Consider the following 72089-nt stretch of genomic DNA (forward strand, 5'->3'; position numbering starts at 1 on the left):
AGACCTAAAGCTGCTGTAGGTGCGATCGGAGCGGAACCGGGCTGAGAGGAAGGCGCAGCGCACCGAAGCCAGGACTGACTGGAAGGCCTACCGCCGTGTGGGCGCAGCCTGTCGACGGTACTCCAACCGCCTCCGTAGGCAGCGTTGGGCCGAACTATGCGTTAGCACGGAGGCCGACCCACGCTTCCACCGCCTCTGGGGCATTTTCCAGTCGGTCCTCAAGCCCCGTGGTAACCACAACCGCCTGGCAGCCCTAGCCATCAGGAGGAACGCCAGCTACGAGGATCTGGCCGAGCTCTTCGCGGAGCAATTCCTGCCGCCACAATAGGTAGTGGCTGGGCATGTGTTGCGGCGCCGGAGAAGTCAGAGGGACGACATCCCCTCAATGACGCCCCCATCATGGAGGCCGAACTCCTTGGTGCGCTGCGCTCCTGCAAGCGGAAGTCAGCTCCAGGGTCGATGACCTCACCTACCAGATGCTGCGCACCTGGACGAGGTGGGGTTTGCGAGGCTTCTGGCAGCCTACAACCTCATCTGGGCGACAGGGCGGCTACCTCCCGATTGGCTGCTGGCCATCCTGCGGCGCCTCCTCAAGCCAGGCCGTTGGTTTGGGGCAGTTACGGCCTACCGCCAATTGCCCTCACCTCCTGTGGGTGCAAGCTGCTGGAGCGGCTGGCCCTGCGCAAGATGGAGGCCATCACGTCGGAGGAGGAGTTCATCCCGGAGCAGCTCACAGGTTTCCGGAGGCATAGGGCAGTGACGGACTCCATTGCCGACCTGGTGGCAGCACTGGAGCATGCCCGGGCCACCAGGCAGGTGGCAGCCCTGGTGCTGCTAGACGTCAAGGGCGCCTTGGACAACCTGCAGAGCCCTGCCATCTCCCTGGCCATGGAGGCGACAGGCATCGCGGGCAAGCTGCAGGGTTTCGTCGAGGCGTTCTTGACGGGCCGCACGGCGCGGGTGCAGGTGGGCAGCGGCCTGTCGGCGCCCCGGCCAGTGGACGTTGGCACCCCGCAGGGCTCAGTCATCAGCCCCTTCCTGTTCAACCTTGTCATGGCGGCACTACCAGACTGCCTGCCGAGAGGAGGGGCACACAGGGTGTACATGTCTGTGTACGCCGACGACGTGGCCCTGTGGGTGGTGGGGCCCAAGGGGTGCTGCCGAAGCACCGTGCTGCAGCAGCAGGCGGCCCTGGATGCGGTATGGGCCAAGCTGGTCAATGTTGGCCTACAGCTGTCAGCAAGCAAGACAGACGCGATGCTGGTCCACCCGGATGCCCAGTCCCGTCGCAGGGCCAGGTGCCTGCACATCGATGGCGAGGAGCTCAGTTTGAAGTCCAGTGTGCGCTACCTGGGGCTCACACTGAACCACTGCGTCAACTTCCGGCAGGCCCCCAGGGAGCTCCGAGCCAGGGTACAGATGGCCACCACGGCCGTGCGAAAGATGGCTGTCCAGGACCGCGGCTGCTCGCAGCGAACGCCCCTGCGGTTATACAATGCTGCGGCAGTGGGTCTACTCATGTACGGACTACCATTGGTCATTCTGCGCAAGCCCAGCTGGCAGCAGCTGGAGGGCGACCACCGCAGGGGCGTCCGCACCTGCCTTGGCCTGCCTCGAGACTCCCAGTGTGCGAAGACACTGGCTGAGGCGGGGGCATGGACGCCCCAAATGACGGCGGACCAGCGCGCCCTGGACCACATTGACCAGGTGCGGCGGGCTGATGGATGCAGCCCCCGCTGCAGCGGCTGCGCACACACCGCCACTCGAGCATAGGGCGCATGTTGGCCCTGTACGAGGAGGCGATGGCCCCTGTGCAAGCAAGCCCCCCCCCCTCCAGCCGCCCCCCTGCCCTGGAGGCCGAAGTGCACACGGACATCCCGGGCCTGCGTAGCAAGCGGCGGACGTCACACTGCGGGGAGCTGCAGCTGGCTCGGGGCATCGTGTGGGGCGACCTAGAGAACCACACCCTGGAATACACGGATGGCTCCGTGCGGCAGCGGCAGGGTTCGGCCACGGCGGCGGCAGTGCTGGGGAGGCCACAAGGCAGGCCCGGCTGCACTACGCCGCGTCATCCGCCCCGGCCGAAATGGTGGGCGTAACCCTTGGCCTGGACCTTCCACTGGAGCTGGAGCCACCACCCGAGCGCTGCGCCCGCCCTGCTGTGTGATTCTCGAGTGGCCCTACTTCAGATCCAGGAGGGCGACCCGCACTCCCTCCTGGTGCGGGCCTTGCGGGACAAGGTGGCACGGCTGGCCCAGCGGGGGACTCGTATGCGGCTGCAGTGGGTGCCAGGCCACATTTCGCTGGAGGGCAACGAGAGGGCAGACGAACTCACCGCCGACGCCCACGAGCTGCCCCCTTCGCCCACGGCAGCCCACGCAGCTGCGGATGGCGCCCGCCTGCTGATACAGCGACATGTACGAGCCCAGCACCCTGATGCGAGGTTGGCCGCTGGAGAGGCCCCACCACCCGTCCGGGCCACACGGATGCCCAGACATTAACGCTCGGCTGTCCTGCGCCTACGCGTGGGGTGCGTGTGGACAGCCGAGCGAAAACACCGCCTAGCGCTCATCGACGACCCTTCATGCCAGCACTGCCTGGCGGCTGCCCAGACCCTGCCACATCTGGTCCTGGAGTGCCTCCAGTTTGTGGCAGGGAGGACCGAACTGTTGGCCGCCTTCGGGGGAGGGGCTCGGCCCCTCGAAGAATTGCTGTGGCCGCCAGGCAGTGCCAGAGAGCGGGACAGAGTCCATGAGGCCCTGGGGTCCTACCGGGACGCCTCGGGACTCCTCCCGGCTTTCCGCTTTCTCCCCATATAAACTAAACTGCGTGTGTGTGCTTTGTTTTTTTTTCTAGTTTTTTGTCTTCGTGTTTTAGTGTTTACGTTGGATATATTGCACATATATGTCCTGTTAGACCTGTACATATTTTTTTTATTTATCCTCTCCTCTCTATCCTCCCTTTCCTGTACAACTGTGTTCCCCATTCCCCCTACCCCCCTCCCCACCAGCAGGCGTTCTGGTGTCCACCCTTAGGTGAGACAAACTACGCCTGCTGGTGGTCTTTCCTTCCCTTGTATAAAATAAATTCATTTATTCATTTATGCAGACGGCGGGCAACCGCCGACCGTGAATGAGCGAGGGGGTACCGGAGTACCATGCTCCTCACCCAATGGTGCTGTTCCTTTTTGACGCCACTACGTTCAGATCAAAATTACGCGTAGCCCCCTCAACGCAAGAGGTTTGGCCAACAGGCGTCGACAATACCAAGTGCGACGCCTCTTGCTCGAAAGAGATCTTGATTTGGTGGCTCTGCAGGAAACAAAAATTGAAAGTGAACGGGCGACAGATAGCATGGTGAAAATTTTTTGTGATAGGTTTGAAGTGTGCGTGAGTCACGCGGTAGGGAATTCCGCAGGCTGTTGCTTATTGTTGCGTAAGTCTGTTAACATGATAGTTCAATATGTGGTGCCTTGTGTATTGGGGCGCTTTGTCGTGTGTGATTTTTTGTTGGGAGACAAGGAGTTCAGAGCGTTTGTGTGTATGCCCCAACAAAGTATAAGTGCCGCATGGACTTTGCTGAAGAGACAAAGTTTTTTGAATGTGAAAGAAGCATTATAGTAATGGGCGAATTTAATTGTGTATATCGTACTTGTGACAGGGCCAATCCGAGCGCGCCAGCAGATGCAAGTGCGGAGTTCCTAGAGGCGCGGATCGCTTAGCAGAGCCTACACGACGAAAACAGTATTCTGAGGGGTGTAGTGAACCTGGCTTTCACACACTTTCAGGGGTCGAGCCATGCGCGTCTGGACCGCATATACGTGTCGTCAGAGCTTGTACCAGTATGCCATAATTATGATGTAGAACCACAGTCATTCAGTGAGCATTGTCTGGTTACGTTGTCGATGGGTTCTGAAAGAAAAAAATAAGACAAATTTTAATTGGGATCTGTGGATACTGAATGCCAAACTGCTTCAGGATGGTTTATTTGTAGGGAGAGTTCGGGAATGTTTGATGCCCGACAATTATGACAAGGGCAGCGAAAATTGTTTCGAAACGTGGGAACGTTTTAAGCAGAACGTCAAGACGATAGCATCGAACGCTCTAGTCAGGTCTGCCGCAAAGAGAGAAAGGAGGAAAATGAGCTCCGAAACCTCTTGGTCCAGCTCACCAAGGAAGAAAATAAGATGCGCGGAAGCTTCACTTCGGACATCAAAAGTGGCAAAATCGAAATAGAAGCCAAGGATGCCGAGAAGTACAAAGGAGCGGCAATAAGGGCGAGAGGGGAAAGTTATTGGCGGGCGAGCAGCCCACTAAACGCGCACTGGCAGATGAGAAGAGTTACGCACGCAAGCAAGAGATAAGCCAAATAGTATATTGTGGTGCGATAAAGAAAGAACCAAAGGCTATCATGAATGCATTCACTGAACACTACATGGAACTTTTTGGGAACAAAGAGCTACCAAAGGGTGGATTCGAGACGGAATTGTTAAAGTTTTTGTCTCAACTGAACGAATGACACTACGGAAAGACTACAAGTACAAATCAGCCAGGCAGGGATCGAGCTAGCGATAGACGAACTAAACGACGGAAAATCGCCTGTACCAGACGGATTGAACGCTCGTTTCTATAAAATATTCAAAACCGAACTCTCGGGGCTGCTGCAAGTAGTCTTTGAAGGCAGTTTACAGAGAGGCTTTCTGCCACCGTTTTTTTTATCGAGCGCACACGGTCCTCATACCAAAGAGCAAAGAGCTAGAGAAACTGATTAAGGTGACAGGGTATCGCCCCATAACATTATTGAACATCGATTGTAAGGTGGTAATGAAAGTGTTGGCAAAACGAGTGCAGTCGGTAGTTCAAGAGTTGGTAGGCCCACATCAAACGTGTGGTATAAAAGGAAGAAGTATTTACACAAACATTCACACAGCCCGGAGCGTTCTTCAGTGCTGCGATGCTGACGACCGGAATGTGGCAATGTTACAAATCAATATGGGGGCGATGTCACAAAGCAATGTTACCAATCGAACCGGGGGGCGATCTACAAGCAGCTTCATGGCACAGCCATGGGTGCATCTATCTCAGTGACAACCGCCAACCTTACCATGGAAGCATTGGAAACGCGCGCACTGTCTTCATTCGAACCACGACCCGAGGTCTTTCTGCGGTACATCGACGATTGTTTCTGCATCATCAACAGGGACTCGCTAACTGCCTTTACGGAACACACGAACGGCATGGGGGAATCCATTCAATTCACTGTCGAGGAGGAAGCAGCAGGCCCTCTTCCTTTCCTGGACGTGTTGGTTGAACGTCGTGGCGATCGCCTTTCGTTCAGGGTTTGCCGAAAAGAAACCCACACTGGACGATACCTCCATTTTAATTCTGTTCATCCAGCCTGTTATAAGCGCTCTGTTGTCGCTTGCCTCACCCAACGCGCCAAGCACCTCTGCTCACGGCCAGAAGACACGTCTGGTGATCTACGCCAAGTGCGCAGAGAACTCGGGAATTGCGGCTACCCCAAGCATTTCGTGGACTCCGTGCTACGACAGTCATCACGCCCATCAGAACCCGCTGGTCCTCCTTGCCGAAGCCGAGCATCGATCCCTTACGTGCCGGGTGTGAGCGAGTCTTTGGCTCGGGTTCTGCGCTCGTACGATGTGCTCGTCGCTCACGTCCCCCCCGCGCAAGCTGAGGCACGAGCTGGAGGCTGTCAGGGGTGGAATCAAGAAAGAGAAGTTCCTTGGGGTGGTGTACCAGGTGTACCAGGTGGTGTACCAGGTGTACCAGATTCCCTGCGCCGACTGCGATTACTGCTACATTGGCGAGAGCGGCAACTTCGAAAGAAGATTGCGTGAACACAAGAATGACGTGAAAAACAAGAAGATATCGTCGAATGCGCTTGCGGAACACGTGGAAGCCACGACACACAAAATAGGCTGGGACGAAGCGTCAGTTATCGCCAGAGAAACGAAATGGCTGTCACGCCGATATCTTGAGTCCCTGAGGATTCAAACTACGAAAAAAACACTGAACCACAATGCAGGCAATCTCCCGCCTACGTATACAAGATGCCTGGGGCGATTACTTCGACGCACTTCTTAAAAGCTTCGAGCTTCGCGCCTTTCCGTGCAGTGAACAAGGCTTCCGTATGGAAGCCAAAACATCTTTTTAGCCTTTTTAACTAAGCCTTTGGTCGGCGATAACAACTTTCTTCCACTATGTATATTTCACCCGACTAGACGAGTTTTCCTCAAACCTTAGATTTCGATATGGAAATGCTTTTGACAAAGTTAACCACAACATTCTTGTTACTGTATACGTGAAATTGGGGTCGGTAATAACAGAAGGAATCAGAGTAGCGTATAAGCATTGCACAACGAATCTCATAGCTAATAAACAGTTATCAGAACGAATACACGTTAAGTCGTAAGTCAGACAGGGTTGTCCCATTTCCCCACGGTTGTTCGCGTTATAGCTAGAACCACTGTGTGCAAAAATTATTCAGAGCGAGCAAATACGTGGATTCCGACTAGGTGCATGTGAGGTGAAGGTTTTGTCGTACGCGGATGATATGGCCATATTTTGTGCCGATCGGGAGAGTGTGTGTGATGTGCTATCGGTCACGAAGGGATTTTGTGAAACCACAGGCAGTAATGTAAATTTGAATGAATGCATAGGGACGTGGCATGGCGAACGGCAAAATACGCCCGGCGTGTTCGAAGAGGTCGAGTGGACAACCACGCCCACAAAGTATCTGGGAGTACCGCTCGATAAGTACCGCGAGAACACGCTTTATTGACAAGGGAGAGCGCGTGAAATGAAGGCGCAAGCGGAAGTGTGGACCGGCCGGTATGCATCGATCTTCGCCCGAGCGACAATTTGCAACACGTTTCTGATAGCAAAGTTATGGTATTTCATGCAAGCGCTCTATTGTACACGGGCTAACATCCAAAAGTTTCATGGGTTGCTTGCCATGTTCGTGTGGCAATCATGCTTCGAGCGAACGAAACGCAGCAACTTGTTTCGCAGGTTAAAAGGGGGCGGGCTGGGGTTGTCGAACCTGTTTGTTAGACAATTGGTGTCGAGGTTTTTATATTTGCGCGACGAGACAAACCTATTTTTTCGAACGTACATGCAGATCAGATTGGGTCCTGCGATGCCAAATTTTATAGTAACTCCGACAGATATGAAGAGATACGCAGTATGAAGAGATACGCGGCTTTTGCGCGAGGTGGTAATGTCCTTCAGGTTTTTAAGCGAGCGATTTTCAATTGAGTACTTGTCAAACGTTACGCTTAAACGGTTATCCTGTGATGTGGTAGAACTCTCGTGTCCCGATCCAGTGTATAGAATGAAATATCTCGCAGGTCATAAGCATGACGTGCTCAAACGCGTCAAGAACATGATCGTACCCGCAGGAGTGAAAACTTTCTTTTTTAAATTGCACACTGCGATCTTACCAGTCCTAACGTGGCTTGACGAGAGGGGGTTGTTTTTGCCTTGGAGCAAAAATTGCCGACTGTGTAAAAAGCCAGAAAGCGTGGAAAATGTTTTTGTCGATTGCTGGAACGCTGTCTTCTTCTGGGACGTCTTCCAGAGGACTCTGAAAAAGGACCTCCCGCTGACACCGAAAGGCATAGGTTTTCTTGAAGTGGAATGTGATGAGGCTCCTTACGATGCATTCTTCCTCCGCGGCCTCCATGCTACATGGCGTAGCAGAATGGCTGTCAGAAACAGTGATGAGAATGCCAGGCCAGTGGATTATTACTTTGGGGAAAATGTTAGCAAACTGAAGGAAGTGTACGCCAAACAAGAATATGATGATGAGGTTTTGTCGCTTTGAGTGCATTAAGCGTAATTAAAGCCCACAAATATTAACTACCAACTAAAGGTTCGGCAGCGTTATTGGGCCAACCTAAAGAGTCTTTACGGTGTGTGAGACCAAACCAGGCTCAGAAAGAAAATGTGAGAGTAAGGGTTGTGTACGTCTGTTACTACACGCAGTTGTGAAAACAAGGACAAGGCCAAGCCGCAGTTACGGTTGGCCGCCTTATGCATTGTATGTTTTGTACCAGGTTTTGTTGTTGGCACTTTTTCTTGTCTGTACCGTGTGTGTTTATTTATAAATGACCAGCAATAAAGACAAAAAAGGCTGTCGTAGCCCAATGGGTAAGACGACTGACACTAACTCCCTCTGGTCTACCAGGCACAGGTTCGAATCCTGCCGGTGCCTGTGTGATTTTTTTTTGCGATTTTAAATGCTGTGCGCACGGACGCGGACGGACATAGTGCGGTCCTAAGGTACTCCGCACCTAGAAAGTTCAATGTGAAGATTGCAAACGTTGTGGCAGGGCATGCGTGCTGTAGTCAAAACTAAATCCCACGTAGAGTAAGCGTAATAGCAGGGGTGCCCCCACCACACACTCTCCTTCTCACCCTGAAGTCATGGCAAATGCTTCGTAGTTCTCAGGGGACATTTTATGTTTTGAAAGAAACCAAACGGTGGCGTTTTGTTTTGTTCGAACGAAACCCTTGTTACAATAAAAATACATATATACCCTTTTTTTGTAACCAGGGTTTTTCGGGTAGCGCGCCGCTATGAATCTTCAAAAAGGAAGACTTGACGGATTAACATTCGGACATTCGTTCCACACTTTTCAGACCATTTTGTCCTGAATCTACTGCATACAACTGACGATAAACTGGAACGAAAGGCACACATAAGGTGTATTTTTGTTCAAACGCTTCCATGGTACACTACTGGAATACTCCAATGAAACACTAACTTGCAAAATCCTAGAAGCATCAGCGACTTCTCACAGGAAAACCTCGCACACATACACAGCGAATTTCGGAGTTTCAAATAACATATTCTAGCATTACATCACGCAGTCGGACTTGCCCCACAGTCCGTAGAAAGCAACCCCTCTGCTCTCCCAGAAGCATAAACCTAGAAAATATCTATCGGATAAACAAATGAGCCAGTCCTAAGGAACTACTTTTCACTTGAGCGAAACTAATTAGTTCGACTCCCGTGCTGCTTGAGCCCCCCCCCCCCCCTCGTTAAAAAAATCGCAAACACTGTGCAGCTTTGGTATGTTCCTTGTCGACACACAAATCACCTGAAGGATGTACGGTACCTTGGTAACGGCAAACGCATTACGCAGTGATGCACGAGCAAACATTGACATATCCCTTCCCTCGATTTTTTTTCTCTCTAACTCTAAGTGTTGCTTCGTCCCAGTATTGGTAATTTTCAAGTGAGATGCCCAGATACCTGGGCGAAGTTGTCGTCGAAGGTATGTTATCGGAAAACACTCGCCTACTTTGGCAGTCACCGCGCCAAAGTCCTATGCTCTTGTTCCAGTTGACTGCACTGCTCGAAGACTCGCAAAACTACCTTAGACCCTTCACCACCTCACTTACGCTTTTCTTATCACTACAGAAGACATAGATGTCGTCAGCATAGGACAAAATCTAAACTTCACTGTAGTGCAAACTGAATCCTTCTGTATTTTAATTTTCAGGAATCTTTAAATAAAATGGCTGAAGATAGATCGCAAACAACAAGGGGCTCAAGGGCCCCCCTGCTTGACCAATGACGTTATATCAAAACTTTCTTCCACTTTTTCGTTCACAATAACGCTAGCTGAGCACTACAACGGCCGACGCTGTAGGCCATGGCAGCTTAGTCTTAAAAATTCGAATGTCACCGGACGGCACTCTAGAAACGGCGTATTTTTATAGCCTTGCCCTGCCCATCGAGCTTCGTCGTTCAGTAAAAGCAACAGGCCTTTATGCTTGCCCCTATTTTTGACTCTGTGGCAAATCCTGCGAACGTATTCCAAAACGACCAGTCACCGATCCTCTTTCGCTCGTCCTTGTTGCCCGACATCATTTCAAATGACTGTTGTATTTAGGAAGTCTTCTGCAACGGAGACAAACAACGAGTCACAGTGGCCACTTTTCCGTAGCCGGTGGACTTCACGAGCGCCGTCTTCACGACAAAGTGCACTTTTCTCTTATTAGTACATTTCAGTGTATAGTCCCCAGCGCCACCCTTTGAAACCACGCAATGCAATTTTCTATGTTATCACGCCCCTCCAAACGTCAAATTATTCGCGATTAGAGCACCTGGTTTTGGCGTTCTCCTCCACTTGCGAACGTTATCTGCAACCCGACATGGTCCGCGGGCCTCGACCGAGCCTACCCGACGCAAGACAGAGCGCAACAAGCGTGCTCCAGAATAATGCATAATTGGGCGAATTGGTAGCTGTTCATCTTGGTCTTCTCCCTTTCTTTGCTTTGTACCTGTGTTGTGAGCGTTTTTAACAACAAGATGAAGCTTGCTCCAATCCGAAGTCCCGTCGCTCGTTACCTCCCCTCCCTAAACCCAGAATGGGTATGACAGAGTACTTGCATTAAATTGTTCCGTTCTTCCTTGCGCTCTTTCCCTGTCGCATCACAAGTTCAACAAAACAAACGAATTGAAAACTTGCATGCAATACCGAGCATGCTTCCTTTTCCTTCCCCTGCAATAGAAGTGTGAGAACGGAACTGAAAAAAAAAAACGAATGCAGAGACGAAACGGGAAGCATGTGGCCTGCTGTGTGCCTCTGGGGATTTACGCATCGGGCACAGCTATTGTGAGCCGCGAGGTTGCGGGCCCTATTCAATGTGGCTGCGCAAGCCGCTGCCCGGTGCAGCGGGCGTTGCTGTCACGCCTCCCCTCTCGGTTCCGCTCCCCCCGCAATTCCGAGTTTTAAATGTGTTTTTCCTCACCGTCCGTGCGCATTCATTTCCGAGGCAGGTTTTATTCTGGTGCCATCGTCAGGACCGTAATGTGCCAACAAAGTGTGCTTGCATAAGTTAGAAGCAGCGTTTACTTTTTGAACGCGTGCACCCGAAACGATGCCACGGGATTGCTTCTTGTATGGATCCAGCTACTTTAATTCTGCGAACCAGGGCACCTCTCCTCCGTCTTTTTCATCCTACTTTTGTCAATCAACTGCTCAAAAAATACTGCCTTTAGACACACGTCGTTTTCAACATATATATACAGGGCGGAGCGGTTAGCAAGAAACAGTGCCCTTATTTTAAAAAAGAGGAGGAGGAGGAAGACATTGCCGTAGTTCTAGATGGGTGGTTTCCTCATTCCGAAAATTTTGCTTGTTTTGCTCATAATAAGGTGGTCGTTGGGGTATGGAGTCGTCAGCACAGCCTACCATTGGTCTTCGGTCGGTTCTGGGTCTTGAGAACACAGTGGTTGTTCCTTGCGTTACAATACCAAGTGGAACATTACCAAGTTGAACATAGTGTCAGCGAAATTCGGGCAGTAATGCAGTTTTGGGGGGCATCTATTCGGATACATCGTAGTACTAATGTGCCATAAAGGTACAGCTCTTGTCAAAATTTTCTAGGCCAAGCCGAAAACGCGCAGTCGGCGAAAAATTCACTGCACAAGCGAACGTCCCGAGTGTGGCTGAAACGTTTTACGCAGGAAAGTTAGAGAAAATGCCTTTCTTACTGTAGTAAAATATTTCGTGATATTTAAATATCAAGCTTATTCTTTGAATTCTTTGTGGTCGACAAGACTTAGGATTGGCATAGAAAATTTTGACAAAGGGTTACGTTCCCGTCTGTAGTCGTCTCCAAATGGATGCGTCTTCCCCCACGAAGGTTTATGAGCACCAGGTAGTATTTCCGGCTCTCTCTGTATTTCCACAATACTTCCGTATATTTCCGTGGGAGCAGTCCTCTTCCTCCTTGACAATATTGTATTCGTGCGTAGATGGCCGATGTTTATTTGCTCGAGCTTCGGCGTGTGTCGAAAAGTTCTTTTACATAGTTGTGTCGTCCGGCGTCCATATATGTAGCCGTCAAGTACGAGTTTTTTGTTCTTACAGGATTTTCAGGGCCTGCGGCTGATTCTACCTCTCTCAAGCGTTCTGCAGGCCTCCTGTGAGTCCGTTATGTGGGGATTGGCCCAGCTATATACCGCCGTTTCCTCATCTCCGCTGGTATCTCCAGCTTTCAGTGTTGCTGCCGTCACCTTCCATTCCTCTTCGTCGGTTACCCTTACCGCGTAGTATTCCCTCCTTTGCATTGACCTGCATCCGCGTATCTGATGCTTTCGCTCTTTTTCTGCCCCGCGTTTCCTGCACCGCCTTAGGGCCAACCTGCTCCTCTTGCTGATACCTGGATGCATGTTCCGGGGAATCTTTATATCTTCTCCCTTATTTTGAGGGGCAGGTGTTTGAATGGCTCATGTCAGTTAGACAGGGTATCCAAGCGTTGCCAGCAGGACACGGCTTGCGGTGGTTACGGTTAGTCGTCTCAGGTGATTGACACTTTGCGCCACACTAGCAATGTCCAGTGTAGTGGATCCTCATTTTGGCTAGCTTCTCCGTGGGCATTGTCGGCGGTAAGACAATTGCTAATTTTAGACCTTTACGAATGGCTGTGTTGGCCTTCTTCTTTTCCGCGTTTTCCATATCAACGTACGGCGGGCCGTATTTCAGCCTGCTAATAAGAAGGGCCCGAACAAGCGGGACGAAGCCTCCTTTGAGGCCATTTCGCTTCTGCCCACGCCTCCAATCACGTGGGCACGCCGCCTCTATTTCCCTGCAGCTCTGCGCCCCGGCTCCGCACTTTTCCACGGCGAGGCCGAGGAGGCGAAGCACTTTTACTTGCGGTACTTGTAGTCCATCTATGGTAATTTTTGTGCCTTGTATACTTTCTTTTGGTCTTCCTCTTGTACGTCTACGTAGTACCACGAGTTGCGATTTATCCATGCACTAAACTTTCTTACACCCTTTTACAGCAAAGCTGTAAATGGCTAGGATCCAGCAGATCGTCTCCGGTCCTAGAGCGATGTAGACAGGAATCGCTAGCGAGAGCAGCGCCACGTTGCGGAGCCCACTCAAATCACCGGAATCGTATACAACTGCGCGCCACACCCCCGGGGCATGAAAAAAATCATACAAAATTAAAAAGGTCCTAGGGCCTTCATAAGGCATGCGCCGTGATTACCATACCCGCGCTATAATAAATTTCTACCCACGATTCCTGTGGGTTTTGTAGCGTAAGCTACACTGGCCGAGGTTGAGCAGTTTCGCGTGTGCCGTGAAGGGCCGTTCTGCGCAAGCGCGAGGGGCATTGGATTAGAATCGAGTCGATTGGATTGAATTGGCTTGCATTGGTTTGGCTTGGCTTGGCTTGGATTAGATTGGATTAGATTTGGATTGGATTAAAGTAGATTGTGTTGGATTGTGTTGCGTCATAGCCGCGGCAGACGCACTGGCGCCGGCACGTGCCCAGGTGTGCGCCTCAATTGCGCAGTAGCCAAGTCTGACGCTGCGTCGGAGCCGCTTGATAGCCGTTTCACGTGGCTCGGGAAGAGCCTTGCTGAGCATGCGCGAGCAGCAGTGACTGGACAGGACTGGACTTTCAGTTAATAGCCAGGAACAATGCTCAATAGCAAAGTACAAACAAACGTGTTTTGCTTCGTGCACCCCTCGGACTACGACCCAGTCAAACCTCACGTTGAAGCTCGGCACCGCAGCTTTGCTGGCCATCCCTCTTCACGGGGTGGAAGGGCTCTGATTTTTTTTGGCAGAAAAAGGTGTAAGAATCTTGTCCCATGGCGAACACCTTTAAACTGTGTTTTGGCGAAAAAAAGATGTACGGATGAAAAAAAGGTGTTCGTGTCAACACTCTAAAAAAGGGTGTAAGGTTCCTCAACACACTAAAATACGGGTGTGGCCAGGCCAGCAGCTACTCGTGGTCATGTGAATCGGCGGAGCGCGCAGCATTCAACACAAAAAAAAATGACACCATCTTCTCGTGGGGAACCATGAGGAGGATGCGAAGCATCATAGGGGTTCCGTGTGGGTTTCATCGTGTTGCCGTTATGTTGTTTCATTTATCGGAGCACGAATGGGAACGTAGTGTGAACCCCCATGTAGAGACAGAGAAATGTGGAGAAATGTAGAGACAGCGAAGAGACCGACACCGGCGTTACCTGATCGAACACCTCCTGGTTCTCGTCTTTATTGCGTGCTCACGCTCCTACCCCGCTGCCCGCCCTCTTCGTCATCTTCTCTGCTTGAGCTGCAAGGCATGTGGCGCTTCCCACCACAGCTTTCCCGCGGGAAATTCAACACCCTCCTCTAAAGTTTTCAGTTCGTCGTTTCCGTTGACGTTTAGCTTCGCTTGTCTTCGTTGTATCAGTAGCTGCTTGACGTATTTTGAATGAGTCAGGGACATAAGGCGCGTTCGTAGCACTTGCTCCTGTCTCGATTTTGCAGTGGTAAGAGCGCCACGTACCTCCCTTTGCGGCCAGAGAGTCGTTGGATCGAAACCGGGCGCAGCTAACTATTTCTTTTTTTATAGTGTATCCGTGATATCGGCCAAGCCCTCTCGGAACGCATAGCTGCCCTTGAAAGCCAGTCAGATCTCCCAGCCTCACCAGAGCCGAAACGCCGCATCCCGCGGAAGCACCAAGCACCATCAGCCAGCTCCACAGCAATGGACGAATCTGACGATGAGCACTTCTCCCAAGAACACCCACCGCAGTAAGTGCCACACTCCCTCGCACCTTTCTCTCTGGCAGTGGAACTGCAGATCATATCGCAACAAGCAGCATGTACTCAATCAATATGTTCTACCCAACCCTCCCACTCTCATTGCGCTTCTAGAAACGGACACAGAAAACCCCCGCCTGCAAGGATACTCCACATTTGTCTCCGGCTCTGCCTGTCGAACGCCATATTAGTGCAATCGCACCAGCCTGCCCAAATTCACACCCTTCCCACTGATTTAGACTATGTGTTCGTGGAACTCCTCCCGGGCACTCGCCAGCTTAAAAGCACTTTTGTTCTGAACATCTACAGTCCTCCCTCTCAACTGCTCCCCACGTTACTCCCACTCATTCGCATCGTGCGGCAACGCACCAAAGACTATGCGCTGGTAATTGTAGGGGATTTTAATGCCCACCACACTACCTGGGGTTACCCCAAGGACAGCAAGAAGGGCACGCAGGTTTACAAAGCCATACGGCAAAACAACCTGCACCTATGCAATTCTCCCGCACAATCACCCGTATTGGCAACAGCGTATCTCGTGACTCTTCCCCGGACTTGACTATGACTTATAATATTACAGACCCAATTTGGACGTGCCTCCCAGACACATTAGGGAGTGATCACCACATAATCAGCCTGCAGCTGCCTCACACAAAAGCTACAAAAGCTCGTCTTAGCATTGCACGCTTAACGGATTGGACACAATTTCGTCATGACACTCCTGCCCAATCTATTAATGACATCGAAGAATGGTCAGCTGCCATCCTGGACACAGCACGGAAGTGTACAAAGGAAATCCCGCTGACTCCTGACACCCCGGTGGTAGATGCTCACCTCGACATTCTTTGGGCTGCCCGCCGTGGTCTAATCAAGAGATGGAAAACTCGAAGGACCAATCGGCGACTCCGCATTCGTATTGCTAAGTTAACCAAGAAGGCTGCGGATTATGCCCAGCATCTTAGCCAGCAAAATTGGGCTCAATTTTGTACAAAGCTCCAAGGAACACTAGGCACGCGGCGAACTTGGCATCTCCTAAGATCCCTAATGGGCAACAATGAAACCAGAACTGCAGTGGCCCAACAACTGCGCCGCCTCATACAAAACTATCCCGGCACGGAACAAGAACTTCTAGAGGAGCTAAGGAAACCATGGACACGACCAGACGGGGACTCGTCCCTGCCCCATGCTCCTTGCACAGGCCCCCCAAACGCTGACCTCGATGGGCGCGCCCTTCACCCTTCCAGAAATTGAGGCAGTAGTGCGGAACCTCACCCGCAATACCACACCGGGTAAAGACCGCATCCAGAACAAATACTTGCGCAATCTCGATACAGCCGCCCTTGAAGCTTTATTAGAGTATATCAACAAACAATGGAATGCGGGTACTCTACCACAACAAGCCTAAGAAAACATTGACTCCAGGAAACCTTCGCCCCATTTCACTGACATCGTGTGCTGGGAAACTGTACGAACATTTAGTGCATAACCGCTTGGTAGCACACATCGAGGATAATGATCTCTTCCCAATGACCATGTTCGGCTTTCGACCCCATCTGTCCACGCAAGATATTTTAATCCAACTTAAGTCGGACATTATTGATCGCCTCACATCATCCCACAAGCGCTGCATACTCACTCTGGACATCAAGGGTGCATTCGACAACGTTTCACATTCGGCAATACTTGCAGGACTCGCATCTCTCGGATGTGGACAGCGCATGTATGACTATGTCAAGGCCTTCTTAAAGGAGCCATGAAGAGAAAACAAGTTTGTTTTATTCGAAAGATTAGGTGTTTCATAGTACCCCAAGCGCTTTCCCGGAAGCAAATGATGCTTTATTCACTGAGAAATAAGGCAATTTAAGCCAAAATTTTAAATCTCCCGCTAAAATTGCACATTCCGTGACGTGAACAATGGCGTCATACGAGCCGGTCCATGAAACAGATACTTAGTATGTCGACTCCATATAGCATCCACACGCAGGAGTCGACCGAGACGGCGGCCATTTTAAAAATACTAGTAAAACCTAGTGCACCCGCAGCCCTAGTCATGGAATCGCCTGATCCGGAGAACAAAACTCTCGCCGAGGAGCTCGGGCTTGCATTTAACAACCTCACACCACTTGAACGCTCAATGCTTCTCAGTGCACGAGCGGCAAGAGTTGTGGGATACGCGGTGGACGGGAAAGCGACCATTCCGCGATAGCCACAACAGACGAACGCCCTGCCGTCGGCACCGCTGCCTCGTCAGCCCCGTCGCGACGGACGAATACAGACTGGTACGTATGTGCCGTATTTTTATTACGGTTAATAATAGTTCAATTTCAGTAGCAGTATCACTTATGTCAGCTGGCCGGTGTCGTGTATGGAAAGCCGTTCGCGCGAGCTCTCTGCTTCGACCAGAAAAATACGAGCGTCAATGCGCGGTGTTTACGGCATTTTTTTCCCCCAAGGTCAGAGCGATTTGACGAAGTCGGCGACGAGCGCCAGCATGTCCCAGGAGTGAGCTAACGTAAGGGTCCCTGCCGTAATCACTTCCTCGGAAATGAAGCGAGCACACTCGTACTTCCTTTAGCTCTCTTTCTCCTCCGTTTGCGAAGTTCACAAAACGTAGCCACTTGCTTTGCCGAGGTTCGTCGTTGGGCAGCACATGAAAGGAGATCTCCTCACCGGCGGGGATGTCGCACTCCCTCGACGATTTGCCCGTACTACATGGGCATTTCAAAACGCAGCAACGAAATTTCATTGTAAAGTACTCGAACAAACTGAAGTTTTCAGTGGTTGTAAACTGGAAACGAGCTCGTAACGACAGCAGCAAGCCAACACCATTCGAAACTTCTGCGACGACTGGCACTATCTCGTCGCTTCTTGCTGTTCCTTACTCCCCTCGTTTCTATTTTTACCTTTGCTGGTTGGCGATATGACGGCCAACCTCCTGTCAAGGGATTAAGATACCAAGCAAGGTCGCGGCTGTACGTGCTGGAACGGTTCGTTGGCCCCTAAGAGCCTCGAACCCGAAAATTCGACTGCGCGACGGTGGCGACGGCGAGATGTCGAGTTCGGCCGGGGGTAGTTCCGTACGCATTGGCGCACACGCTTGCGTGTTCGTTCGGTACTTCAACCGTTTACTGCACCGTTCTTTGTCATAAAAAGAATGTGGAGTATGTTTCACGGGCATTTAGCTCGCTATGCAAACTGTAAGCCCTGCCTAACATGCATTTGCTTTTGCCGGCCTCCGCCAATCGCAGAGCATTCTCGAGTGACATCATAGGTTCTGTTGCGGAAAATGAGCTGGTGGGTCGCATGGTTATTTCTTTTTTTCCTAATTATGTAGCTTATTTGAGCGAAGTTTGCGTTATAAGTGGTGTCGTTATGGTTCTAACGAGGCAATCTTTCGAATGAACCAAACTTGTGTTTTCTCTTCATGGCTCCTTTAACGGACCGTACTGCGACAATTGGTATTGGATATCTTCGATCGTCCGCTTTCACGATTCAAGTGAAAGGTACTCCGCAAGGGTCAGTCATCTCGCCACTGTTATTTAACATCGCCATGAAGGACCTCCCACCGAAACTGCAGTCAATTCCCCACATTAAACACGCACTATATGCGGATGACCTTACCGTCTGGACGCCTACTGGCTCCATTGGAGAGCAGCAAGACGCCTTGCAGCAAGCGATTACTGCTACCTTTCACTACCTCCAGACACGAGGCCTCCAGTGCGCACCCGAAAAATCGGCTTTGCTAACGCTCCACTCCCAGCCTTCTCACAAATCTGCTCGAGGTATACCTGAACCTCAACTGGCCATTGCAGGGCAGCCAGTCCCCAACGTCCAGCAACTGCAGGTGTTGGGCCTCACAATACCCAAAAACGGCTCTGGACTGTCGCAACTGATGCACCTTCTGCAACGCATCTCCCACCGCCGTCGAGGCCTTAAAGAGCACGATACCCTACAGATAGTGCAAGCTTTGCTTATTAGCCGCATTACCTACGGGACCCCGTACCTCGCTCTGAAAACAACAGAAAAGGCTCGGCTCAATACACTGATTCGCCAAGCGTACAAAACTGCGCTTGGCCTACCCACTGCTACTGCGACCCACAAACTACTCGCCTTGGGAGTTCACAACACGTGGGAAGAGCTGCAAGAAGCCCATCATTCGGCTCAACTACGGCGCCTGCAATTGACTCCCACTGGTCGACAGGTCCTTACAGCATTAGGACTCCGTCCGGTACCCCCGAGGGAACAAAAACAACGCATTCCTCTAGCCCTGCGAGATGGCATCCGGGTGGACCCAATTCCTCGCAATATGCACGCCAACTACCACCTTGGCCGCCGGGATGCCCGTGCTCGAGCCCTGACTGCGCGATACGGCGAAGACGCCAGCGCCTTATATACAGATGCTACCCCCTACCCTGGGCGCGCCGGCCACGTAGCCTGCGTAGTTACTCATACTGGCCAATGCGTCACTGCCGCCACTACTACCACAAGCTCAATCGATGTCGCCGAAGAAATAGCCATTGCCCTGGCCGCCATTTCCCGCCCTGACCAAGTAACCATCCTCACCGATTCGCAGACAGCCTGCCGAAATTACCAAATTGGCCGAATTTCTTCATCAGCACTTCACATCCTCAAAAACTGCTCAACGACCCCTGACATCCGCATCGTCTGGGCTCCTGGACACGCCGCCATCCCCGGCAATGAAGCGGCTCACGCCGCGGCTCGCGATATGATACACCGAGCCATTGACGACGGTGGCCAATGTTTACCCCCTCACGATCAACTCTACCCACTCAGTGGCTACACGGAGATTCTCGCGCATTACCGGCAAACTCGCCGTCGTCTCCCACCCCCCCACTGGCGCCTCTCCAGAGAGGACGCTACAACTTGGCGGCGGCTCCAAACGAATACCTATCCACATCCCACCCGCCTCCACCTCATCTTCACCACCCAACAACCTTCCCTCTGCGCTTACTGTCCCCAGCCTGGCACCCTCTACCACATCATATGGGAGTACCAACGAACTCCAGACTTGCCCCCACCTTACCAACCCAACCTTCGAGCAGTGGAGGGCTTCCCTGGCCAGCCCGGACCCGGATATCCAGATTAAGTTGGTGACCCGAGCACGGACGGCCAGCCGAAGTCAAGGCATCCCGGACTAGGGACGCCTTCCACGGGGCGACGCCCACACATCAGCCTCTGCTGGAGAAATAAAAATTTTTTCTCTCTCTCTCTCTATAGTGTAGGGGGAGAGGTGCGGACACCGGACGACGGAGGGTCGACTAAGAGTTGCTTTGCATCTAAAAGTTAATGCGCACAAGCTACACTTGGAACACAAATGAATTCAGCAAGAAAACCAACGGGATGCATGCGATACAGGGAGTTCATACCTTTTTTTTCTTTATTGCCCGCTTGGCGACAACACACAACGTACGGCACAGTACACAAATTAGTAGCTCCAGCCACCAGTCGGCTGATGGGGGTGGTTTAAAACATCTTAAACTGCGCTAGAACACCCAGAATGGGTAACCACTCAGGTTTTTCCGGCATGACTCTATACACTTCTCTTATATAAATAACGCTTTCAATGAAGTACTCCCGCCCCGTGCGAGCATCCTCATCAGCATTTTGAACTGCCACTCGAGTTTTCCACATAGAATGCATACTAAGTGCCATGAACATATCATAGGGCACGCCTCCATCATTGTTTACGGGCAAAAAGCGAATGCCATAAGGCGTTAATGGTAAGTCTTCTTTCAAGGTTCGTTGGAGGATGTCCCAGTGGAACACCGCGTCCCAACAGTCCAGAAAGATGTGCTCAATTGTTTCCAGCTTTTGGCATAATCGACAGTTAAGTGTCCATGGGTGCACATATAGTCCTTTTTCCTGCAGCCAGGATTTTACCGGTAGCGTGCCGCTATGAAGTTTAAAGAAAAAAGATTTAACGGATGAACGTACTGGCATTCGTTTCACTCTTTTTAGAACATCTTTACCTGAACCTACTGCATACAACTGACGATAAACCGGTACAGGTACACACACATCAATCATATCTTTGTATAAACTCTTCCGTGGTACACTACTCAAATACTCCGCGGAAAATCTAACCCTCAACATCTTAAAAGCATCCATGACTTCGCGCAAGAACACACTCACGCATACACATCGGATTTCAGAAGTTGAAACTACATAGTCTGGAATAGCATCACGTAGTCGGACTTGCACCACAGTACGTATAAAGCAATCTCTCTGCTTTCTCAGAAACATAAACCGGGAAACTATTTGTCGGATAAACAAATGTGCCAGTCCAAACCCACCACTTTTAACCGAGCGAAACAAATTAGTTCGACTCATGCGCTCCCAACTTGAGCCCCACAAAAATACCGCGAACACTCTGTGCAGCTTTTGTGTGTTCTTTCTTGACATACAAATCGCCTGAAGGACGTACCATACCTTGGCAACGGCGAACACTTACATACTAATGCACGGGCAAACATTGACAGATCCCTTCCCCCCCCATTGTGTTAAATTCTCTCTAACTCTATCAGTTTCTCTGTCCCAGTACTCGCTAGCGTCCTGATAGTTTTCAAGCGGGATGCCCAGGTACCTGGTCGGAGTTGTCTTCCAAGGCATGTTCTCGAAAAACGCTTGCCTACTTTGCCAGTCACCGTGCCAAAATCCTATGCACTTGTTCCAGTTAACTGCACTGGCAGAGAACTCGCAAAATCGCTTTAGATCATTTACCACCTCACTCACACTTTTCTTGTCACTACAGAAAACAGCGATGTCATCGGCATATGACAAAATTTTAACTCCACTGTAGTGCAAACGGAATCCGTGTATATTTTCATTTTGAAGAATCTTTAAACAAAAGGGCTAAAGATAAATCGCAAACAATAAGGGGCTCAAGGGGCACCCTTGCCTCACCGACGACAGTATATTAAAACTTTCTCCCACTTTTTTGTTTACAATAACACTAGCTGAGCACTGAGCGTACGACATCTTTACACCTTCGAGGATGACGGATCCTACATTAACGTGTTCTAACACTGAGAAAAGAATGTTATGCGCAACACGGTCAAAGGCCTTCTGCAAATCAATATGAATCATCGCCACGTGGCCCCCTAGTGCGTCGCAGCACTCTAATACACTTCTTGCGACATGAATATTGGTAAAAATAGATCGTCCCTGAATTCCACATGTTTGATGAGTTCCAACAATTGTTTTTATGACTCCTTGCAAATTGCTAGCCAAGACCTTCATAAAAACTTTGTAATCAACATTCGTTAAGCTGATTGGCCGATACGACTCTACCGCCAACAGCTTTTCCGGATCATCAGTTTTAGGAATTAACACAATATGGCTTTTCCGGAACGAAGGCGGTGTTCTCTTGGATTCATGCGCTTCCAATATTACCCCGTAAAAAATTACTGCTATGTCTTCTTTGAAGAACTTGTAAAACTCTGCTCCCAATCCATCTGGCCCCGGCGACTTTCCTACGGTTAATTCGTCGATGGCTTTATTTATCTCCTGCAAACTGATCGGCGCGTCCATGCTTGCTCTGTCATCATTACTTAACTTTGGCATTGACGGCAAGAACGTTTCCTCGTAATCTTTACTACCTTGCTTTTTACTTCCCAGCAGTTCCTTATAATGCTAAAAAAATGCGCGCTCAATGACTTCAGAGTCCCTAGAAACCACATTATTGTATCGAATAGCTTTAATCTCATTCTTCTGCGCATTACCCTTTTCGTCACTGAGGGAACGTTTGGTTGGCGTTTCGCCAAACCATAGTCGCTCTGCGCGTGCGCGCACTATGGCACCCCTGTACTTCTCGATGTCGATGACCTCCAGCTTATTTTTAACCTGTCTTATTTCTTTTGTAAAAGTTCCAGGCTGTTGAGCCTCAACCCCTAGCAAGAAGTGCAACTGACCTTGTAATTGTTTTTCCTCCTGCTTTTCTTTATGACGCATCATGGACGACCTTTCTATTGCACTTATCTTAACGTCACCTTTTAGCTGTTCCCAAACAGTGATAAGTGAACCGCTTTCTGTTCCGATTGCCTGCTCTAATCTCTTCTTTACACCAGTTGTGAACGGTTCATGATTTAGTAGTTTGACATTGAATTTCCAGGTATCCCAGTTAAAACAAGTTTTCCTATGCTTCTGACCTATTGTAAACGTCCCCATGCTGTGGTCGCTGAAGGACACTGGTTTCACGCTGTAGGCCTCACACAGAGGAACAAGACCCAGTGATACGTATACTCTGTCCAATCTTGCATGACTTTCACGTTGAAAGTGTGTGTACTGTGGTACATTCATGTTCCAAAGAACACACGCCGCGTCCTCCAGTCCATACTCATGCACTAGGCTATTTAAAACCACCGCACTCGAATCCTGTGTCGGTGGTCTTCTTGCTCTATCAACGCTCGCACAAACGCAGTTGAAATCGCCAAGAAATATTACGTGCCTTTCGCAGTTTAAATACACTTTCAAACTTTCAAAAAAAGGGCGCCGATCCACTTCCTTATTTGGCGCATATACACAAATCACTCTCCATGCCATTTCCGAGTACAAAAAATCGCCTACTATAAAGCGACCGGGTTCGCAAACACCGACACTTTCTTCAACAATTCCCACGGAATTGCGCAGAAATAGTTGTAGGCTTCTAATCTCCTTAATAGCTTTGAAAATGAATGCGTTGTATCAGCAGCTTCTTGACGTAGTTTGAATGAGTCAAGGAAATTTCGTCATTCTTGCGTGTTTCGCTTTGTTTACAAAGCAAGAAACGCAAATGCTTGCGGAGTTGTTAACTAACTAACTAACTAACTAACTGACTGACTGACTGACTGACTGACTGACTGCCTGCAACGGCTTACTTGCACGAATGCTTTGCTCTGTGGACAGCCAATGCACTCGCCATTTGTACAAGTGTGGCACGCACACACACAGCTGGCTGGCGCCGCATCTTTTCAAAGTGCTACGAGTTGTGCCGCGCCTCCGCCAGATGGCGCCACGGGTCCCGCGACTGAGAGAAGACGCAGTGAAACATCCCCCTCGCGAGGGGCACGATCAAATGCAGAGCATTTCCGGGGGCGCACGACGTTAAGTAGTTTGCGTTACGTTAATGTTGTTGCACTTGTGGCAACTGCTGACGAGAGAGCGCTCGTCAGCAGTAATTTGAATGAGTCAACGATAGAAGGCGCGTTCGTAGCGTCCCATTCTGTGTCGGCTTTGTGGCGCAGTAGGTAGAGCACCATGTACATTGCGTTCCGCCCGCAGGGTCGAGGGATCGAAACCGGGCGCCGGATAGTATTTTTTTTTATATAGTAGGCACAACGACGGTGCGGACTATGGACGTCAACGCGGGTGACATAGTGAGTTACTGAAATGCTCTGCATTTAAAAGCGCACACCCAGCCGACGCGCCGACCGAGTGAGACACTTAAACGTGCCTCACTCGTGCTCCGAAAGTTTGCACCATCCGGTCCGTTTGCTCCTGACTTTCAATTTTCGACTCTTGAACGGCGATTATATCGATATCATCCTCCAGAAAAAGGCGGTTAAGCTGGTACTATCTCCTTTTTGACGACAGGCCCCTGACGTTAATTGTTGCCACCTTAAGTGCTGAAAGGAGATTCGCTGCCATTCACGTTAACGAGCGTGTGGACAGGATGGTGCTTTCATACGTGCCAGGAAGAGTAGCGAACCGGTATAGGCGGCCAAGTGCACTGTCTAAATGTCATAGAAGCTGTCATGTGCCCCCATACCAATTTATGGCACATGTTCCGCCCTCGCCAATATCCTTACGTAGTCTTGATCCACATACACTACAGACAGCACCACGGGTACGGGGCGTGGCCTCAAAAGCAGCGCAGAAATAAACTACTGCATTACGGGCCAGGAGTCTCAAAGACACAAGGATGACCGACGCTGGCGCACTGGCGCACACCACTCGCGCATCTACGTCGGCGTCCTCGCCGGCGCCGACGCTGTCGCCTTCCTGTCCGGTGGAACGCTACGCCTGGGTTTATGTGTGGAACGCCGTCCTGGCACCGCTTTCCAAGGCGGCTCGTCGACAGTCGCATTGTCGCCTTCTGTCGTTTCGGTGTTGCTCTCGTGTCCACGTTTTCCGCAGGGGCTGCTAGCGAGGTTCTTGCTCGTGTCCATATCGATGTTGTCATCGTCAGGCTCCTTCCCACCGTCCGCTTGGTTGCTTTCCAGGATGCTTCCTTCCTGGGCAGCCTGCTTCACTTGTGGCTGTGATAAGTCACCTGTATTGAAGCTCGAACGGTCATTTTCCTTTCCCTCGCCCTCCTTGTCAGCTTGTACGGCAGGTGAGTTGCTCGCTGGAAGGTCCTTGAGCTCCTGTGTCGACGCTGGCTCGTCTCCCCCTCCTCCAGCGGCGACTTCTTCCGCTTCAGCTTCATCCATGAGGTGCTCAGACTTGTCGTCACAACCCACTGGTCCGGCGACGGTGGCGTAAGTTTGCACGCACTGCGAGACCTCGTGGCCAAAGCGGCGACAACGAGTGCAACGAGGAACACGACACTCCCGTCGAACGTGACCAGAACGCTGACACCGCAGGCAAAGCGGCAGGCGTCCCGGAACGACTACGAGTGCGTTGTCCCCGGCGATTCGGAGCTGGTGGGGGACGTCGTCGGGCGTGACGCCTGCCTTGAGTTTTAGCGACACAAGGCGCGTCGTCGAGCCCTTGTCGCCGCACCCAGACACACGCCACCGGTCTCTTGCGACGTCAGTCACTACGCCGTACGGCGCAAACGCGGCTCGCACCATGTCGTCGGGCACACCATAAAGAACCCAGTGCACTTTCCCTCGCAGCACCTGGTTGTTTGGGTCGAAGACCATACAGCGAAGGTCTTTTACTTTTACGTCGCGAAAATCAAGCAACTTTTTGGCACTTTCTGCGTCCTTGAAAGTTACTGCCCACACGGGATTCATTTGGAACGCTCTTAACGCTGTCACGTCGGGGAGCAGTTCCAAGCGGGTGAGCGCGTCTCGAAAATCTTCCACTCGATAAGTCCTCGCTTTAACGTCAGCGTGCAAGAATACTGTGTTCAAAACGAACCCACCTGATGACAGTTGAGGCAGAATGATCTGGTAGTCCTGTGCTTCGTTTCCTGTTGTCCTGTTTCTGCGGCCTGAGGCCGCAACGACCGCTCCAACTGGGGAGCTCGACATCTTGCGTCCGCTCGCTAGCGCTACCGGAAGCAGAGTTCATGTGCTCTTCATGCTTTTATATCCAGCTGAGGAAAGCCCCCCAATCGAGTCGGTGGGCTTGTCGCAACAAAGAGATATTTTAGCGCTAATTTTGGAACTATGGATTTTCCTATGAGAATGTACAAATCAGCACGTGGATTTGCAAAAACTTTTTGGTCACGAGTTAGTTTTTATGTTCCATAACTTCTAGAATTTCATTAAATACCAAACAAATCTTCTCCGCCACCTCAACAACCTCCAAAAAGTCTGTTCATATTTCAACACACATTTTTCCCAGGAGGGTGAGTGTGAGAGGGAAAGAGGTTCCCAGCCTGCACCATGTATGTATCGCAGGGTCCCAGGAGGGTGTAAAGCTACAAATTAGGGTGTTCGAAACTAAGAAAAAGAGCCTAAAAAAAGGGTGTAGGAAAAACGGTGTAAGAAAAGACGGCCAACTAAGAAAAAAGGTGAAGAGTCCTCTAACTTTGGAGGCATTTTGTACCGGTTTACACGGGTGGACTGAACATTTTCTACAAGTGGGGGGTGTTTTGTAGCTCACGATGTTTAAAGCAATATGAACTGATAATTTATTACCAGTGAAGCTGTTTAAGCTTCAGCTAGTGTCGGTGGCGTTAGCAAAAAAAATACAAAGAAAAAGAACTGCGGCACCTGTAAAGGGTGCATCACCGCAGATAGGGTATTTTAACAGTGAAGTCGGCTTTCGAGCTCGTTAGAGTGTGAGCACAAGAGGCGTACGCATATGCGCACCTTAATTGAACAAGGCGGCAGCGGCTGGCGTGAACTTCGTCTGTAACCACTCTTCGCTGCCTTTTGCAGTTATCCCGGTTATCATCTCGAAGCCGAGCAGAAATCGTCGCGGAAGATTCAAGATCTCGAGCCAGCTGATTCGTCTCCTGGTGGCACGGAGCCCTATGTCAGACCGCGAAAAGCTACAAAAGCCTGCTGCAAGATTGAGTACCCTTCATTGCACAAGGCGGCAGCGGCTGGCGTGAAGTTCGTCTGTAACCACTCTTCGCTGCCTTTTGCTGGTTGGTGTTACGTACATTTTATGCTAGTAGTCTACATTTTTAGCCACCGCTGCCGTCCGTGCTGATGTGATTGTTGATGTGATTGTGTCACGTGTTTGCTGTCGAAATGATGGATGATGAATCAACTGATATTTGCTTGGTGTGCCAGGAAATCATTGCGTCTGATGCCGCTGCAATCACGTGTACTGAATGTACATTCTCTTATCACGCTGTTAACTGTTCAGGGGCGGAAGAGGCGACGGTTCGGTCCAAACCTGATATCGGAACGACATGGCTGTGCGCTACTCGCAAAGGCGCTAAACTAGGAGTGGCCAGAAACCTGGAAAGTCACATCAGGAAGAAGCAGTGGACATATCTGATAAACTGGCTGTAATAAACCGAAGGATTCCTGCGCTTCTGCCACTCGTGAGCCAGATGAACTAACTGCTGACAATCAAAGAAACTGTTAGAAACATTGAAACTGCGGTTGAGAATTTTTCCGCTAACTACGATACTTTGTTATTAACGGTTGACACACAGACAAAAGAGATTGCTGATCTGAAGGTCAGTGCAGAAAAGGTAGAATGTGCACTCGAACGCAAAAACTAAAAGAGCTGAAAAAGGAACTAAAGGACCTTGAACAATACAGTCGCAGTCGTACCCGAGAGATTCATGGTCTGGAACATACCGAAGGCGAGAACGTGCTCTCTAAACTGAATAGCATTGGCCGTAAACTAAACATCGCTGAAGTCACCACCCGAGAAATTGTTCCCAATTGTTCTTGTTCGGTTCGAATCCAGGTACGCAAAAAAATGGGCAGAACAGAGACCGCTGCTGAAAATCAAGGAACCTGGCCTACGTTTTTTTGACAATTTGACACCGTACAACAAACATCTTCTATAGAAGGCTAAAACAAAAGCGCTAGAACGATCCTATCTGCTTGTGTGGCAAAAAAAAATGGCAAGGTGCTCGTCACAAAGAAGAAAGGAGATCGTATCATCCACATAAAATCGGAAGATGACCTATACAAAATCGTTTAAATCCCGTAATGGGAAATCGTGTACCGCCTCCATCATGGCTGAAACGTCATGCAGCTATCACGATGCTGTTTCTTTTCGTCGTATTCTTGCTCGAATAAGGTCTCAACATAATTCATTGTCTAATTTTTACCGTAACGCGCAAAGCTTGCGAAACAAATATGTGAAAGTTTCTTGTTACATGTAAGATCTGAAGCATATTTTTGATGTATTAGCTTTTACGGAATACCGTCACGTGGATGCTGCCTGCCGACGACATGCCCACCGCCTCAACCGGCAACGGTGGGCCGAGCAGTGTGTCAGCTCGGAGGCAGACCCGCGCTGCCGTCGACTCTGGGGCATCTTCCGCTCCATCTTGAAGCCCCGGATAAACCGCAACCCCCTGGCCGCCCTGGCCATCCGCAAGCAGGCAAGCTTTGGGGAGCTGGCCGAACTCTTTGCGGATCACTTCCTTGGAACGCCTACGTGAGCCAATAATGTTTCTTCAGCTAGAAGGGCTTTCGGAGCGAATTTTTTTCCGGTGTCTTTCACGTCTAAGCATTGTTGCGACCGTGAGGGCGCACCCGAGCCGAGCTCCGTCGCCTCCGACATACGTGTGGTAGCGTAGTGAAGCGAACATCCAGCCGCTGTTGCAGCCGTGAAGAAGTCCAGAAGCCGTAGGCTAACGTAACTGTTTATTTCATAGCGAGAGGTGAGCCAAAGCCAACTAACAATGCCCCGACGGGCCAGGTAACAGTACAGGACTCCAGCAGAGTGACAGCATGGATTCACTGCTCAAACAGTCATGGAACCACAGCGCTTGGGCTGGGCCTATTTATACCCAAAAGCGGCAACAGTCAAAACAGCGTTCCCTCTAGAATGTGCACACGCCACGAATGTCACAGACACACACAACGCTATTTCCAGAGTTCGTGAGCCGTCAGTAGCATCGGCTCACGTTGAGTCCGAGAGAGGGGAGAGAGGAGGACTCCGCTGCGATCGCGGGGCCTCTGTGTCCTTGGGCGCGTCTCGACGTGTCGCTGGCCACCGCCGGAATTTTAAGCGCGCCGAAAGCGAGGCGTCGGACCCAAGCTTGTCGAAACGTGAAAACATGAGTCACCGACACGGTTGGGCTTGCTCGAAAGGCGGACGTTGTGGCTTTGCCGCACAGCCGAGGAGTGATGAGACGAAGCCCAGCGACGGGCTCAGTCGTAACAGCATGCACTCATCACTGGTTGCACCCGCCGCGGTGGCTCAGTGGCTAAGGCGTTGCGCTGCTGAGCACGAGGTCGCGGGTTCGATTCCCGGCCGCGGCGGCCGCTTTTCTGATGGAGGCGAAAAGCAAAAACGCCCGTGTGTACGATTGGGCGCACGTTAAAGATCCCCAGGTGGTCAAATTAATCCGGAGCCCTCCACTACGGCGCGCCTCATCGCCTGCGTTGCGTCGGCGCGTTATACCCTATAATCAATCAATCAATCATCACTGGTTGCCTGTTTATGCGTGCACGTATGGGGGTGGATGACACGCCCGTTGTGCTGTTGTAGGTGGATGAAACGTGGGCGCCTCACCGCCTAATGCGACGTTTCTGCTGTCCTCCGGGGTCCAGCGTTGGTACTTGCTGCGTTACATAGTGAGAGATGCTCACCATGCGGGAGAGAAACAAACATCCCCATTTTGCGCGCTAGAATCAATCATCCTAGGTTTTACTTTGCTAATTGGCAAAGACGTAGGCGCAATCGCAAAAGAAAAACAGAAGGGCTTTGCTTTGAGCACTCGTTGCACCGCGCCCAGCTTCGCTTGTCATCCTTTTTCCCAGAGTGGAAGGGGACTGATTTTTCCGAAAAACCTCAGAAGCAAATTTCTGACGTATATGCTTTCCTTCAGCCTGTTTAAAACACAAATCTTATAACTTTCATGCACACAGTTATTAACGATTTCCAAAGTGTGGCTTTGTATTTAGCATGAGTGGTGGCCATACTGTTCTGGCCCAAGGGTCATTAACGCATTTGACAATGAGGTTCAGTACTCTATTTAGTATTTCCGCTCCATTTTCTTTTCTTTTTTGCGGAACTTGCATTAACTCTGGTGACCTTTATTTTCGCCCTACGGCAAGTGAAGTTTATCTAAGATGTACTTTGAAACTCACCGGTAAACCTGCGTTTTCCGACGAGGTTTCAGCCAATGAAATGCTATCTTCAGAAGAGTACATCCTCCACAAGAGAACACTTATTAACGCTCCACTGACATGTTCATTGCCTGGCAGATCTCGCATGGCATCAACAAGGAAACTATGCAGTCCTTGTACAGCCATATTTGCTGTGTGAAAGCTGAATTAAAAAAGAGACTGGCCCAACCCATCAGAAAATCTGTCTATAAAAAAAAACGCTGTGCCAGCTGGTCTGCAGTGGATAGGCAAGGCAAGCTCTGCGACATAATTGAGTAGTTCTGAAAATGTATCAAGTTCTAGATCTCGGGGAAATGGTGACACCCTTGTAGTGCGTACTGTGTTAAGCCCGATTTCCGTTATGTAGTAAGATATGTTTCGCCCTAATTATTCTCAATTTGTATCCGCTTTTTTTCTATTTTTTGTTGCGGAAGAGTACGATGACGACATGCCATTGCAGCAATCAGCATCGTTAAGTAAAAAAGAAAGAGGTCAGTAAAGAGCGTTCACTTGCTAAGAAAATTCGCCCCGCGAGTTACTTGCTAAGTAACTCGGGGGTCCGGACGAATTGCAAAGCATGATTACCGCACTGGACAATCAGAGTAGAATTGTGGGCCTGAAAATTAATATGCAGAAAACTAAAGTGATGATAAATAGCCTCGGGACAGCACAGCGGTTTGCGATAGGTGGCGAGGCAGGGGAAGTGCTGTAACCAGAATAACTTTGCAGCCCGGGGCACGCGTCGTATTTCGCACCGATTCCCTTCCAGCCGTCCGATTACTACAGTTAGTTAGTCGTAGCCCTGTGCTGGCCCAGAGTATTCCCCAACTTGCGGCAGGAGTCACAAGATTCTTATTGAATGGGCTCTGCGTGACCTGCGCACAGGCCACTGCAAGAGAGGAATAGCAGCCCGGCTAGCAGCCTCTGTTCCATCTCCGACTTCCCTTCAGGGTTGGATGATGCCGCTCTCTTGCTGCCGAGAAAAGAACACCTCCGGCGCCGCACACGTGCTCTCATTCCACCGTGTGCTGCCACCCACAGCCCGGGTCTTGCCTGTGTCGAGGAGGTTGCGCTAAGGACGATTCGGGTGGGGGTGGCATTAGAGCAAATCAGATTAAAATTAAATTAAATTAAATTAAATTAAATTAAATTAAATTAAATTAAATTAAATTAAATTAAATTAAATTAAATTAAATTAAATTAAATTGTTTATTTTCCTCTCTTTTACAAAAGGAGGGCACAACCGCAAAAAGCCACTGTTACAAGCGGCTTGACGAGGCGGCTGCCCCGGTTTCCGGCAACAGCAGATATCACGACCGTATGCGATAGTATTTCATTACATATCTCGTGGATTAACCGAGGGAAGGAAAAAAGACACACACACGCACACACGCGCACACGCACACGCACACAAAAAGGAAATAAAAGGAAGACATAATAATAAAATGAAATCACAGTCATGGCCATACTTAGGGGAAGCAGGAATGGTATTAAGTATACAATTAATTGGTACAATATGGGCAAAAGAAGCACTATATACAATAACTAACAAGTGGAATCAATTTTTTTTTGTTTCAAGGAGGGCTGTATACATAAAACATCGGAAACAGTGGCCAATAAGCACTTTATACAATTGCTAATTTCTCAAAAAAAGAGAAAAACTGACGCAGAAGGTTTTTCAGGAAACAAAGATTGTTTTTACATTTTTCGGAGAAAGGCGGTATATATTAATGGAAATGGTGTCGTATCTTTTTAGCAACACCGGTAGGTTATACCTTAATGACTGGAGACTGTAATTGTTGCGGGGTGTCGGCGTGTACCGTAAGGACGGAAAACGCGTTTGGTACGCCACAGCGTTTTTTGTTAGGTTAGATATGTCACTAAAGAATGAGTTGCGGCTTTTAACAGCTACACGAAAGGAGTTTAGCAATCTTAAATCGTAAAGACTTAGTACATTAACGACACGGAATTGGGTGAAAAGCTTTTTTGTGTGGTAGTGATAGGGGACATTCGCAATAATTCTTAAGGCCTTTTTCTGTAGGGTCAATAACCTGGGCATATTTGTTTGTGTTTTGGTACCCCAAACTAAATGGAGTACCACAACACAACTCCCGCCGTAAAGGTACGTCCTCACTTGCGGCGCAGCGCGCGCGCAGGGCCGCGCGCGCAAAAACGCTGCCGCTTTTTGGAGGCCACACTACTGGGAGCGCGCGCGCGCAAAGGCGGCGGCGGCTCAAACCGGTCCTCGCCCTCTCCGACGGTGTACAGTCAAACCCGTTTATAGCGAATTGCAATATGCACCCCGATTAGTTCGATATATCCAATTGTTCGATATAGCCGAACCCGCCTATAACGAACTTATCGTTACAAGTTCGCAATCCGCGGGAACCCCCCTCCCCCTCCTCAACTCCACCATCCCCGCATGCAAAAACGAACACAGTGAAGTAGCCGTTACCATACCCAAAATAATCCATTTATTGCAAGTATTAAAGCTACTTTCCGCCTGAACTGCCTACTTTGCAAAGAAAAAAGCGGTGATTTTTGTTTTCACTTTCGTTTTGGCGGCTTCAACTAGCATAGCATTCTCTACACGAAACATTACTTGCACCAGTTTGAGTCTGCGTCCTCCAAAATCTAAGAAGCATTGGCGGAGCACATTGACTGCCGAAAGCGCTTCATTATAAGCGTCGGACGGCTTTCACTCGCGACATCATCGGGAATGTTGGGGAGCTCTTCCCACAGTTCACCGATGCTGCTGTCTTGGTCCGGACTCGCTGACTGCGCGGGTTCCGTCGTGAGTCCCGCGCGTCGGAAACAGTTACGGGATAAGTGTCGGGCGTCATGTCATTCCGTGCGAGGCGCAATGTCTAAGTCGCAACTCTTGCTCCGTGGTTGTGGCCAATCCACATCTCAATCGCCGCTCTGAGACCATGCATTTCGGCGGGCATTCTAGGCGCGCAGAGTTCGATATATCGGATGTGAACTTCGTTATAAGGAATATTTTTCCCATGTATTTCCGTAACTGAATTATTTTTGTTCGATATGTAGCATAATTCGCTCTATCCGGGTTCGTTATAGCCGGGTTTGACTGTAGCAGGGAAGAACGTTTCTACACGCTCGCCGGCTGTCCGCACCGGCCCAGCTCCCCGAGGAGAGCACTGACCTCGCTCAAGTGACCTCGCTCACGGGACCCGGGCGCTGATTGGCTCGTGGAGTTTGGCGCAAATGCCCTGCCGCTATCCGTGCGCGGCAGAGAAATCTTGCCGCGAAAGGGCGTTTTGCGGCGCGCATTTTTGCGCGCACGGCGCCGCAAGTGAGGACGTACCTTAAAGGGGTACTGACACAAAATTTTGAAGGCAAGATAACTTCGGAGATAGATTGGTCGGAACACATATACATCATCTGCAAAATATCAGCGGCGAATACAGCCTAGAACATATTTAAAATCAATTTTAAAGTGTGCGAAACGCAACCGAGCAGCCAGCAGAGGACCACGCGCAATCGACATCCCGAGGATATCGTGTAAATAAACAACATCCAAACACGTCACGAGTTTGTGTTTGCCGCTTCCGCACTGCCGGCGTTTTTCGCCGGCTCGCCCGGCTCGCCGCTCCAATCGGAGGGTCGGAGGGCGGAGCTTCTGCTCTCGAGAACGAACGACCCGATCGTTGGCGGCGGAGGCGCCGTGATTTCGTCAGCTCATGGGGCAGCTGGCCGCTACCAAAGTTCTACAGCGATTCCAGGCACTCTGTTTCTATTACTGTTTATTACCATTGGATGCGAAAACGCGCCGGAGGCACGAAAAGCCCACTGAGCTAGCCGCACGGTCGCTGTGCAGGCGGCGGCCACGGCCGCGAAGTGGCCCAGGCCGGCGCAGGTAGCTCGAGTGATAGCTTGTTACCGCTGCACGAAATTGTCCCCAAGTCCCGACCATGGTGGCTTACATGAGAAAGGAGTTAATGATGCGATGGCGGGTTGCATTAAAAATTGTCATCTGCACCGCTTACGAGAGCGGCACTCGAATATCCGCCGCAGTGCTAAGCCGAACACATCTGTAGGCGGACCTGTAGGCAGACCGGCCGGCTGCTCCCAGCGCGCGTCTTGCCACCCACCGTCTCGAGCGTCGCGCGTCGTTCTTTAGCCGCTGTAGCATTTGCACTCGCAGCGCCTGTGTCACATCCACGGTCGCTTTTTAATTAAGCGCCTCACGAGATCAGTACGTGGGGGCATTCGCAGAAACTGCCGTCTATGCGGATTCGACAGTGCTACGGCGGCTCTGCTCTGTGATATCCGTCCGACGGTCACGTGGTCAGCTTTGTTCACACAAAATCCACAAAATCCATCGTTTCGCGGCACTCGCTGAAACCGAAACTGCGACTGGCCGTATTTAAAATGCATCTAATTAAACAACCGTCGCACGCTGAAGCAAATGAGGTTTCTACAGGTTATAAGTAGGTCACTAGCTACTTATCGCAACACAAAAAACAAGATGCAAAATTTTTGTGTCAGTGCCCCTTTAACCCGCCAATGGCCTCCCTTCAGAGATTTCTTCGCAAACACCGGTTGCCCAGTTTGCCACCGCAGCGTCGCGATCACCGACCTCCACCACTTGCTGTAACGTCCCAAGAGACTGCGACATTTTGCGGTGACGGGCCTCCGCGTGGACGATGCATCCGCACACAACTCATGGATTCATGGGTTCCGTGGCCGATGCTGCTGCCATCGGAACCCCGCCTCCGCGTACCTTAAGTAACGGTTGGCAGAATCTCTGAATTCACTCTTTGTAGAGCAACATGTGTGAATTCAAGTGATGTCGCACGGGCAATTGCTGTGGGTGTCCTTTACGGCTTTGCTTTCCAACCACCTTCACAGAGTGGATTGGAGCCCATTTTTCAATCAGAGCCACGGCGCCGGGCTCCTTATCTCAACAGCGGCGCCCAAATTCCGGATCACAAATAAGTGGAATCGTCGGCATTTTTAAACACCGCGAGGCTTGGGAATAGATAGCATTATGCCATCCTTATTCAGTCTTACGTTGGTTAATGCATCGCCGTATTGAATTAAATGAAGCCCGGCCCTGCCGGTTACAGGTAAATAGAAGTGAAGAAACGCGGTATAGTTTATTTTTAATTGCGTGCATCAAATCGCGACTTCCGGGACGAATCAGTCAAAGCTTGCTGAATTGGCACACAGGTTGCCGAAGCGCGCTTTTAGTGGTTCAACTTCAAGGTAAGGTTCCAGTCAGGCGGAAGCACATGTAGCTGCGGCAAAGGATCAGCAGGAAAGTATCCCACGACGACCTGAGGGAGGGCAAAAGGGCGATATTGCGGGGGGGGGGGGGGGGGGGGGGGTTAGGGGGAATTTAAACGGGACAACCTAGGCAAGAATAGGGGAAGTACTTTTGCGGTGCCTGATTTGATGCGATGTAACCCCAACTCAGACACAGATGCGTTGGGAACAGTGTATAAACAAGAAAAAGCTATGAGAGAAATGCTTTTAACAGTGCAGTGAATTTGGCTGACGGGTTCCCGTGGCACTTGTTCGGAACGAGGGATTGCCGATATTCGGCGGATGAGCGCCTGGCTTAAACATCACTTTCCTTGGTGGCGACGCCTGAAAAATCATATGCACTGCCGATGTTTGTGTGGGCCTAAGAAAACTGCAACCCACAAAAAATAAAAAAACACTCGCCATAGAGACCCTTCCGTCTAGTGTAGACATCGTTTTCTCGACAATAAAGCGGGGCATTTCATTTTAAGATTTATACGGCATCTACCAGTTGCGCTGGCGCGTGACTGCAGAGAGGAAGCGACAACACGTTTCTTTTTGCGCCAGCAGGAGGCCATGGCACTCGAGGCAATACATACGACGCAGTTCGAGACAACACGTACTACCGGCACCATGCGTAGTCTCTGGGAAAATCTTCGTTTCTGTTTCCACTGTAGCTGGCACCCGATATCGCTTCCTTTCCTCATTCTGCTCAGTCTCTCTTCTCTATTTTTCTCCCTATTTTGTTTTCTTCAACTGTGCCTCTGCTGACCTAAGCGTATTTTCCCTCCTTTACGCACTCGTCATCGTCGCGAGGCACTTGGAGGAGTTTACAAAATGGCTGCCTTTTATTTTTCAAAACCAACTGCAGTGAAGGCCTTTGAATGTGCAAATGCGCAGGGCGCGTATTTACAAGTCACTTCAAGTTTCTCAGAAAGCGGCGCGTCGAACAGACGGATCTTTCGTTCGGTATTTTCAAAAAGGTGCGGCGGCCAGGATCGGCGCTTTGCGTTTACTTTCAGTCCACTGCCAGCGACGTCTGTCGCCTTTCAGCCTTTCCTGCAGCCGCCTTGACGCAGAAACCCGTTGTAGGCCGAATTCTATCCAGGCTTTGTGTTTTCGCAGCGCAAAAGCGTGTGTGCGCATGCGTGTGAGTGCTTCAAGCGCACTGTGCTTCAGTATCGTATCGAACGGAGGGGCTCTCATTATACACTAGCGGCGGCAGTTAAAGCTGACCTGACATGCCTTCGCGAAGAAATAGGAAGGTGGAAACTTGGCAGTGCGCTTCTAGACCACACGCGCCGCCCAAATCCTGTGCCGGATAGGCACTGGACTATTCTCTCACTTACTCTGCACTAAATTGTGCCATGGTCTGGTGTAACTCGTGTTTCACACGGCGGTTTCCCTAGATGAGCCTTTTAATGTACTTATGAAGGCACGCGGCATTTTGGTGATGATGCTGGTTGGATTTTTCGGCGCAAGGCCACCTGGGGCAAAGAGCGCCAAACAAAAGTAGGTAACACAAAAAAGTCGGTAGTAAACGTGTAAGCCCGAATAACATTATAAACAATTAAAGGAAATGGTTGTTGCAGGTGTATAGGGCCAGTTTTGATTCTGCATGATAGGAAAGGAGGTTTAAAAACTTAACATCAGACAAACATTTAATACGTATTTGACAGGGATTATGGCATCGTCGCCCAAAAAAACGATGTGTGGAGTGGAATGTGTTGTCTGTAGAGCTGGCAAAGGTGTTTGTGTCGTGTTGAGTCAAGTGCCTTGCATGTGATTAGGCCCTCCCCACACCTGCTACACAGGAGTCTTCAAGATCTGCAGGGAGCAGGTGTGAGTGTGTCACATGCGTGTGGCCTATCCGCAATCTAGCCAAGGCGAATTCTGTGTACCTGTTGCGTGCGTTGGTGGTGTATGGTCCCAAGTGTGGTTTAATTAAATGTAGTTTGTTGTCTATCTGTGTACTCCAATCTGTTTGCCATGTTTTGCGAAGGTGTTGTCTGATGTGGGGCTTCGTTTGAGGGTATAGTACTGTTGTTATTTCAACTGTGTCTTGTAGTGCAGCTCCGACCGCCATTACATCCGCAACTTCATTACCGACAATTCCAGAGTGCCCTGGAATACAGCATATAGTTATTTCCAGGTTTGAGTTATATGCAGTGATAATGGCCTTAAAAGAACGATTATTTACATAGTTTTTAAATTGCTTCCTAGACGCCAAACCACGGACAACACTAAAGGAGTCTGGAACACAATAACTTTGGTATTTCAATTTGATCATGTGATGTAAAATCATTAATATGATGTATGCTTCTGCCGTGAAAATACTGTTCGTAATCAGGCAAGGGGCGACGCGTCCCTGTTCTTTCCTCTTTTTAAAGGGGTCCTGAAAGGCATGTTGAGTGCGCTAAATGAACAAGAGAAATTGATTGATTGTAGGGTTTAACGCGCCGACGCAACGCAGGCGATGAGGCGCGCCGTAGTGGAGGGCTCCGGTTTAATTTTGACCACCTGGGGATCTTTAACGTGCGCCGAAATCTCGTACACACGGGCGTTTTTGCTTTTCGCCTCCATCAGAAAAGCGGCCGCCGCGGCCGGGAATCGAACCCGCGACCTCGTGCTCAGCAGCGCAACGCCCTAGCCACTGAGCCACCGCGGCGGGTTGAACAAGAGAAATCGTTAGGTTGGGTGGTCAACGTCATCTGTGCCAAGTATACTTTTTTACGCGCAGTCACGTTCATTGCAAAGTTTGTTGCCGCGTTCTCACCCTTTCCTGCATGTTTTTGGGCTCCGCCATTCCGATGCGTGCACGTCATCGATTCTCCAATGTGCGTCACGAAGCTGAAATCCTGCTATCGGACGACTTTCTATCGCACTTCCAGCGAAGAGAAGCGTCGTCTGTTCAGCGTCGACGGGTTGCGGCGGCGCTATTGCTTAATTACAGCTTCCTGCAGCACGCTTAACGCTAGGCCGAGACGACGACTACACGAGGGCGACGCCGACTTCCGAATTGGCAGACCGCCTTGTCACATGACGCTGACAACGACACGAACACATCGGCTGATCGAAAGTCCGCGGGGTGTAACTGGCTCGCGGTACGGCGTCCAGTCAGTCCTGGCTCGCTTGGCAGAGCGAACCGGGCCCGCGAACAGCTCCTCCCTCCCCCAGGTCCTCATCAGCAAGGCAGCGCCGGAAGTGGTCCCAGTGGGTGACGTGGTGCAGTGTGGGTCGCCTGTCCGGCTTGCCGGTTGGTACAATCTGGAGCGGGTAGTGGTCAGAGCCCTACTTGCTGGGCTCCCGCCTCCAGGTGACCTCAACCGCGACTGACACCAGGCTTAGGTATGACCGCGGCAGTGGTGTTGCAGCAGAGTAAGGTTGAGGTGCAGCATGGTGTCCCACAAGTGTTCTCCGTGTGTGTCGGTCCGGCCACCTCCCTATATAGTGTGATGTTCGTTGAAGTCGCCACAGAGGAGATGCCGGGCTGCCCAGAGGGACACCAGCCGATCCAGGAGGCTGGAGTCCCAGGGTTGGCTGGGGCGCACGTACACGCTGCACACAGTCACGTTACCACCCGGCACGAGCCGCGGCGTCACTGCTCTGCTACACATTCCTGCACCGACGTCGTCACCAGACTGGTATCCACCATTGCGTAGTGCACGTCAGTTCGCACATATATGGATGCACGAGAGGTTCTTCGGCGAAGGGATTGGGTCGCCGCACACCACCGCCGAGCACTGTGAGCTGTCACATGCTGTAGGGCTGTGATAGCCTGTGTAGCCCGGCAGCCGGATCACCGAGCCACCATTCGCCCGCACATAGCTCTCCCACAGAGCCACCACGTATGGCTGGTGCTGCAGTAGGAACGTGCTCAATTCCACACGACGGGGTCTGAGCACGTTGACATTCCGCTGCAGCACGCTGGGCACCAAGGTCTGTGTGCGGCGGCTCGTGTCCATGTTGAGACTCGGCTTGCTGCTCTCCCTGGACGGCCTGGACGCACAGGGTACGGAGGGGGTTGTCAGCAGGCAGGAGCTCGCCCATGCTGCGAAGGACGAGTGCGAGATGCTCCCGCTACTCTCGCAAACTCCACCGCCCTCGTTTTCGCTGTCCTGGTGCTGCCTCGCTGCAGGGCCGCTGCTTGGCGGCCGCCTGTGGCTCCCGCTGCTCACCCTGCAGGTCTCGTCGCTGATGGATGACGGGCAGGGCGTCGAGCTCGTCCATCGCCAGCCCGACAGCGCAAGGGATAGCTGGCCGTGCTCGCCTGTGAATCCGCGATGGCTGTCCCGCACTCACTGTTCAGGCAGTTACTCGCGAAGCCTTTCCATTGTTACGCGAGCGGCCACGCCTACCTGCCGCGGCTCGTCGTCGCTCGTCGCTAGAGCCGCATCCGCCGCAGCGCCTGGGTCTGCGTTGCCTCCGCCTGTGTTGCCCAGTTGGGACGAGACGTCGTTCTGCCTTCTCGCTATACTGTTGGTGCTAGTCGTCCGTCTCGCCCACTGCCACGCTCGCTGCTGAGTTGTCGGTCACCCCGCCGGCCAAGGGTGCGCTCGCACCTTCCGTAGAGCTCGAGCCCGAGTTGCCTGAGCTCAATGCCTGCCTGACAAGAGCCCCGAAGGGGCTGGCAAGCAATGAGCTGCTGCAAGGTCAAATACAGACAGTCCGAGCTGATAGGGCCAAGGAGCTCCGAGGAGACACGTCCTACCCGTTCAGCTGCTGGAGCATTGTTCCTAGCGACGGTTGTTTTGGGCCTGTTTTGGCGCAGCTTCGCGCCCATTGCGTGCTACCTTCTCATGGCTTGATTAACTGGTTCGACAGCCCCTCCTAGGTAGCCCGGACGCGACGGAATTAAGTGGTCGTACGGCAAAGATACGTTAAGGATTCGTGTTAAGGGCGGGAAAACGAAACGTAGAGCCCACGTACAGACATTTGGCCGCTAGAGAAACGCACCTTTCACTGCTTGCCACGAATGAGATTTGACGTTTTATAAATTGATGAATACCAATTCGGTTGTGTTTAAAGAGGTATTACAAAAGGCGGAAGGAGCAACTTGTCCTGATGAATACCGATTATCAAAGTTCCCTCAGCTTCCTCGAAATTCTCAAACTTAATAAAGTAACTAGTTTAAATAGGTATAAATGGGAATCGCTCACATGCCGAATTGTTTCGGTGTCTGCGCTTGTGTCGCGCGGTTGTGTAGCCCCCAGCTAGCACATCAGGATGGCAAGATTCCGCTGTCTCACCCATCGGAAGACGCTCCTTGCCGTTTTCTTCTGCCGACGCACGTCCGGTCTACGACGGCGGCGTCCCCCACTCTAGCATGACCACTGCCGACGCTGCTGTTGCGCTCGGGATGCCGCCCCCGCGAATTCCAAGTAACGGCTGGCAGAATCTCTGGTTTCACTCTTTTTAGAGCCAAGTGTGTGAATTAAATTGTCGTCGCATGGGCAATTGTTGTTGGTGTCGTTTAAAGCTTTGTTTTTCAACCATTTTCGCAGCGTGGACTGGAGCCATTTTTTTTGTTATGCTAGGATTGTTTAGCTTCTTAAAGTGCCGCATGAATGCTCGGCATGCGGAACCCCGCCCATAGGCCAACCAAGTGCGTTTGTCGGGATCCGGCAGCGTTAGTTCGGAGCGTTTATGCGGCACAGAGTGATCCACCGGAGTGGTTGCATCTTTAGGATCTGTGAGTCCACTTTCCTAAGTTTTCAAATGGTGACGATCTTTCTTAGACGGATGTGCTCGCTCTTTGCTCATGTGTAAATGTCATGTGTAAATTGGCCTAAATTTTTCATGCATTAAAGACGCAAATAAAGAAAAGTCGTGGCAGAATGGGCCTAAAGCCTCATGCTCTCTCTTCTCTTTTCGCGTGATTTTCGGCGTGGTGTAGAGGCGTAAAAGTCCCGCCCCATTCCTTCCATCACCATTTCCAGCCGTGAACCTTTAGTGCATGGTTCGTAAGCAGCATCATAAAAACAGGTGCAAACGGAACGCAGAAAGTCAGAGGGCCCCGTCACAGAGCGATGGTGCGGCGCAGAGAATTGCAGTAGCATACGATCGCTACCGAATGTTCTGGCAGACATCATCACCATCGCGCGAGGCGAGGGATGGGCGAAGCGAGGGAGGAGGAACAACCTTGTATTGAAAAACAAGTCTTTTGGTGTCGCTGATCGGTGGGGTCCCTAGTCCAGAACTCCCCTGAGTCTGGCCTTCTCCCGGGCCAGGTTGACCAGATGGAGCTGGTCTTCCAGGCTCGAGGTGGCCAGGGCTGCCTTCAATAGCTCAAGTTTTTTCTCTGGTGTTGTGTCTGCACGCCAATTGCTGTTGCACTCCTATGTGACGTGGTATAGTGTGGGAGTGCTGCCGCAGGTTGGACATTCTGGTCGGTATTTTCCTGGGTAAATGAGACTATACCTGTGGAGGTTTGGATAAGTATTTGTTTGAATCTGTCTCCAAGAGGTGGCTTCCTTTGCGTTTAGCTTTTTGTGAGGGGGCGAATAGAGTGCCCCGGCTGCCCTGAGTGCTTCCAGTCTTTCCCCATGGCCGTTGAAAAGGGGGTGAAACGCGGCGTGCCGTCACCGGCCCGGTTCGTCAATTCTCGGGCAGTGCTGTTAGCCGCTTCGTTCCTCTCCAATCCGTCGTGACCGGGGGTCCAGTTCAATCTGTGCATGCCATGGGGTCTTCCCTCGATCTTGTTCAGTATGTTTGCTGCCACCCGTGGCATCCTTTCTTTAACGAAGTCGTAGCATGCCTGCTTGGAGTCCGTAATTATGTGCAGGCTCTTCTGTTGTCTCTCTCCGTGAACGAATCCAAAGGCTGTTGCTCCGGCCTCCGCTTCTTCGGGATTCGTATTCTTAATAGTCCAGCAGTCTATTAAGTTGTGGTCATAATCTATGACAGCCGCCACCGCATCTCTGTTGTTTTTGCACATTGCTGCGTCGGTATAGACTGTGTTAACGTATCCATGAAGTTTTTTCTAGGTATGCTATCCTTGCTTTTTTTCTTCCTTAGTGGGCTGTCTTGTCCATGTGTCTTGGTATTTGTTCTGCGCATGTCATTGTCGAGGTCGACTTTACTTGCGATGCTGATTTTATCAGCGGGCGTGCCTACTCTTTCGAGTATGGCTCGGCCTGTTCTAGTGAAAGAATCGCGGCGCGGGCGAAAATGCGATGTTTTGATTTGCAATAATTCCACTAGTACTCATGGCTTTAACAATATTCTTGAAAGAGATGGTTACTGGAACATTGATTTATCTGAAAATGTGAACACCCTACTATCGGCCAAGCCTCTTTCATGGCCCCTTTAAGCAACAAAGGGCTAACAAATTACTGCAACCTATGGAAAGAACAGGGACAGTTGTCACCATGCTTGAAATACAGCATCACACCTGGGTGCTATCATTACACTTCCGTTCTCGAATTACCAGCACACAAAGCCGTGATTTCATCGCCATTCTTGAATTACCGGCACACCGGAACGCCCTCCCTACATTGCCACTCTCGTGCCAGCAGATATTGCTGGCTTTCGGGGTAAAAACGTGGGTGCCTCGGTAAAACAGTGCGACGTCGATCCACCGGGGCCTCCAGGAAGCGCGCCAGCCTGACAGAGACACAGAGGACACCGAGCTGCGCTCAGCGCCCAATGACGCTTGTTCAGATCAAATGGCTGTCAACTGTACCTTGGGGGGAAAAGAAGGCTCCTCGCGGCATCTTCGCGACCGAGCACCTCGACAGTGAAGCCAGTGCCTATAGGTAATTTCAGAAGCTGCGCGCGTGCTGCAAACAAGACAAACTTGAACAAGACAACGGTCAACAGTCCGCTCACAGAGCACGCCTAACTCACCGTAAATGAGACCTTGAAAGGACATTCCCTCTTGGCAGGGGGAACCACAAGGCCTCGACGCCTATCGTCACTGTCCTTCACGGTGAGTTAGGCGCCATAAGTGGGCAGACTGTTGACGACGATGTGGCCTCCACAGTGCTGCCCGCACTTTCTGAAATGAACTATGGACACCCTGTGCGTACGATACTGTTCGTGCCCGAGGCCGATCCAGACCCTTAGAGGCTGCTCAACAAGCAGGCAGTCTCCGCGTTCCTCGAGGCCACTGTTCCTGGATAAGTCAAGGACGTAAGGGTTGCAAGCTGGGCTAGTTGGAAAAACGTGTTCGTGGATGGAACCAACGCGAGATTAAATAAAGACAAAGAAGCCGCTGGCTGTCCTTGTGTTCCCCTTCTTTAGCCTTGGTTTAATCTCGCTTTGGTTCCATTCATGAAAACGTAAGGATTAATTCCCGATGAAATATCTTGGCTATCGACGAGGAGCACCGGAGTGCACTGATGGTTTTTCGGAAGATCACGTCAGTACAAAGCAAAAGGGCGAGCTATGACAATCCCTATAGAGACATGACGGTTATGGCGTCATACCCGAGAAGGACCTGCCTGTGCTGATGTGGCCCGGGTTTTGACAACGACGAGCGCTGAGGCTCGAAGGCGATCCCCCACGGGGTATCGGTTCCAGAGCCTGAAAGACGAAAAGAGGATGGGAGTTGCCGCAAGACCCGAACGTCTGTGCTGTCAGTAAGCGGCTGCCGTGCTTCAAGGCGCCAGGCGACCCCCTACCCTGAACACAATGTTAAACAAAGTGGCACTACTACGCTACCCAATGTCAAATGATGAAATAGCTCTACACCAAGCTTACGGGCGACCGTTGGCACACGGTAAGTCGGGCCCGGCATGTCACTCGGCCTTCCCGTGGGTGCGCGAGCCTCGGCTTTCTCGGCGTCCCGCTGCCATCGCAGCTCCTGGGCAAGTAACCAGGGCCCCGTGTACTCACCATTCCCGCTGGCGAGAGCTGCGACACGTTGGCTACGCTCAAGAGACAGCGAGGCGGCGCTTCGCCGAAGGTCACCGGCGGCCTATCAAAACCCGCGTAGGACGTTTGGGTTTCCTTTCTTTTGCGGCCTGTCCGATGCCATACTGACGACCCGTCAGTAGATTATGTATTAGGACCATTCCCGCCATTTTCTGTTTAAATATTATGGCTTGTGTGTACGGATATTCTACCTCCTTTCGTCGGAGCTCTGAAATTAGAATTTACGCGGCCTACCCCTTCACGCTAACAATTATCAAACCTGCGGATGATTGCATTGTCATCAGACAAGTTAACCGTATTGCTACGTCCAGGTGCCTGAAGATAGTTGTCAAGGGCGACAGCCTTCCCGCCTATGTTAAGGTGGCTCATTTTCGTCAGCCTGTCCGACCTTATGTGTGGCAATGCCGCAAGTGTCTAATGATCGGCCCCGTCGCTGCAGTCTGCGGGCACGCCACCATACTTCCCAAACGTGCTGGGCCCCACAATGCTAGAGACTGCAGTGAAGGTACCCTCAAGTGCACCAACTGCGAGGGACCTCACGATGCCTCATTGAAGGACTCCGCTGTCTATGACCCTTTTACGACAACTTTGCCACGAATGTTCTTTGCTGGGGTCTCCGTGACAAACGTTTGTTGGGTGCCACCGCCCAGAGGGCAACGGATAAGTTGCGGCTGGGTGGAGGCACGTGCCCAAACCTCGGCTGTCTTCAAAAGAGCCGTATGTGCGGCATTTTCTATGGTGCTGGCTACTTGAACTCCCTTCATAGCGAATAACTTCTGAATATCAGTTGCTGAAGGACTCGTACCTTTGGAGACACACAAGAACTGTTAATGTCAACCTTGCCAAATTTCCCAAAGGAAAAATTTCGCATTCCAATAATCTTTGGTGCGGTGTGATTTCTTGCAGCCCTTAAACCACCGTCCGCTTCATCTTAGGATGTTCTTTTTATGCTCAACTGACATGGTTCTTTAACACACTGTAAAAGCGTGTCCTTCAGAACGGCAGAAAAAGCGGGTATTCTTTGCCCTTTCTGGAAGTGGTGACTAGGGCGGCTGCAAGTGATTGTAAGTGATGGTGGTGCACTTCGTCCTGGAGCTTCTTTTGGGAAGTGAACTCGTCCGATAGGATTTCTAAATCCTCTTCCCTGCTACAGGCTTCTTTCTTCAGGGAGTCCAGAAGCGCTGATAATGTGCAACAAGTTTCGGCTTCCACAGGCTCCTACTCACAGTACCGAAGTGCGAGTTCGTGACACAGCCGCTTCTCAATAGCCACTAGGAGCAGAGCACTGTACTAATCCTGCTTCATCCAAAGTGCATTCAGGCTTCTGACGTTGTTCACCTCTTCGCCGTAACGTCGCAGTGACTCATCATCTTGAGCTGAATCAACAGCTTGCACCTTGGTGAATGAACACGGGCTTTGCGCGAAAAAGACACCACACACAGGACGGACGGGACGAGCGCAATTTGCGCTCGTCCCGTCCGTCCTGTGTGTGGTGTCTTTTTCGCGCAAAGCCCGTGTTCATTCACCAAGATGCACCAACTCCCCAAACAACAAGTTCTTCTAAGCCTGCACCTTGTGGGGGCACCTTGGAGCAATACTGAAGAGACTAGAGGGTGTTGCTCGACGACCCGCGCTGCGAGCTCTCTCCCCTTAATGTACGTGCACAGTAGCGTCGAATCTTCCGTGCTGCCCTGGCGTCGGCCGCCAGCGGCGCCGCCCGCGCTGCGCGTGAAGGCTGCGGCGCGGCGCCGCTGACGGCCATCGGCAGGGCGACACGGCAAGTTTGACGCCAGTCTGCACGTAGCTTTACCGCCCTCGCCCGCCGAACGCCCACCGGCCGCAAGACTTGGGGGCGTCGGCGCCCGAGGGATGGCGCTAATGGACGCGGAGTGGTGGTTGGTGGTGTGGAAGAAGCGGACGTTGGCGGGCGACTGGGATTTGGGACTCCCCGAGGGACTCGTGGTGTGTGACCGGACGATGTGGCTAAATTTGTACATGATGTGAGTAAAGAGTTCTTTCACACAACCGCAGTGTGCCCCACTCCTTGGCATGCCGCGGAGAGCAGGCCCACAAACTGTAGGAGGCGAGTCATATGGTCATTACACGTAAGATATTGTTTACCGAACCGTCCGTTATGTGGTAGTTGCTGTCGGTCAGGGAAAGGCTGTCGATCGTGTCTTGCGCCTTACCAACAAGGTATCTGTAAAGGTTGCATTTGAACTTGTCGATGTTTTAGCGCTACGCATTTTAATGTATGGTGACCTCATATTGATCCTAAAATCAGCACCATTCTTGAATAATTCCATTGAATTTCCATATTTCCATTCGTAGGAGCTTTACAGTGGCGCCTGAGTCACAACGAAGTGCGCTGGGTGACCCTACGTTGTAAATCAAGGCGTTTGCCATTTGTGTGCGCCGATTTTGCTAAATTCTACGTGACAGCTTCGATTTTGCCACACATAAGAAAACGTAATATGCTTGCGCAGCTTCCCATTGTAGCTCTAAATTCCCACCATCAACAATGTCCTCAATTTGTTTGTCTATGTCTCGAAGTGCTGCATCACGAGAGCATAAATGTCGCGCAGCTCACCTATAGATGCAGACCGGCATTGCTGTTGCTGGTGGTCTTCATCACAGCGGCTCTAAGGGTGTCCTGCTTGCGCTTATGTCCATTCGTTCTCGGGGGCGGGGGGTGGGGGCGCTTGGGCGCGGAATCTACTCATTGTAATCAGGAACGGCGCGGCACACCACGGCACTGAGTTTGAGACAGCGTGAGGCTTGATGGCAGCTAGAAGCGTCGGTTCTGGCCTGCAGACATGGTAGGAGCTCCGGTAGCTTCAGTCGTAGAGGCTGCTTCTTCAGTGGTCTTCGTAAGATGATTCGTCGTGTCTTCCAGGGGGTTTCCGAACCAAACTTTTACGAAAAGACCTAAGTCCAAAACCCGTCGAACAGCATCCAACAGCAGGTTGTATATGACACATGGCCAAGAGTAAAGAGAAAGAAGATAGCCCGGGCAGGCAGCCTGATTTGGTAGATAGAATCTCGGTCAATCGTCCGCGTGGGTAATAGCCCTCGTGTGACAGCCAGCCAAAAAATTACTACTTTTTCCACCAGCTGCTTTTAGCAGCACAGTTGACATAACACTACCACACACTGACCTCAAGCCCCACATCAGGCAACATCTTCGTAACAAATGGCAAGCACGCTGGAGTGAAGAGACAGGCAACAAACTACGCGTAATAAAGCCCCACTTTGGACCGTACACCCCTGAGATGCGCAACAGACACACAGAAGTCGCCTTGGCCAGGCTGCGCGTAGGCCACACTCACCTAACCATACCTCGGCAAAGTTGGCGCGGCTCACTCAAACTCACTCACAATTTTCTTTTTCGAATCACCACTCACTCAAACTCAAGCTCAATGCTGAGCAGCACATCTGCGCTCACTCAAACTCAAACTCACATTGAGCGCAAAACTCAGAACTCACTCGAACTCAAAACTCAAAATGTACTCAGAAATCAAAATGTACTCAAATGTACTTAAACTCAAAATGTAATCAAAACTCAAAATGTACTCAAACTCAAAATGTACTCAAACTCAATATGGACTCAAAACTCAAAATGTACTCAAAACTCAAAATGTACTCAAACTCAAAGTGTACTCAAACTCAAAATGGGACTCAAAACTCAAAATGTACTCAAAACTCAAAATGTACTCAAACTCAAAGTGAACTCATAACTCAAAATGTACTCAAAACTCAAAATGTACTCAAACTCAAAATAAAATCAAAACTCAAAATGTACTCAAAACTCAAAATGAACTCAGAACTCAAAATGGGCTGAGAACTCAAAATGAATTCAGAACTCAAATGGCCTCACAACTCTCTCATGCTAAGTATTTACTCGGGGTCAGATGGACTCTGATTTCATTAGCAGTCAGTGTTTTCAAATTCACGCGTGGTGAAAATATTACGGGTGCAAATTCGTGAGCTCATTCGCCACGACATGACACCGTAGCTCCTGTGAGGTCGGAAACAATTTTCGTTGCAGATTTAATACAGCTATACCTGCTGCCCATGAAGAGTAGCGCTGGTTGGAAGCAATTGTACGTATATATTGGATACCAAACTCTTGATGTAGGCTCCGTGTTCGTGTTCATGACAGAGGCGGTCCAGGCCCGATGGTGTGCTGCGTCTCCAGGTCGAAACAAGCAAGATTGGGTGAGGGGACGTGCGCTCACTGCTCCGTTCATTTATGTCGAAGCTGTTTAGGGTTACGCTTCCGTGCATTCTTGCTCTGCATCCTGAAAAAAAAACGCCTTGTGTCAAAGCCAACTGTCCCCGCGAATCTCTGAAGCGCGAGGCGTTTATGGATATACCTTAGCTGTTTTATTGCGTAGCATTCTTTGCCGAGTACACCCCTCCCCCTATCTCCGCCATGATCTTGTAACGCCCTGCATATACACAAAAATGCAGATATCACGGAAGTTCAACCTGTAATCATTATAAAAGCGTAAATGTAGACAATTGATCAAACTAAATGTTAAACTCCAAAAAAAAATAAGAAAAATATCGAAAATGGCGAACCGTGTGACACGGGAGTCATAGATCGTCTCAGATTGGGTGAAAATGCAAAGAGGTGTGGCACTTAAGAATGTGGGGTATCAAATTGAGGGTCTCGAGGAGGGAAATCCGTGGGACAAACAAAAAAGTGTCTCATTGTTTGCTGAGGCACTTGTATTAGTTTTTATAAGCATTTGCTAGGTGGGATGAGTTCTCGTAGCTCGGAAAAACACCGCGCTGTCGTTGTAAGCAATGACCACCACCGTACTCAGTTGTTAACTTCCAGCATGCACGCGTGTGTGAGTGTGTGTGTGTGTGTTTGAGAGAGTGTATGATTGAGAGAGTGAGAGAGTATGTGAGAGAGAGAGAGTGAATGAGAGAGAGTGAGAGTGAGAGAGTGAGAGTGTGTGAGAGTGAGAGAGTGTGAGAGAGAGTCTGAGAGTGAGAGTGAGAGAGTGGGATAGTGTGAGAGTGAGAGAGTGTGAGTGTGAGAGACTGAGAGAGTGTGAGAGTGTGAGATTGAGAGAGTGAGTGAGAGCGAGAGATTGAGACAGTGAGAGAGTGAGTGAGAGCGAGAGATTGAGACAGTGAGAGAGTGAGAGTGAGTGTGAGTGAGAGTGACAGTGAGAGTGACTGTGAGAGTGTGAGTGAGAGTGTGAGTGAGAGTGAGTGTGAGTGTGAGTGTGAGTGAGAGTGAGAGTGTGAGTGAGAGTGTGAGTGTGAGTGTGAGTGAGAGTGTGAGTGACAGTGTGAGTGTGAGTGTGAGTGGGAGTGTGAGTGTGAGTGAGAGCGAGAGTATGAGTGAGAGCATGAGTGAGAGTGTGAGTGTGACTGAGAGTGAGTGAGAGTGTGTGTGAGTGTGAGCGAGAGTGTGAGTGTGAGTGAGAGTGAGAGTGTGATTGAGAGTGAGAGTGAGAGTGAGAGTGTGAGTGAGAGTGTGAGTGTGAGTGAGAGTGTGAGTGTGAGCGAGAGTGTGAGTGTGAGTGTGGGTGAGAGTGAGAGTGTGAGTGAGAGTGTGAGTATGACAGAGTGTGACTGAGAGTGTGACTGAGAGTGAGCGAGAGTGTGTGTGAGTGAGAGTGAGAGTGAGAGTGAGAGTGTGAGTGTGAGTGTGAGTGTGAGTGTGAGTGAGAGTGAGATTGTGAGTGGGAGTGTGAGTGAGAGTGTAAGTGTGAGTGTGAGTGTGAGTGAGAGTGTGAGTGTGACTGAGAGTGTGAGAGAGTGAGAGGGAGAGGGAGAGTGTGAGTGTGAGAGAGTGTGAGAGTGAGTGAGAGTGTGAGTGTGAGTGTGAGAGTGAGTGTGAGTGTGAGTGAGTGAGTGAGCATGAGTGGGTACCTTTTGCTATATACCTTTTGCTATATATTCATAATTATACCCAGAAATCATTTTTATATTTGTCCCACGTGATCCCCCTCGATGAGACCTTTAATTTGATACCCCACACACCCTAGCAGGGTCTATGGAATTCATACCAGTCAAACTAGCCATGACTCTCATGACTGTTACCAGGACGCATTATTTAAGTGTCTGACGTGATTCCCTTAACTGGAACCTTCAATTTGACGCCCCACATATTTCAGCGGCCTGACCTTGAATTTAACCCAATCTATGACTCATAATGACTATCTCATGATTCGAACTACGAAGCCTTTTTTTATTTGTACCACGTGATTCCCCTCATCAAGACCGTAAATTGGATACCCTACACGCCCTAGCGGGGTCACTTCGAATTTTACCACTATATAAGACTCGCCATGACAATCTCATAGTTATAACCAGGAAGCATTTTTGTATTTCTCCCACGTGATTCAGCTCATCAAGACCATTATTTTGATATCCATCACATCCTAGCAAAATCAATTTGAATGTTAAACCAATCAATGACTAACCATGACTATCTCATGATATATCACTACCACATTTTTGTCCCACGTGAACTCCCTTATCGGAACCTTCAATTTGATGCCCCGGACACCCAGCGGCATCATTGTGAATTTTAACCTAATTTATGACCCATCTTGACTATGTCATGACAATTATCAGGAAGCACGTGATTACCCTCATCGACACCTTTAATTTGATACGCCACACGCCCTAGCGTCATGAACTTGATTTTAACCGAATTTATGACTTACCATGACTACGTCATGATATATCCATAACGCATTTTCGTCCCGAATGATTCCCCACATCGAGACCTTGAATTTGATTCCCCACATGCCCTCGCAGCGTCATTTTGAATTTTCACCCAATCTATGACTCATTATGACTGCCTGATGACTACAATCAGGAAGCATTTTTTTTATTTGCCCCGCGTGATTCCGTTAATCCGGACCTTTCATTTGATACCTTACACGCCTTAGCCTCATCAGTTTCACTTTTCACCCAATCTAATGTGGTCATTATTCTGTCTTAAGGGGCGCTGCCCAGTCAATTAAGCTAATTCATTTGAAACAGCAGAAAGGACAGCCCCCGCCCCCATTTCCCCCCGGCTCTCACCTCTTCCTTTGTGACCCCTATTATATCAAGCCGTTAACAGTAGCAGGCGAACAACGAGCACGCCAGCGCCACCGTGTGCTTTCCCACCACCCTTTCCCACGCTCTTAGTGGATCCGTCAGGAGGAAAAGTTAAGACAACCCTTTTTTATGACCTCGCCAGTCAATTATCACTCACGCGCCCAGCCGCGAACATTAGGTATACAGCAAATGCTTATGGCCATGAAAATTCAACAAGAAACTAAAAAAAATCAGACACCCCCTTCCTCCCAACCGATCATGCAGATCGCGATTGGTGCCGTACCCGCAGGTAACCTGAATTCCGAGCCCACAGTGACGCATGAAACTTAACATCCAACCATAGCTGTAGGCTACTCATATGTACTCAAACTCAAAATGGACTCAAAACTAATATGTACTGAGAACTCAAAATGTACTCAAAACTCATAAGTACTCAAACTCAAAATGAACTCAAACTCAAAATGTACTAAGAACTCAAAATGGACTCAAACTCAAAATGTACTCAGAACTCAAAATGACTCAAACTCAAAATGTACTCAGAACTCAAAATGTACTCAAACTCAAAATGTACTCAGAACTCAAAATGGACTCAAACTCAAAATGGACTCAAACTCAAAATGTACTCAGAACTCAAAATGGACTCAAACTCAATGTGTACTCAGAACTCAAAATGGACTCAAACTCAAAATGTACTCAGAACTCAAAATGGACTCAAACTCAAAATGACTCGAACTCAAAATGTACTCAGAACTCAAAATGGACTCAAACTCAAAATGTACTCAGAACTCAAAATGGACTCAGAACTCAAAATGTACTCAGAACTCAAAATGGACTCAGAATTCACTAGGTCTCAGGCGTACTAAAACTCAATCGGTCTCAAACTCAGTCGGGATCACTGTCACGTGAACGGATGGTGGGGTGGTCTTTACCAGCTCGGAGCAATGGACACAGGGAAGCCGTTGACGTGTTTAACAACATACATTTAATACACACACAAAAAACCCTCAGGCAAAGCACTCAATATTTAAACTATACACAAACGATAAGCACTCAAACCTCTAACAACTCCAAAACGCAACTCAAATACAAACCCCTAACTTAACAGCTCAATATACAATTCAAATCAAAACCCAAAAGTCTCTACAATACATCCTACACTAAGTACACTCAAAATGCACTCCTTAACCAAGTTCTCCCTAATTCCTCTTGTACCACAACTCCTCAGTTGTGTTCTACAACTATGTCCTTATAATGGACTGGCCTACCCCGCTGTCGTCGGCGCTGACGTGTCTCACCCGTTGCGTGGCCGCGACTCGGTGGTAGCCGTCTTCTTCTCACTTCGGTGCCGGCGTTCGATGCGCGCGGTCACTCCTTGGACGGCGTGGGCTGCGCGCGCGTCCTCACTTCTTTCCTCTGTGGCTACCCCCTGGTAGCCGCTCTCGCTGGGGGTTCTTCATGCCGGCGTTCGACGCGCGCGGTCATCCCTTGGGCGGCGTGCTTCCTCGGTGGCTACCCCCTGGTAGCCGCTGCCGCTGGAGGTTCCAGGTAGGCTCGGCCCGAACGTAGCCTTTCGGGTCCGTCGAGGAGAATGTCGACGGGGCGCGGACGTTGGCCGCTGGTGCCCGACCGATGCCGCTGGGGCCACGAAGACACAGGTTCGTGGTGCACCTAGGATGACGGTGCCGATGCGCAGTCGGCCCGCTCCCGCCCAGGCTCGGATGGCGTGGTTGATGGCCTGGCCGCGTCCCCCTGGCTCGTTCGTTGAAGCGCACGTGCTCCGGCCGCCTCCTGGTTGTCTGCCTCCCGGTGTCTTGCCTCTCCCTTTCTCTTTGTGCGCCCCGCTTTTATACCCTCTGGGCTCTCTCGTGGCGCACTCCCATTGGTTCTTGCTTCTTCGCTGTACTTATATGGTCAATACGCAACTTTTCCCATGCGCGGCCTTCCCTGATTGGCCGACCAGTGCGCTGCCACCTTTGCCCATGATTCCTCGGTGCGTCGGCGCTGGCGCTTGCTGATTGGCGCGCTCCTGGCGCGCACTTCAAAATTGTCGTTCCTTTGTTCTTTTCTTCTATTTTTCGGGGTTTTCATGCATCCCCTCTCGGGGGGTGCCCTGACACATGACAATCACTCGGCTCAAACTCACTCAAGCTCAAACTCATCATTCCACACTAGCCTCGCGCTCACTCAAACTCAAACTCACGCGTGAGTTTGAGTCCAAATGAGTCTGACTGAGTGGACTCATGAGTGAGTTCGCCGACCTCTGCACCTAACACCCTAACGCCTGCTCCGTGGAGCTCCAAGACCCCTCGTCCTATCCGTAATACACATGCTCATTCAGTGCAAGGCACTCGGCAGGACGCGACGCCAACACTTGCCGCAAACATACAGACAACACATTCCACTACAGCCACCATATTTGTAGGTGACAACCCCATCATTTCTCATCAGCGCACTTTTCGGTTTCTCACCAACGTCAAATTTTCGCACCTCATCTTCTAACATGCATATTGACAACCTCGCCCTTTACAGCAGTCATTTTCGTTGCCATTTGTTCATTTTACGTTTATTTTTACTGCGCTTACTATCACTCCACTGAAGAAATAATTTTTATTTGGTGCTCTTTACCCATACGGTTTTGCGCCTTAAAACTCCAATGGTCATCGATTTGCATTCATCCCGGGAGGAGAAGGGAATAGCGAGAGGGGTGGGCAGGGGTGTCCGAAGAAGGCATCCTTCGACACTGCAGTGAAGCAAGCAGGTACGCCGCCAATTATTTTAGAAGCTCCTTTTATATCCTAAATAAAGCATACTCGAGATATAACAATAATTTATTTTCTTGCTGGTGCACATGCTTGGCGTGGTATCGTGAGCCTCAATCCTAGTTTCTTTCTGCATTTTGCTGGCTAGCCCAGTAGTCCTGACTTGCATGGATGAATTAAACTTTTCGGTCGTCGCCTTCACAGTGCGAAATTTTTGCTCAGGCATTTGGAAGTCTCCAGTTTTTAAACTTCCCATTCGAATTCAATTGAAGCTCAACACCGAAAAGGCCTCTTCAGCAGACGAATATCAAAGAAATGACGATGTAAAAAATCAGACCTGGAGTCTTCGACGGGGGTTTCACCAGAAAAAAATTCTGTGTTCTCGCCCCCACACAAAGAAAAGGTTACCTGAGTGTCGCGCTTTCTCCCTTATCTGAGAAATAGCAAAAGGAAACCCTGCCCCCTCTACTACCCCCCCCAAAAAAAAAATAACGTTTTGTGCGGACTCAGCGCCCCTCCCCCCACCCTCCCCAGCACAGCCCGCCTTCCTCCTACGCAGGCGCAGGTCTCCAAACTACGAAGAAACCCGGTCGTGATCGGGTCAGATGGACGACAAATGACGTAAAAGAAGCAAGGAACGCTGCAGGAGAGACGTCCTTCGTTACTAGATTCAAGGAGGCTAAACTTTTCAAATTTCATGGTACATACTGACTTGGGGCTTGGCGCGTTTAACTTTGAAAAAGTTTCAGCAAAGGGAACGGAAGACCCGAGAGAGAAACCCAAGATGCGGGAGTTGCATTGCTTTTCCTCTTGCGTTCCGTCTATAAGAAGGAAGGCTGGACGCAACAGACACCGTATAGACATCGGGCGCACTCGGTTCGCTATTAGATCTCACGACTGCTCGATCATTTCAAGAGCGCTCGGTGCCGCGGAAAAAGCTGGATCAGCAGCGCTGCGATCGTGATGCCGCCTTACAACTCGGGGAAGAGGCGAGGGACGTCGTCCTTCCTCGACCGGCGAGTTTGTGCGCACTTCCTTCCGCCCTTTCTCCCCTGGGGGCGAGGCGTCGTCGCTCAATCGCGGGCCAACTGGCCGAACAAAGCAAACGCTTACATTGAAGGACAAAGGAAACAAACGCGCTTTTCACTGGCTTCTAAGCTTGACGTCGCGGGGCCGACGGGGGAAGGGGTATGAGCAAAGGCAGAGGGGCGCACGCAAAGGTAGACAACTGCAAAAGAGGCTAGCAAAAAGGCGCAGCTTCTTCAGCCGCCGGCGCCTGGGAAATAGCGAAGATGCGGAAAACAAGGCCAAGTGACGTCTTCGTGGGGATGGCAACCACCTACTGCTCGCTGGCTGCTGCAGTGGCCGGAGACAACAAAAGCATGCAAGCGAGCGAGGAACAACCATCCCCTTTTTTCACTTGTTGCCGTGGTCGCTCGCTCGCGGACTGCCCTCACGAAGCCGGTGCGATTTTTTTAGAGTTGCGACGTTTGCCTTTCCGGTGGCCCCCTTTCTCCCTGATAATCTTTCAATTGGTGCACACCTCGTTGCGCGCCTCCTTGTTTCGGTGACTGGCGCGCAGATAGCGACGTGAAATGAGAGCGAGGGACGGGAGGGTGGCAGGCGGGGAGCAGCAAAGGTTCAACAAGTACGCACTTCCGAAGAGGCCTCCCTTGGGTGCCGTTAGAGGACCATGCGGGGGCACTGCTGCTCTCTGCAGAACGCGCTGACGATGGCTGGCGGGGCCCGCATCCATCACTCGCTCGATGGTGAACGGACGCAGACAGACCACGAATTCTCTCACTGCGACGTCGTTTTATTGACAGGGTCATTTTTCATGCAGACTCCGCAAGACCGGAAAGAAGAAGAGGGGCCAAGAGAGTCGGCCAGGGCGACGAAATTGTTGCCTGAACGCCCTTTTCTTGCCGATGTTCTCAACAGGCGTTTCTTTCTTTCTTGTTCTGAATTTCCGAGAGCGTCTCATCTCCTCCCTTCTTTTTCCGTGGTGCTCAACAGGCAGTTCGCTTCAAAAAGGAGTAGAGGCAGTCTCAAAAGCTGCAAACGAAGCAGGATTAACCTGCTCACCTTACAAGTCAGAATTACTCTTGCTCCCACCCAAAAGAAAGAAAGAGAAAACACCTCCGCAGATTTCACTCCACATTCAACAACATCAGATACCCATAGTTAAAACAATCAGAATACTAGGATTGCACATACAAGCGAATCGCTCAAACACAATCCACATCAAGAATATCTCAACCCACGTAAACCAAACCATATGTCTCATGAAAAGAATCACCAATCGAAGAGCAGGACTTAGGGAGCGAGACCGTATTCGCCTGATTCAAGCATTTATAATCATCCGAATTACCTACTCCATCCCCTACCTCCATCTAAGCGCCCAAGAAAGGAAAGCAATAAATACACTAATTAGAAAAGCATACAAAGCAGCATTACGAATACCTTTAAGTACATCTAACGCTAGACTCGATGAGCTAGGCATATACAACAATTGCGAGGAATTAATAGAAGCGCATTTAACTAATCAATCAGTCCGTCTGACCAAAACTACCACAGGTCGACATATACTAAAACAGCTCAGAATCAACCCCCCGGCAATATTAGCTGAGAAAGAGCCCATACCATTAGAAATAAGAAACAACCTAATCATAAAACCACTGCCGAAGCATGTGCACCCAACACATCACCAATACAGACGAGAACTTAGGGCACAATACCTACAAAAAAGATACCCTCCAGGTCAAAACACCCTCTTTGTGGATGCCGCCGAATACCGACATAAAACAGCATTCGCCATTGTCGTAACGAAAGGCACAGACGAACAACCAGTGCATGCAATAACCATCCGCACGAAAAACCCACCAGAGGCGGAAGAGGCAGCAATAGCCGTAGCATTGAGGCAACGCCCCACGCCCCCCACAATTATCTCAGATTCCAAAACCGCTATTCAAAAATTTCGCCCAGGGCAACATTTCATCCCTGGCGCTCAAAATTCTTCAGAAGAATCCCCCCTCACCCCAGTAGACATACTCTTGACACCGGCCCATGCGGGACAGGAAGGGAACGAAACCGCACACTCTCAGGCTCGAGATCTTACCTTCCGAGCTGGAGTGGCGCCCGACCCATCCCACGGTGCAAGGTCATCCAGAGACAGTCTCCTTAACTATACCGATATTACGGAACATTACCGCCTCTGCCGCCGAAAGCTAGCACCGCCGCACCCGGAACTCACAACAGCCCAAGAGCAAGACTGGAGGCTCATACAAACATACACATACCCACACCCAACCCGCCTGCACCTAATCCACCCAACACAAGTCCCATCCCCGAACTGCACCCTCTGCACAGCCCCAGCCACCCTACCCCACATTCTGTGGGCCTGCCCCCAAAACCCCTATCCCCGAATCACCACAGCTGAGCAGTGGAGAGAAGCACTGGCATCCCACGACAGGGAGGTACAGACCTCCCTGATCGCAAGGGCCGCCTCGGTCGTCGTTGGGCTGATAACGACCACCAACTTCTCACGCTAAAGACAAGCTCAGTTTAATAAAGTTTTGTCTCTCTCTCTGAGCGGATAAACAAAGGACGCACGTTTAGTCTCCCGTCACGGAACTGTTGCTTCCTGCCAGCGTTCTAATGCAGGGTTAAACTGACGGCTTGGTGCGGAGTACTAATTTGGGATGTTGGCAAGGATAAAACAAAGGACGCTAAGCAAAGAACGAACATGCACCGCACAGAACAGGAGTGGTTGGAAATCTACGGTAAAGGCCTCCCTCCGTCGTGGACATAGACACGCGAAAAAAAATTACTCGGAGCTAATACAGGGACGAAGAAGAAACACGTAACATACAACGCAGTGCCGAACTTCCAACTAGATTTTATTGAAAAAAGACGCTGCTTATACACAAAAAACTAAAATACTAAAAGCATGTGAGGTCAAAATGCATCACATTTCTAAAAAGGCCCCTTCATTATCTGACAGTGATATGGACGGGGTAATAACACAGTAATCCCCTGCCTGTCTGATAAAATGAGCTTCAAGAATTTTGCGCTCAAGCTTTCCTCTTGCTCTCCGCAAAAACTTTGTCGTATCTAGCCCGAGGCTACACTTGCATCTTTTGCAGAGCTCATAGAGGTGGCCACCAGCATTATTTGCAACTGTCCAGTTGTGTTCCCTCGCCCTCTCACTGAAACACCTTCTAGTTTGCCCTATGTACACTATGTTGCAGCTCAGAGGAATTTCCTAAACTACACAAATGCTGCAGTCTGTGTAGCGAACAGCGTGGTTTTTTCCACAGTGTTCTGGTTTTTCCTTCTGACTTTTACTCATCAAAGCGCATACGTTTAGAAGCTTTTCCGCAGCACTGAAAACGATATTTACACCGTACCTTTGCGCCGTTTTCTTTACATTATGCCACACTTTATGAAGATATGGTATGACGTGCACCTTTCTAGATGCGAAAGCATCTTATGGTCTCGACATGTCCCGCGTCGGCGTCCGCACTCACACTGCGCATGCGCAACTCTCCTCCTTACTCCCACAGCTGCGCGATACTACACTATATAAAAAAACAAATAGCTAGCGGCGCCCGGTTTCTATCCCACGACTCTCTGGCCGCAACGGGAGGTACGAGGTGCTCTTCCGACTACACTACAAATCCTTTTTTTTTTCTTTATTGCCTTCTTTGACAGGATGGCAAAACAAAGACACACGTAACTGATAATCTGTAGACTCAATACTGAATACAAACACTAGAACTGCAGCCCTTCTTGGGCAAGCGGGGTGATTTCAATATTCTTTCATTACCAACAATACTTCAATTGTGGGTAGCCACTCTGGTTTAGAAAGCTGAAGTTTCTGTATCTGCACAAAAGAACCTATTGACTCTTTGAAGTAGTGTCTGATGAGCCTGGCATCTGGGTCGGAGTAGCGTACCGCCATCCTGTTTCTCCAGATGCTATGTAGTCCATACAGCATAATTGTGGCAAGCGGCACACCGTCCTCATTTTCAATGTTCAAAAACCTAATACCGTAATCATCGACAGGCAAATCTTTTTTTAGTGTTCGCTGTAGGATGTCCCAAAAGAACACCGCTCCCCAACAGTCCAAGAACACGTGTTCAATTGTTTCTGGCTTTCGACACAGAAAACAGTGCACACCCCATGGCACAAACCATCCCTTTTCCTCCATCCAGGTCTTTACTTCCAGTGTTCCAGTATGGAGTTTAAAAAATAAAGATTTCACTCCACCTGGGTCCATCATTATTTTCACTCGCTTAATTACATCTCTCTGAGGCCTTAGATTACACTTGCTGCGGTATATTGGCACTGGCAATACACTCTCGACGATATCTTTGTACAGTTTCTTCCGACTCACCCCGCTTATGTACTCTAAAGAAAAACGCACTGAAAGAAAACGGTATGACCACACCACCTCCTTAAAAAATCCACGTACAGTTCCCCTCATGTACTCAGAGCTCACAACAAATTCAGGCAAAAGTCTTCGAAGTCGCAGCTGACAAACCGTCCTAAGAAACGCGTCTCCAACATCACGAAGAAACAGAAATCTATTGACCACTTGCCTTAAAAATAAGTGCGATAAACCAAGTCCGCCTTTATGCACTTTCTAAAAGAGGTTCGTTCTGTTCGTTCTTTCCCATGATGAACTCCAGATAAACACGGCGAACACACGATGAAATTTCGGAATATTAGCCTTTCAACAATGCAAAACTTGCATTACATACCACAGCTTGCTTATAAAAAACAAATTGCAAACTGTGGCTCTCGCAAACATTGATAAACCCCACCCTTTCCACTTCTCTGTCTTTTCTCGAAGTTCCTTGAGTTGCTTGGCCCAGTAAGGGTCACTGTCTTGATAACTGTCTAGTGGCACCCCCAGGTGCTTAACAGGACTCGTGACCCACTGGATGTCGGCGAAAACGCTTGGCGTGGACTGCCATTCGCCATGGCAGAAGCCTAAGCATTTAGACCAGTTTGCTGCACTACCGCTAGCTAAGCAAAAGTGTTTCACGGTTTGTACTACCTCAAGAATGCTTTCTTTAGTAGTGCAGAATACTGCAATGTCATCCGCGTACGCTAGTAGTCGAACTTCCGTCATTTGCAACCGAAAACCTTGAATGTTACTGCTTTTAATGACACTTAAACAAAACGTCTCGATATATAAGCAGAAAAGGAGTGTGGATATCGGGCATCCTTGCCTCACCGATTGCTGCACCTGAACTCTTTTTCCAACTGCCTTATTAACCATAAGACGGGTTGTGCATTTACTGTACGCCATACGCACTCCATTTCGAATAACTTTGCCGACATTAATGTACTCTAAAATTTTAAATAAGATATCGTGTGGCACACGATCGAAAGCCTTCTCCAAGTCAATCTGGAGCATTGCGACCCCAGATTATGTGGCATCACAACACTCCAGAATACAACGCGCCTTATGTACATTCGTGAATATAGTCCGCCCTCTGATCCTACAAGTCTGGTGTGAACCTACAATATCTTGCATTACTGTTTGGAGCCTACTAGCTAATACTTTCATTAAAATTTTATAGTCTACATTTGTCAAGCATATAGGCCGGTAAGATTTCACATCTCTGAGTTTGACGGTATCGCCCGTTTTGGGGATCAGTACAGTGTGTGACGTAGAGAAGGATGGGGGTAGTACGTCGAGATCGTATGCCTCATTAAAAACCATTTGCAGCACCGGCGCAATTTCATTCTTAAATTTCTTATAAAAAGCAGCCGTTAAACCATCCGGTCCAGGGGATTTTCCAGGATTTAAATTCTCTATAGCTTTAACGACTTCATCAAGAGAAATGGGGATTTCCAAGTATTGTTTTGTTTCTTCATCTAATCTGGGCATCAACTTCAAAAAATCTCGCTTAAATATTTCATAATTAACTTCATGTTTTGCGAAGAGCTCACTATAGTACTGAATAAAGACAGTTTCTATAATGTTTGTATCACGAGTAATTGTTCTATTATTTTCTATTTCCACGATGTCATTGCGCCGCGCATGCCATTTTTCAAGGCCTAAGGCTCGTTTTGACGGCATCTCGCCCGCAGTTATCTTTTCGGCCCTTGCCCTTACAAGCGCGCCACGGTAACGCTCTGTGTCTATCGCTTCAAGTTTTTGCTTTACTGTTCGTATGTCATTTTTGTACTCGCCAGGTTTGATGCATTCTTCGGCTAACAAGGCTTCTAAGTTTGCCCGCAATAAGGCCTCTTGCTTTGTCGCCTCATGTTTTAGTAGGCTCGATCTTTCAATTGCTTCGATTTTTACACTCTGTTTGAAGAGTTCCCATCCTTCACAATGGCAGCTGCCCTCATTTTTCAAACTTTCTAGCAACGTAAGCGTATTAGCTACAAACACGTCATCTTCTAAAAGCTTCCCATTGAGTTTCCACCCTTCCCAACTAAAGACATTTTATTTTTTGTTTTCCTGCCAATGCAAAACAAAACCAAGCAGTGATCACTGAAAGTCACCGGACAAACTTCGTATTCTCGGCAATCTGGAATCCATTCTAAGAATAGATACGCTCTGTCCAGTCTAGCGTGGCTAGTACCTTGGAAGTGTGTAAAGAACACGGGCCCATTGTTAAAATCTTCTAGACCACATTCATTAATTACATCACTCAAAATAACTGTACTTGCATCCCGAAACGGCGTTGCACTCGTTTTATCGCGCGAAGAACAAACACAGTTGAAGCCTCCCAATCCGATTTGCAATAGTTTCCCACCGATTGGAAATCTTCCTTTCGCGCTTGAACTTTAGTTGACGCATATAAACATATAACTCTCCATTCCTGATTTGACAGTGTAACGTCACACACAATAAATCTTCATTCACACATGAAGTAACACTTTCTATCACAGCGCCAATACTCTTTCGAATAAAAAGAAGACACCCTGCCGAATTTCCAACAGCGTGGCTGACACATACGTTATACTGATTTTCGACCCGTCGCGCCATGCTCGCGGTCAATTTTAGTATCTTGAACAGGAAAGACATCGATATCCTTTTCCGTGGCTAATCGATATAACTGGTTTTGCCTCTTTTTCGTCGCCAGCCCTCTCACATTAAGCGTAGCAAATCGCAAGTTTAGCTACTTCTACTGGCATAATTGATTAGCGAAACCAGGCAAAGAGCACTGCGCTTACCTTTCTAATTACTGCATGTGAGTCAATGACACTGAACCAGATCACTTTCCGTCGCGTGAAAGCGACAACGACCATTGTTTATTCACATTTCTCTTCTTCCCGACGACGACTTTCCACTTCTGCTCTAGGTGTCGCAGCCGTTGCTCATCTGTCATATCCGTAGTTTGCTCCCTTCGTCGCTTTGAGGAGCCTTCTTGGTGTTCCATATTTTCCGCGCTGCTGTCTTGGGTTGCGTCCGCCGTTGGTTCTTGCTGCGTCTGGCTGGACGCGTTATCACCTGTGGATGTGGCGTCCGCCAGTAGCTCCTTTGCGTCTGTTTCTGCCACTTCGCTTACGACAGACTCCGTTGTAACTTTCACGTCGGCGTCCTCCTTGACCTCGTAAGAAAAAGCTGAGGCAGTGTTCTCTGCTTCTTCGTCCATCACCAAGTCGGTGTGTTCGTCGTCGGTGCCGCGTCTTGCTGCACCCGCGTACGAACGCGTACATTCAGCTTGCTCATGTCCGAAACCGTGACACTCGCCGCATTTCGGGACCCGGCATTCCCTGCGAATGTGTCCCGCGGTGTTACAGCGTAGGCACATGGGCGCTCTTCCAGGCACGACCACAAGAGCCGTACCTTTGCCCAGCCGTAGCTGGTGTGGGAGGCAGTCCAAGGTCACGCCCTCTCGAAGAACCAAACGTACGAACCGAGTCGCCGTGTCGGCGTTTTCAAAGTCCTTTACTCTCCAGCGTTCACTGGTCACGTCCTTCACTTCACCGTACGCCCCGAATAAACGTTGGATAGCGTCATTCGTCACATGAAATGACACCCAATGAAGTTTCACGCGAATTTCCGGTCTGTTGGGGTCAACCACCAGACACTCTCGCTTTTTCACGTCTAGGTGCCCTGCGTCCACAATCTTCTTCTTCGCGTCGTCCGTGCGAAACTTCACAAGCCACACGTGTGACATTTGGAACGCGTCAATGCCATTCACCTCCTGAATGACACCTAAGTCCTTGAGCGGCTGCTGAAAATCTTCTATTCTGTACGGTCGTCCCTTGGTGTCACAATGCAGCACAAGTGTGCGGTTCATTTCTTCTCCTGAAGGTATTTGCGGCAGAATAATCCTGTAGTCCTTTGGAACGGCATAAAACGAGTTACCACGGCCTGCGTTGTCCGCTGACGCAGCTCGCTCGGAGCCCACCATTCTGCGTCCTCTCCTATCGGCAACCGGAAGCAGAATGCACTACGCTACAAATCCGGGACAGGAGAAAGTGCTACGAACGCGCCTTATGTTCTTGACTCATTCAAACTACGTCAAGAAGCTACTGATACAACGAAGGCACGCGAAGCTGAACGTCAACGGAAACAACGAACTGAAAACTTTAGAGGAGGATGTTGAATTTTCCGTGGGAAAGCTGTGGCGGGAAGCGCCACGCGCCTTGCAGCTCAACCAGCCCCGTTCGCAGCGCCTATGGTGCTGATTATGCAGGATGCCCCTAGGGATTGGCCAAACAAAGAATACATCACGAGATAGGTGCTCGTTCAACCACCGTCGTCATCTTCCCGTAGAAGAACCGCCGAAGAAGAAGAAGGAGAAGACAAAGCTCCGAAGAGGAGGGCGTGTACATTGCTCTCAGCCGGTGCACCAATGTCAACAACCTTTACCTCACCAACGCTGACGGAGGCTACCGATTCTACCACAGAGACAACATCGACAAGAGCATGATGGACGAGTTTCGGCGCCTCGAGAACCACCGCCTACTCACCGTAACACAACAGTACTTGCGTGCCTTTGCCACCGGTGTGGACGCGGACGCGGAATTCTCTCTGGCGCTAGCAAAAACCAGATCACTCAACATAACGGCAACACAATGGAACCACACGGAATCGCCACGATGCTTCGCATCCTCTTCAGGGTTCCCCACGGGAAGATGGTGTAATTTTTTCTCATCGGCCTGTCTTTGTCGTCAGGGCTATCTTTGCGTCTCATCTTTTTGGAGAAGAGCTTCACATACACTCGAAATCAGAAAAGAAGGTAACCGGGCCCGGCTTAGCCACAAAACTTGGTCGTGGAAACTAGCCGCCACTTTGTGAACGTACGATTTTTGCAAGGCTCCCTGAATACACGTCATCGTCACACCCCTTTTTATTAGTTTTGAGTGCGCACTATTGAAGGGAAGAAGCTGATTTTGGCCCTCGGACTGTACTGCCAGCAAACATGCGTGCCTCCTCTGAACGAAAGCTGCAAATCCAGGAAGCGGATTTCATTATCACTTGGCAACTCACACGTAAATTTGAGAGCTTTTCATGCCTCACTGAAGGTGTTAATCACATTTTTTACTATCAAATCATGCTGCGCTAATCCCCGATTCACCACCACAAGATAGCCATCGACATACCTACAAATGGTGAGGACAAGCGAATTATCTAAAGACAAGCTCACACGCTAGTCAAAGACACTCAAAAACAAATCGGAGAAGATGGTGGCAAGGGAAGAACCAATGCAAATTTCATTACGTTGAGCATACTGTTTGTCCTCAGTTTGTCCTCAACGGCCCGATTGAGATCTGCGCCCTTCTGCCGTAGCTTCCTGTTGTGCCGCTGCTGCTTCCATATCTTGTGGATGGAACGCTTCGCCTCGAGCATGTGAGCCAATCTGCTGTCTATCGCTTCGATCTCGGGTTCCGTCTCTATCTTCTTGGTGGCTGCTCCCTCGCATTCCACGATCTTGGTCGTCCAAGTGTCTGCGTTTTGGTTGTCCTCCTCGTCTTCCGGTAACAGGGTGCGATACAAGTCCCAGTTCGTGAGTTTGTGGACTCGTTTCTCGAACGGCTTTTCGTTCACGGGGAGCCGAATTTCTAAGATGTAGTAGTCGCTGCCCAAGTTAAGACCCGTGTTGGTCCACGTCGGGAGCTTCCCGCACGTTCTGACGAACGTTAGACCGGAGTGGTATGTCGATCGTTCTTGGAGCCGGTGCGCGTGGTGTGAGGGGTCCGTGATCAAGGTCAGATTCTCTTCCTGGGTCACCTTCCAGGAGGTCTTTTCCCTTGGTCAGATTCTCGGCGTATCCCCACCTCTTGTGGTGAGCGTTGAAATCGCCGCACACCAATAGACCCGCGTTATCACCTGCCGTCTTGCCGATCTTGCGCATGAGCGTCTTGAAACGCTGCCTGGGGAAGCTCGGGCTGCTGTAGATGTTGGCCACGTAAACGCTTTGCTTTCTTTTCTTGCCTATCACTAGTTCCGTGATAGTGTGCTCGGCCATGGACTTCTTTAGGCCTTCTCTCTCTTCGTGACATATTCCCTTCCTGACGAAGCTGCAGATCCCCCTGCCCGTGCCGTTCGGTGCTTTGCTTGGGCGGCTGGCGCGCGCTTTGTAACCTGGCAAACGAGCGTTCTCACTCAGCGTTTCCTGTAGGGCGACGACGTCCGGCTTCTTATTTGACTTGTCGGCGAGGACTTGGAGTACGGCCTTTTTGCTGTCTTAACTCCGACAGTTCCATTGCCAGATGACAAGGGACTTGTCGTTTACGGCGGCTGCTGCGGTCCCGTCCATTGTGGTACGATCCGACTAAACTCTTCTCTCAACTGTTGTATGGCAGCGGCTAGTTGTTGCTGCATGTTCTTTTCCTGTCGTATGGCTGGCATGACGGTCTGCTGTATAGATGCCTCCACGCTCTGTTGAATGATGGTTGCCATGTCTCTGCGGATCTCGCCCTTCAAACTGTTGAACGCGTCTTGTAGTTTATCTACCTTGTCGGCGAGCTTACGCTCCTTCAGATTCTCGATGGCCCTCCCCTTGGGCGACGGTTCGGAGATTGCCGCCTGCTGCGGCTGCGCCGGCTGGGCGGGTGCAAAACTTGCTCCCACCCGATGCAAAGTATACAGACACATCATCATCATCATCATCATCATCATCATCATCATCATCATCACGCCTATAAAGAGACACTGCATATTGCGTTTTTCTTACTTTTAAGTAATTAATGCGTTACTTTGTGATTTTTCCTCGGTTTACACTGCAGTGGCCTGAACTAGTTATCAGCGCCAATGTATCACCACCAGCGGCTACATACCATCATCATCAGCCGTGCCATCAGTGATGGAACCCGAAAGCGTGCCTGGGCGGTCGCGTGTCGTGGCCGTTCCCAGTTCAGGCCGGGCTTACGCACCATCAACAAATGTAGCAGGCCACTCCACCGAGTCCACGTACGGCTCCTGCCCCTCGCGTGTTGACATGGCGTCGCATGCTGCACGAGGACACGGGGTCTCACTCAGTTCAGACACAACGGAATCTGCTTTGCCTAGCCACTAACGGTCGCCCTGTACTTTCTTTCCATGGCGCCCTACAATGTCACACTGTGTACTTATTTGCGGCCCAGCAACGGCAGCCTCAATCCCAAGACTTCGCTTGTAAGGGACGTGCGCCTCTGTGCCTCAAACACCGGCATCGTAGTGCCAGGGACCCAGGTTCAATCCCGACCGACCAGGGGAGAGAGAGAGGAATAAACTGTACCGCTATTCGTGGTAAGCAGAGGCCGCTTTCCGGTGACCAAGGCAGCCCGCTCCGCCAGCCTTTTCTGCGGGTGGCTGGTACCCAGCGCCGCTTCCCATAGCTAGGTCCTGCGTATTTTATGGGAAGGAATATTTGTTACACGCCTTCATGGCGTGAATGATGGTGTCCGTCGAGCCACATGCCGGGCAGCAGGGGGTTTGATACAGGTCCACCGACCCCCTGTATCAATCCCCAACCAGGGGAAGCGGTGATCTTTTCAAAGCCTCGGTTGGCCGCGCATTTTCTTGCGTCACTGTAAATCTCGTCAAAAGACGATAGTTATCTGCCGCCTTAGGTGCGTAAACCGTTCTCCGCTTTAAGCGGGCACCCATCCTGTTCTTCGCCTCTCTGCCTCGCTCCTCTCTTGATGAATTGAACGGACTTTTGTTCGACGCAAGTCAAATTTCCCGCCTTCGGAGTACTCATGCGCGTTCTTCTGGGGCACCTCGCATCTTTTTCTTTATATTTTGTTTCTGTTTCTGCCTGGAACAGCACGAGCGGGACTTTTGTTCTTTTGTCCTTGCTGTCATCTCGCACGTGCTGGAACCTTTCTGGGCCATTCAGAACGCGCCGTTTTTTGTTGCTGTAACATGTATTTATTGATTCTCATTATACTTCGTGCCTTGACCTTTGTGATCGCCGGAGGGGGAGGTGGGAGAAGGGAGTTGGAGGAAGGTGTGGGGCAGTGAGCGTCCCCTACTAAATGGGGTCCTGTATGGCGGCTTCTCGAACATAAACAAGTGCAAAGCACTTTAAGAGCCCGGCTCGTCATCGTGGCTCGCCTGCTGCCGCGCTGTCTAGCTGCCGCAGCCACGCAGCGTACGGACCCCAACACGGACTGTGAAATCAGCCGCGATCTCAACGGGCAACGCAGTGTTCTGTGCGACCATTACGAACGTAGCGACGTCCTGCAAACACCTATCGACGTTCTACCTCTATGTATCGCCGTGGTGTACGCTAGCGGTGGAGATGGCGATGTCGCATAGGGTCTCCTGTCTTCCCAAATCAGCTATAAATGCGAAGAAACAAGCTGTATTTTACTCCGCTTAGACGAGGCGACACCACCGTATGGCGCAAGCGGGGAATTGCGGGACATCCTGCGTTACAGGTCTAATCATCGCTACTTCACGGGTCACGCCAGTGGCAAGACGTGCTACGTCAGCTGGGTTGATTGACACTACGGTGTCATGCTTTCAACCATGGCTACCGTTTCTGAAATGGTTACCTGGGATGGAATAAATAACTGCCATCGTTTCTTTAGTTTGAAATCACCTCCCTCACCGCAGTTTAGATTGAAATAATAAGGCAAAGCCATAACTTCTACTGGTGGTTAAAATTGATAGAAAAAACCTGAAGCATTAACGGCCTTAAAACATTACTATTGTGTGGTTATATCGAAAAAATAGTGACGTGCCAATACATTCTTCCGAAGTTCCACTTTCCAAGTTACGCTGCGTTAAACTTTAAGTGGCTTTACACTGAAATGCAGCCAGCTGTCGTGAATATATTATGATGGGGCTTTGGAATAGCATATATGGAGAAACTAAATGATTTAAAAACAAGCAGTTCCTTCGGAGCCATGTCAAGCTTCTGTGGAACCATTTTCATTGCTGATAATCGCCCTGAATCTAATAATCTTCCGTACACCAAACAGTGGCGTGAAGCACTGACTGGCTCATATGAAATTCCAACGAACGGCTACACAAGTGCACTTAATTCTTACTGCACCTCTTTTGACAACAAGGCACTCTGCAGGCCCAGTAATACAAGAAGATAAGATCTATGGAGCTTATTTAAGGACGCACCACCGGCATCTCCATGCAAGCATTTCCATTTTTTTATCAATTTCTGCAACCAATAAAAGCATCGAACTGGAAGAGGGGAAAAATATCTAATTATCACTGCATTTTTTTAAGGTGTGATGGGCTGCTGCCCAAGCTTTTTCTATTCGCACCACACTTTCCAGGCAGCAGGAGCGAAGTGGCACCATGAAAGCCCGACGTTGAATTCTTTTTGATCTGCTGCACCAGTGTTTCCAATTCCTAACGCAGTTTTAAAGCCAGAAGCAACACTGCGTGCGTTAGAAGCAGCGACATCACAGCCTGAAGTGCTGGCACAAACCCGCTCCTACGTATTTTATGAAAGCCTCTATAGCGTTCTAGCCACATGCAACACTTCAACTTTGCGATATAGCTAGATAACACCTTAAAGAAGTGACGTAAAATAATTGTGACCTGTTGAGCACATGTTTAGATTTTTTACTGTGGCTGAACACCCAGAAGCAACAGGGTGTGCTGGAAAGCAATTACGTGAAACTCTGAAGGCCTGAAGTAAAACCATTTCGAAATGCTGCTTCATTGTTCCCTATTCTTCTTGCAGCTACATAACCAGAAGGAACAGTGCATGCTTGAAAAAAAGTAGAAGCATAGCACTCTGAAGGGGTGACATAACCCTATTCTGCCTGCTACACAAGGGTTTACAATTATAATCTCGCAGCTGTTCAACCTGAACCACCTTCAGTCACTATTTGAAACTTCTCCAACTCTTGTCACAGTTGCTGGAACAATAAAATATCCAAAAGTGGAACGCGGTGTTGAATCTAACTAAGCGCAAATACGCTCAAACATGTGCCCCACTCTGTAAAATAACAACGCTCTATTGTGACAGAGGCGCTGGAAATCTGAATGCATGTCAATACACATTGTAAAACCCTTTGTTGAAACCTAAACGTACAATATGTTGTTAAGCTCCATAGATTATTCACTGCACAAGCACCAGAATGTACAGCCACCACTATGAAACACAGTCGAAATAGACAAATTTTTGTTGCACATAAAGGCCATCACAAAAACTATGCAGAAAGATAAAGGGAAGATAAATTGTCAGTTATTTCCTTCAAAATGCATTTATCTATTCCTAAACAACTTTAATAGCTGACGACACTTCAAAAAAGTTTCTACAGTGCAGACAAAATACAAGACAATTTGACACAGATCACGCATATCGATTTCTCCCGTGTCACTTTGTTTAGCGATGGGAACATACGCACGATAAGCTCAGCAGGCGTAATAAAAAGGGGTGCGCATGTGTATTTTTCGCAATATATAAACAAATACGTGGTCATTTCGCGGGGCCACACACTTCCTGCGCTCTGTAATGACGGGGTTCAAAATTCAAGAATTACAGTTCCAATGTATACCGCTACCTTTTAAAAATGATACTGATGATCCCGACCAACCAGAGTACATAACAGTCAAGAAACAAAACGCCACCACATTTCATCACTTGATCAATATTTGCACTCGTTTATACTTTTCTTTCTTTGCGATTATATGCCCATTGGCATAAAAATAACATATTTACAGATACACATAGGCACCCGTCTCTCGGAGAAAGTTCATACTGGTTTTCTTGAAGCTACCCAGTCCCAGATGATTGTGCTCGAACGTAATCGTGCCTGTTTACGCCAGAAAAAAAGAACGCGCAAATCGCTGCTGCGCTTGTACCCCGACAAGCCAGAGCAATGCAAAACCGCAAAAAGCGCTACCTTGCGTTGTAAGATTCGGAAAGACACTTAATAACGCGTAAAGCTGTACGAGCCGGTGAAAGCTAGATTTGCCGGTGATAAGAATCTTAACAACTTAACGACGCGACTTAACGACGACCTGGTAAACATTGTGTCATGGTGTAAGGATAATGCGTTGCACATAAATGCCACAAAAACATGCTTCATGGTTTTTCATACCCATCATAAGCAAACCTTTTTAGTTCCGAGCATCATTCTAGATAACCACGTGATTTATTCATCAAATACGGCCACGTTTCTAGGCGTTGTGCTAGACTCTAATCTAAAATTTAACAAACATGCCATGTCCCTTGTTAAAAAAATTGGTTTTGGTATACGTGTATTAATTAAATCTCGCCATTATTTCCAGCAGCATGTTATTCTGTCACTGTATTACGCTTTCATACACAGCCACCTCACATACTGCCTATCTTCCTGGGGAAACACGTACGAAACACACATGTCTCACCTTGAACACTTGCAAAACCAAGCAGTACGCCTGATTACATTCAATCCTGTCCAGACATCTGCCCTCCCAATCTACCGGAATCTGAACAATCTTCCGCTCACATACTCAGTTAAAGCTCGGCCTTCTAATTCATCGAATTCGAAATAAAGGTACTGCGGTTAATAATATTTCTGCCCCACAATTACTAAACCCCAATAATGCCAGATTCGCGGAACAAAACAATATGCTACTAACAAAAGTGCGCACTAATTACGGGAAACAAACAGTCCTCTTTTCTGGAATAATTCTTTGGAATTCATTGCCCACAAACATCAAATTCATCAACTCTGAACGCTTGTTTTATAACTGCTTAAAAAATCACTTGTGGTCAACAGTTTGCCGGTAATCAATGACCATTACCTTAATTTATTACATCTAACCCGTTCTTTGAATATATCTGTTTAATTATGTTCTATTGATGTTTTTTTGTTCTTTGACAAATATCGCTTCACTGATCTCTGTAACGCTCTACCTGCCTGTGTGTGCGTTTCTTTTGTACTCAGCACAGGAGGTCCCCTCGACAGTGTAAACTCTGGGACCTCCTTCTGTAATAATAATTGCCATTGTTCTTCGCCTGTATGCAAATATTTTTCAATAAAACCTGAAACCTGAAACCTGAGCGGCCGTATGCGTCCATAAAACACGCCACACACGTTTGCCCAATCCGCGTCGGGCCAGACGGACACCACGGCCTAGCGCTAAACATCGGGTGCAGCCTACATTCATGACAATAAAAACTGGCACCGACCAAGAATGTTTAAAATCCAAAAAAGACGTTTCGGCTCCCGTACGCGTGCCTTGTTCACAATAAAGAGTGGGGGCGAAAGTGATCCGGTTATGTTTGCTTTAAGATGTGACGTAGGCAACGTGCGTACACATGGGAGAAGTTGCCGTCATTGCGATTAAGTGTGTGCTCCGTGGTCTGGATTGTCAGGGATTCAAGATAAAGCCGAGAGGTGCAATTCTTTTCTTTTCCGATTATTTTTGCATTGGCCCAATCTATTTCATGGTGAGTTACTTCTGCGTGCTCAGCGAGAGCGTTAGAAGACACGTTCGTCTTTCTTACCTGCATCGCGTACCTGCATCGCGTGCTGCGACCACTTGTAGGGAACAGCGGAACGCACGTCCTTCACTCTGGAGACTTCATAGACAAGGTACGGGACATCGCCCTGGAAGATGGCGACATTCTGGTGTCTTTTGACGTCCAGTCCCTGTTCACGAGTATACCAACGAACTTGGCAGTTGACGCATGCGTCGCAGCCCTCTAAACAGACACAACTCTG

This window comes from Haemaphysalis longicornis, unplaced genomic scaffold (genome assembly GCF_048455015.1).
Source record: "Haemaphysalis longicornis isolate Haplotype H1 unplaced genomic scaffold, Haemaphysalis longicornis Haplotype H1 scaffold_2, whole genome shotgun sequence".
Taxonomy (NCBI): Eukaryota; Metazoa; Arthropoda; class Arachnida; order Ixodida; family Ixodidae; genus Haemaphysalis; species Haemaphysalis longicornis.